The sequence below is a fragment of the Procambarus clarkii genome, chromosome 72 (assembly GCF_040958095.1).
Source record: "Procambarus clarkii isolate CNS0578487 chromosome 72, FALCON_Pclarkii_2.0, whole genome shotgun sequence".
Classification (NCBI taxonomy): Eukaryota; Metazoa; Arthropoda; class Malacostraca; order Decapoda; family Cambaridae; genus Procambarus; species Procambarus clarkii.
The window spans coordinates 6083387-6155475 of NC_091221.1; the positions used below are offsets into that span (position 1 = coordinate 6083387).

Consider the following 72089-nt stretch of genomic DNA (forward strand, 5'->3'; position numbering starts at 1 on the left):
TCTTGAACATTTGTGACAGTTCTAAATTCTTTCATATTTACCACATTCCATTATTTGGTGCTGCAGAATGTGTGAAGAATTTTGCTGGCGGTTTACAGTTGGTCAATTGCAAACTGCAGGTACTTAGAGTCCCGGTAGTACAGGTACCCAGCAGTTACAGCAGCTTGTTGTGGAGTTGCAACCTGGGAGGGGTCAGTAATTTTACCCTGGGGGAGGGGGACCTCGATATAAGCCTAACGTGTATGGATACACTCTGGCTGCCTGTCCCCCGACACAATGAATTATAATTAATATTACCACCCAACCGATTTTCGTGAAGTCGAAATGAAATAGGGAATGTGTTACCCGCAGAGTATTGAAGCTACTCTAGCACAAAACGTCAACCTGATTGTGTGACACAGTGGTTGCCAGGATTAGGTTGAGTTGCCGTTACCTGTGGCAGGTGGCTACAGGTGATGGATCTCCCAATCCTGAGCACTCCAGGTGCAAACTCTGTGAGTAGGTACCTGGAGCTTTGCAGTTACTTTATTGACTCTCGTGTTTTTGAGGATATCCTCATATTGCACCCAAAATTTGCCAGTGCAGACTACTGAACATATGGCCCTGTATGACTAACCTTCCTGCGAGATGGGGACTTTTAGTATCACTGCTACCTTATTCACCCTTGTGTTGATGATATTCTCATAATGCACCTAGAGTCTGCCAGTGCAGACTACTGATCATGTATATGACTAACCATCCTGTGTCATGAGGATTTTTTAGTATCACAGAGCTAGCTGTTTGACACACACTGTACTCCCCTTCATATAGTCTAGGGTAGCTGCACAAATGCAGATGTACCTAAATGTGTTAATAAAAAAAATACCCGCGTGTTTTCATGATTTACTTCTATATACAGTAAATGGAAATGTGTATCTGATGTTGGAGGGGAGATGGGGGTGAGGGGAAGGGTGGTGAGAAGTGGGGAAATAAGAGGGAAGAGGGGAGAAGGAGGGAAGTGAAGATGAGGGGAAGAGAGGGGGGGGAGTTAAGGCAGAGGGGAAAGAAGAAGGATGGAACGAGGGGCGGTGGGAAGAGTCATACCATCCCGGGCAACGCCGAGTACACCTCGAATAGTTATAAATTAACAAAACTACATAGACTCGGGAGAATATATGAGTTTCAGAAGTAAGTATTTGTACAAAATAAATTAAGGCAACAAAACATCTAAACAGAATTTCATTTGGAGCTTGGGAATGTAGTTACTTAACATGTGGCAATAGAGGGTTGCAAGGTATGGCGGTCATAGTCCGCGCGTCGCCGCCCTCGCGTCGATAACGGCTTGGCAACCGCCCAGTCACACATACGCGCCGCTGTGGAGCAGTGTTGCTGCGGCTCCCTTGCGTACTGCAACGCCGCTCGTTATTTTCTGGCACTAAACTACACCGGTGAGAAGTTTACAGTATTTATTCAGGAGTGTTAAAGTACATAATATAGTAATTTGTTGTTGGGACTTGTCAATATTTTGCCGACTGTCACGGACCCTGAGCTTATTGTGTGCTGCCGTTATACAAATTCTAGATTCCAGCTGTGTTAAACTGCTGTTTTAATTTATTGTGATGACCAGACAAGGTATTAACTTGTACATCTTTGAGACCACTACCGACGGAAAAGTTTTAATTCTTTTCCAATATGTGTAATATAAATTATCGAGTTATGTAAGTGAGCTTGATAAAGAATGCCACGTTCGGAATGTTAGACCCGGACCTGCCTTCAGTAGGTCCAGAATCTAGTACGTGTTTTATGTGATTACTTAACAAGATTAGGCATCATAATGAACTATGTTCTAGTCGCCTAACTGGTCTAAACTCATTAACTACTGGGCATTCACTAATTTAGTTTTGACGAGTACAGATCTTGGCTGTTTTTCGGATACAATATACCAGTTTACAATCATGACATTTAGAAAGAAAAATTCACGTACCGTTACATCATGTGGTGGAGGTGTTGACAACGGTGCAGCCAGGTACGGTGTCACATGTTGACAACTTAATTACCTGTGTTCAGCAGCACCTTGTTGAAGCCTTTCGAAACGATCGGTCAGGACTGCCGTGTCTCGGTGTACAGTTGGTTTTATTCTCTACTCAGAAGTGGGTATCATGGGTTCGATTCCCGAGCAGGATAGAAATGATTGGGCAAGTTTCCATTCCCCTAATGCCTCTGTTCACCTATCGGAAAAGAGGTACCTGGAAGTTTGGCAACCGTTGTAGGGTTGCATCCTGGGGAAGGCCAGGAATTCGACCTTTGGGAGACCTCGATACAAGCCTAGAGAATATATACACACAGGCTTCCTGCCCCCGACAAAAAAATATTTGACGGATTACAGATGAGAGGATTGAGCATTGTCGGTGTGAAGAATGAGTATGCACATGGTCGCCCTGCGACACGTGGCGGGCCAAGGAGCCGTTAGTGGAGAGAGGCTGTCGACCAGTGGTCTACACCACAGAGCAACACAACCCTGTGTGTGTGTGTAACGGGTCTACACCACTGAACGCAACAACTAGGGGCAGTATAGTGCTGGATTCTTGGAATAATTAACGAATTAGAGGTGGTTTGTTGACAAGTATATTAGGTTTTTGTCCTCGGACAAATGGGTTAAGTTTATCTAGGCGGTTATCTAAACCATTATCTAGTTATCTAAACCATCTCCCCCATCTACCGACCGTTATGATGCAGCCCACAACAGTTGCCTAACTCCCGGACACCTTAATTACTGCTACATTTACAAAGGTATTAGGTGAAAGAACACGTTTCCCAAACACTTCTATCCTGCAGCGTCCAAGCCACTTGGGCTGGACGGTTGAGCGACGGTCTCGCTTCATGCAGGTCGGCGTTCAATCCCCGACTGTCCAAGTGGTTGGGCACCATTCCTTCCTCCCGTTCAGGGAGGAATCAGGACATCCTGATTCCTTTCCCGTGCTATATAGTTGTATTGGCTTGGCGCTTTCTCTAGATAATTCCCTCCCTCTCTCTCTCCTACGGAACTTAAAAAAAAAAAAAAAAAAAAAGCCGCGAGAATCTAACCCGACCTTTTGGTTAAGGTGATTGTAGTGACCGCTATTTAAGTCAGTTTCATGTTGCACAAGCTGTGTTCAGAGTGATGCTGACCATTGATGCAAGTTAGCCTCTGAATCTGTTGATGTATTTTATTTAGGCTATGTTGAGATGATTTCGGGGCTTAGCGTCCCCGCGGCCCGGTCTTCGACCAGGCCTCCTTTTTGTTGCACATCCCCAGGAAGCAGCCCGTAGCAGCTGTCTAACTTCCAGGTACCTATTTACTGCTAGGTAATAGGGGCATCAGGGTGAAAGAAACTGTATTTGTTTCTGCTTCCGCCGGGGTTCGAACACGGAAGCTTAGGACTAGGAATCCCAGGCACTGTCCACTCAGCCGCCAGGCCCAGAGTGTAAAATAGTGAGGATGTACAGATCTCTAATATATAGCATAATTAGTTTGTTAGTGAGCCTTCAAATATTTTACTAATTCTAATTTTATTATATATTAGATGGGGTGGCTGGGGGGTCTCGACCATCTCCACTTCCACCTTTCTCTCATCTTCCTTCTTGCCTTGCCCTCCCAGAAAAAATATATAAAGCACAAACTGCTAAATAAGTCTATGGAAAACACAACCTATATTTCAGATTTAATGAAAATGACACAGGGAGGGGGGTGGGGAAGAGTTTACTATAAATGTTTTTCATAAAATAAGGCACTTGGAACGACTCAGACGCGTCATGATTAATCTTGGAAAGTTGGGAGAGACTCGCTATAAGTATTTGGTCTCCAACCTCGGACATCTTTTATAGATATTTATATTTTACTAATATAGATCTCGCTGGTCTAATTTTATTTATTTATTTATTTTATTTATATATATACAAGAAGGTACATTGGGTTTGAGAGAATACATTGGATAGTACAGTATTTACATTCTTGTAAAGCCACTAGTACGCGCAGCGTTTCGGGCAGGTCCTTAATCTAGCAGATAATTTTAAGTAAGCCTTTTAATTGTAATTTATTAAAGTAAAAGTATTTTAATTGTAAGCTTTAAATGTTACACGGTATTATATCTCGAGTTCCAATAAGGTGGAGCCTTGCCTTAATTAAGGCAGTTGTCGGGTGCTAGTGAACTTGCTTGTACTTTAAGTTGGCGTTGCCTGTGTGCCCACAGGCACAGTTCCCTGGATCACTTCTTGCACAGATAATGTACCTTTATTGGTTAGAAGTGTTTACATATTTAAGAGGGATTTTTTGCTTTATTCACTTCACAAGGCAAATGTTATAATATTCAGCAATAATATTATATTATTGCACCACTATGACGGGTCCATAGCCTCACGTCTCCCGGATCTGCTACCAGCTTATTGTGTTTTGTCCATTATCTTACAGGGTATGCATGACCGTTGATACGGGTCTATAGTTTAATAGACCAGTGTAGTAGTTCCCATCGCTGCAATGAGCTGTTGTAGACCTTCATTATCAGCTTGTGTAGCACCTCAACGGCTTCCTTTAACATCAACGGTGAGATTTGATGCATTATCATCACCTTAGATGTGTTGAGTTCTTTAGATTTTATTTGACACTATTCTTGTAATAATGATCAGTTTTATGCAGAGAAACTGTCATTTCTCGTGTTCAGTAACTCACTTGACTGACAATATTTCTTGGATTCCTTTGTTTAGTTCTTCGCAGGCCTCGGTCATCTGTACTGCCCGAGTTTTAGTTTAATCGCAGCATTTGCTTTCAAAATTTACTGTATACCTTGGCAACTGTCGTTTTCAAATGATTTTCTGCTTCTCCTTTGAATCTAAAACTTAATATCGAACATTTTTGCTACTTTCTAGATTCTCTAACAACCCCTGTACTGTACATTTTGTCAGTACTATTCTCTTGAACATGTTCTCCGGTTCTTGTTAAATCATGGACTCTGTGTAGTTACCTTCGATATCTGTTTGTATTAGTAATTTTGTTCTGTAGCCGCTGTGCATTTGTGAGGCAAGTTCCACCAACTAAATGTTCTTCATTCCTGCTGTGTTTAGTATTATAAGACCTTCCGGGTAAGGTAAAGTTCATCAGGAGAAGACTTTCCGAGATTAGGGAGGGTTTCAGGTATTGAAGCTCGTCCCCGCACCCTGCCGTAATGTGTTTAACTTCCTAAAAAAATAATCTTGTATACAAAATGTTGCAACTATAAATAGTGTGTGCCTAAATCGTAAGAATGTTGTAATCTAAAAGGGCTCTAATTGTAATAACGTGCACACTATTTTGTGAATGCGGTACGTGGAAGGAGAAATAGTAAATGTGGGAGTGGGTAAATAGGCAAGCTTACAAACTGGAAGTTAAGAAATGTATCTAAGAGGGGAACTGGAAGACGTAAAATGTATGAGGACGGGCTGCAACTGTAGTTAAAAAGCTATTGTTCACTCTCAAGAACACTCGACCCCGTCTCTATCCTAATCCTAGCAGGGTACATGAAACCTTTATTCAACTACATATATATATATATATATATATATATATATATATGTATTGGCTCTCCTTTAAGATAATCCTTGTAATGTGTTTGTCTGATGACATGGAAATATTAAGGCTGGTTAGATTAACTAAACTCGTGGGTTGGTACATTGTGGTATTTTCTCCCTCGATTCCATATGACTAACCATCCTGAGATGGGAGCATTAGATGAACGTGTAGCTAGTTTTTGACCTATTGTGTAATCTTTCATAAAGAATTGGGTAGCAGCACATTGCTGTGTATACCTAAGCTTGTTAATAATAATAAAAAAGTGGTCTTGTTCCATGGAAAGTTAATAAAAATATTTAATGTTATTAATTTTAATCAAAATACATTATTGCCGATTGATTTGGTAAAGGCTTTGAAATGTAGCTTGCATATAATTTTTTCTGGTGTGAAATATTTAAGTCTATTGACGTAGCTAGATAAATTTAGTATTCTACTTTGAGAAGATGTGGGTCCGTAGAAGGGGCGTTTAGTAACGTGTTGAGACAACAGACAAGCGTATACAAAAATACAAAATACAAATAGTCAGTCGTCGTGCAGCTGTCAGCGGTGATGCTACGCGCCCGTGCTGCTGCTGTGTATGACAGAATAACCAGCACTGTTCACAATGGCAGGCTTATTTAACGCATTTATCTCCACTTAAAGACGCATACTGGTGTGTAAATAAATAAATATGTTTATTCAGGTAAGGTACATACATACATACAAGTGATGTTACATTAATGCAAGTTGTCTTAGGTGTGTAGGATGGTAATATTAACAACAAAGGGAAGGGAATTGTCGGGAAAGCGCAAAGCCACGACGACTATATAGCACTGGGAAGGGGTCAGGATAAGGATTTGGGATGGGACGTGGAGGGCAGGTATGGTACCCAACCACTTGGACAATCGGGGGATTGAACGCCGACCTGCATGAAGCGAGACCGTCGCTCTACCGTCCAGCCCAAGTGGTTGGACAACAACAAAGGGAAGTACTGTTATCAATTCTCGGTCAACTTTCTGGCCGTTTTAAAAATCCATTTTTAGGCATATTCCGATTTTTGTAGAAGGGTAATAATATTTAACCATTGTTCATGCGTTTTTTTCAGATAATGGAGACTCCTCAAGAGGAGGATTTCCAGCTGTTTGAAGCGATTACGTTAAATGGGGAGAGACACACGTTGCTGAAGTGCCCTCGGAGGCTGCCCTCACGACTGGCTCCACGTGACGGCTCCTTCACCAGTACTGATGTCTTCAACATCCTTATGGCTGATGTCTCTGGCTCTATGAGTGGCTACTGGCCACATGTTGTTACTGGCTGGCAGGAGAGCATAAAAGACAAGCTCTCAGGTATACTAAAATGCAATTTTTTAGTACTTAATGTTAACACCCTGCTGATAAAAAATGGGGAAAAAAAGAAAAAAAAACACATGGAATCATTTTAATCTTAATATTTATCTGCACTGTAGTATTATTTATGAACGCATAAAGAGGAAAATAATTTGGTAGTAATTTATTTTCTATTGAATTTGGATGTTTATACCTGTGTGTGAATGTGTGAGGTGAGAATTGTCATGTCATTCACATTAAATGATAGACCACACAGTACCAATCACTGTCGTGTACACTTAATTCAATGAGGTGCACATTTCATTTGTCACCAACATGAAAATAACACTGGTTATCATTTGATATCGCCTGGTAGTCAAGGATAACATAACCTCTCCACTTACTTCAGGGATAATCATTGATAGGACCACAGACCATTACCCCCACATTCCTCCTAACAATCATTAATAAACTACCTCTAGTTACAATGAAGATAAGCTTTAGGCTGCACAATGAAACAATTTTTAAAATAATTGATATAAGCAATTTTATTGCTTCTGCTAATATCAACTAGGAGACTGAATTGGGTAACATAGTGAACATCAACTTAGCAGTGCAAACATTTCTTCAGAAAACTGAGCCTCTGTAACACTGTCCAATGCTAATGAAATGAGTCACAACTAAAAGTTTAAAAATCCATGGCTTATATAGGGTATACTCAAATCTATTAATACGAAAACATGACCTTGAAGAAGTAAGGTTAGGAGGCATGTCCAAAGAATTTTCAAAGATGTACTCATCAATGCTGTCTAAAATAATTGAGCCAAAATAAAATACTACAAAAATAAATTTACCAAAGTTGAGAGCAAAATTAAGAAAACATGGAGCACTATTTCCCAAATACTAGGATCAAAAAAGATTTTGAATGAAAAACCAATGATGTGCTTTCAGCCTCTTGACACTATTGAATTAAATAGGTTCTTCTCATCCATTGGGACATCCCTGGTTAAGGAGGATGGAATGATCCTTAGCAAATGTTAAAATCTACCTTATAGGTAACTATCCAGAGTCTCTGTACCTAACTCCTGCTAATTCCACTGATGTTAATAGAGATAATTCTTTCTCTTAAAACAATCAAATGCCCTTGCTGAGATGCCAATTCTAATTTACAAAAAAGACTCCAGATTTCTAGCTCCTGCCATTGCATTGTTCTTCAACAAATCACTTGAACTCCAAACCTTTCTGAATATTCTAAAAAAAAAAAAAAAAAAAAAAAAAGTAACCCTACTCCATAAATGTTGGGATCTCACTGTTGTCAATAATTTCAGACCTATATCAATTCTGCCAACCTTGCAAAAAAAAGATATTTGAAAAGCTAATCTACAAGTCGCTTTACTTGTATCTAGCTAAACACAATCTTCTTGGCTCTTGCCAATATGGCTTTAGACCCAAAAAAGCACTAATGATGCACTGATTAGTATGATTAACTTGATACATGCAGCTCTTGATAAAAATGAGTTCCCTGTTGGGTTATGTTGACCTACATAAGGCACTAACCACCAAAACCACCTTAAATTACATCATTATCAAATTAGAGGTCACTCCCTCCAATACCTTCAATCTTACACGGGCTCCAGTATGTTTGTGAATAATTCCATTTCTTGAACCTTACCCATCAACATTGGCGTTTCACAGGGCAGCATACTTGGCCCCCACTTCCTCATCTGCATTAATGACCTTCCACATGACTCAACACCTCAAACCAATTTTATTTGCTGATGAGACAAGCTTCATTTTCTCCAGTCTTGACTTGCTCCAAGTGTCAGTGAATACTGAGCTAAATAAAGTCCATCTTTGACTAACTGCTAACAAACTCCCCTAAACATTGACAAAACTTTCTATTTTATTTGGTAATAAATTATCAGATCAAATTAATATAAGAATGAACAATATCCAAATTAGTAACAAAAGTACAGTAGATGGTAAATTCCTTGGTCTCATCAATAACAAGCTGATTTTCAAGGGACTCTAAATATAGTAAAAAAAATAATTATAAAACTATTGGCATTCTTTCTAAGATATTATGTACATAGCCCTTCCCTGGTGATGCTCTATTACTATCTCGTCTATCCTTATCTCAATTATGGTATTTGTGCTTGGTTTTACTACTCAAAATCATCTATGTCCTCTAATTACTCAACACAAAGCTGCTACATGTATTAGAAAAATACTAAACTCTGGCCCCAGACAACACTTGGTACCCTTACTTAAATCTCTTAATGTTAGATATTCAGTCACTGCACATCCTCTGTGTACTCTATATATTTAAAACTCTGTACTATGTCAATCCTGACCTTAAATGCTGCTTAGAAAGTTGTAACAGAACCCACTTGCACCACACCAGAAACAAAAACCTATCTTGATATTCCAAGAGTGCAGCTTAACCAAACTAGAAATTCTCCTCAAATTGAGGGACCCAGAATGTGGAATGACTTTTCCAATCATGTCAAAGGCTGTACCCCTCTCAACCAGTTTAAGAGGAAAACAGTTCTACCTAATAAACTCCATGTAACCTAACTTACCCCCTAAATGTCAACCACTGTCTTGCTGTTTTCAAACAATACTGTTGACCAAGTTGTATAATTGCTGATTTCTGCCATTCCCCCCCCCATTTTTTTTCTTTTCCAACACAATTTATACTTTAATCTCGAGTAGTATTAAGCTTTAGTCTGTGTTTTTTCCCCTACACTTTGCCCGAAATGCTGTGCGTATTAGTGGCTTTAGGTATTGTATGTACTAGCTCTATCTTATAACTCCAACATTGTTTGTAACGCATCTTCTATGCATGTACTTTTACCTCAATAAACATTTTTATTGATATTCTTCGGGAGACTTTTTCCCATATTGTCCAGTATGCAGAGCAGTTTACCAGTTCTGGGGAAAAAAAATTCCAACTGGTGAAATTTTACTTATTTTCTTAATGTCGTCGAGCTGTTGTCCACTAGTTGAGATATTTATTAAAGCAAAGGTACATACATTGAAAATGAGTTACAAACATAATGCTGAATTAATAGAGCTAGTACAGTACATAAATGCCTGAAGCCACTAATACGCACAGCGTTTCGAGCAGGGTGGGGAAAAACTAAAGACTGAAACTTGATACTAATTGAGATAAAAAGGATAAATTGAATTGAAAAAAGGTAAAAAGTGATGATAATTACATGGATAGAACAGCAGAAAATGCAACAGAACTGCAGAAGGAATTTTAGCTGATCAGATTAGAATTTTCTTTAGCCTTTAGTTTGACCCCAACACTACTTGCGGTTATTTTACACAATGAAATGATTAGGATTTTTTTAAATTCCATTGTGCAAAATTAAATTTAAAATTAACATGGTATAGATTTGTTGAATTCATTTTTCTTTTTACATAAAAAATGTATTGATAATTTTGTACCAGCTTTGAATATTTACACCATCAGTACATGTACAGTGTTGCTAAAGAATACAAAATAGACAGGTGCCATGGCAACAGCACATGTGAAGGGTGAAGATATGCTGCCTCAGTTATTAGGAAGTCTTGGATGTTTTCTTGGTATTGTTGTATATATAATTTTTCAAAATAATTCTAGGTGTCTGTAATACAGTATTTTGAATTCCTTCATGTATTATATTGGCTTTAAATTCTCAAGATGTGTACACTGGAGCAAAAAAAATAATCATATACTGTAGTCATTGAGATAGGTAGTCTGCCCTGGAAGCAGATTTTAGTTTTTCTTAAATCTTGGGTGATGCGAGAAAGTTCTGACCAAAATCTAGAAGCAAAAGGGTAGCAGCCCCAAAATTTCCACACATGTCCTGATGTAAGGGGATTATTCCCAATTACCAGAGTTGCAAACAGTACCATAGGAAATTTTGCAATTAATTTTTTTATTGCAAGAATAGTTCTATTTTCTTTAGTACCCATTGAGCTCTTTCAAGATAGGTCATGTCTGTCCCCCCCCCCTCCCAACCAACAATCATCTCGGTGGGCAATTGACTTGATATTGATTTTAACAAGCCCAATACTGTACCTTCAGTCATAAATTTATTGGAAACATTTTTCCTATTACTAGTTAGCACAAGACAGAACACAGATGGTTTAATAATTTGGATCGTATGCGGAGGACACCCAATCCAGTTTGTAGACTTGCACAGTGTTTCAGCATGGAGGTGAAATTGTACGGATTTCTTTTTTCACTACAATTGGTAAAGTTTGTATTTCCTCTTCAATAACAGAATAATTGTTTATAGCAGCTTTCAGAACCCTAGGTTGATTTTGAGTTTGTGAATTTATCTGGGATTGCCACCTCTATAGTTGCCTTGCCAGAGACAGGAAGCAGGTAGGCTGTCAAGGGTATTTCCCTCTTCCATTTTTCCCCAATTTTATCCAGATGGAGTTTGAACTGTAGCAATGTCTTGACATATTCAAAGCTTGAGCTGGTAATTACCTAAGTGTAGTTACAGGATGAGAGCTTCGCTCGTGGTGTCCCGTCTACCCAGCACTGTCATATAACACTTTGAAACTACTACTGATGGTTTTGGCCTCCACCAACACCTCACTTAACTTGTTCTAACCGTCTACCACTCTGTTTACAAAAGTGAATTCTTATATTTCTCCGGCAGCTTTGTTTCGTTAGTTTAAATTTATGACCTCTTGTTCTTAAAGTTCCAGGTCTCAGGAATTCTTCCCTATCAATTTTGTCAACTCCTGTTACTATTTTGTAAGTAGTGATCATATCACCTCTTTTTCTTCTGTCTTCTAGTTTTGGTATATTTAATGCCTCTAACCTCTCCTCGTAGCTATTATCCTTCATTTCTGGGAGCCACTTTGTGGCATGTCGTTGCACCTTTTCCAGTTTGTTGATGTGCTTCTTAAGATATGGGCACCATACAACCATTGCATATTCCAGCTTTGGTCTAACAAAAGTCGTGAACAATTTCTTTAGTATATCTCCATCCATGTATTTAAAAGCAATTCTGAAGTTAGAAAGTTTAGCATAGGCTTCTCGCACAGTGCTCTTTATGTGGTCCTCAGGTGATAGTTTTCTATCTAGAACCACTCCTAGATCACTTTCGTTATCAGAATTCTGGTAAAGTTTGTCATAATTTACAAGTTGTGTGAGGTTTATGTTCTCCTATTCCACATTCCATAACATGGCATTTATTCACATTAAATTCCATTTGCCAAGTGGTGCTCCATATACTTATTTTGTCCAGGTCTTCTTGAAAGGCATGACAATCATCTAAGTTTCTTATCCTTCCTATTATCTTGGCATCATCAGCAAACATATTCATATAATTCTGTATTCCATCTGGTAGATCATTTATGTAGACAGTGAACATTACCGGTGCAGGAACTGAACCCTGTGGTACTCCACTTGTGACATTTCGCCAGTCCGATACATTGCCTCTGATTACTGCCCTCATTTTTCTATCAAAGTTTTTCATCCATGTTAGAAGCTTACCTGTTACCCCTCACCCCTCTAGTTACCCCTCCTTTATGTTCCAGTTTCCAGAAAAAACTTTTTTTTTTTTTTTTTTTTTTTTTTTTTTTTTTTTTTTTTTTTTTTTTTTTTTTTTTTTAGGTCCAGATAGATGCAGTCAATCCAACCTTCTCTTTCCTGTAAAATCTCTGGCTCGATCATAGAAACTAAATTCGATACACAGGATCTTCCAGATCGAAAACCATACTGTCTGTTTGATATTATATCATTTCTCTCCAAGTGTTCTACCCATTTAGTTTTATTATTTTTTCCAATATTTTGACTATTACACTTGTCAACGATACAGGTCTATAATTGAGGGGGGGGGGCCTTTCCTGCTGCCACTTTTGTAAATTGGAACTATGTTAGCCTTTTTCCCACACATCTGCTACGACTCTGTACACAGGCATGTCTGAAAAATCAGCTGAAGTGGAATGCTAAGCTCGGGTGCGCATTCTCTCGGAACCCATGGTGAAACTCCATCTGGACCAACTGCTTTGTTCTTTGTTCCTTGAGCATTTTTTCCATTTCGTCTCTAGACACCTCTGTGCTCTATGTTGTTCTCTGGAGTTCTTATTGTGTGTGGTAGCTGGTTACATGGGTTTACAACCCCCCTGGGTGAAAAGGCATCTTGTTTTGTCATAAATTGACTTGATCTGGCTTTGACTCGATCACATGCCAAATACAGTACATTGTGCCAGCATATTAATCAGACCTTAATGGTTGGTTGGTTTCCAAGGAATGAGTTGGCAAACATCGGTGATCTTTTTCTAGATGTATGGGAAGAAGCAAAACAGTCTGTAAACCAAATGAGCACCATTAACGATTACACACTGGCTACCATGTTCAGTAATATTAGATCATAACACTCAGTCGTTCCCGAGAAATGAGCAATTAAATCCTGTACAGGGTATTAGAATAACTTGCACCCGTCTGAATCGCCTATTATTCTTCTTGTATCCACTGGCCTTGCATTAAACCAGGAAAGGGTCCCAGTAGTACAGTCAGATTCGTTAGTTATCCACAGCATCATCCCACCACTTCATATGACCATGTGTAGTTTTACATGCTTTAAAATTCTTGCTTAATTTACAAATTATTTTCATTTCATTGTGCATAATAAAGGTCAGTAAATGGTAATAGCTGGAGTTGATACATAGTGTATTTTTTTCTTTCTTTTGTACATCTAACATGCATGAAATTTATTAAAGTTTAAATGTTTCTTTACAGGGCATACGAAGATTTTTGTGTTCGAGTCAAATGTTACATTTGTACGTGACGGCACAGACCTAACTGAAGAAGATTTCATATGTGGTGGGACAGATCTTACTTCAGCCTTGCGAACTGTTCGTGAAGAAGTGGATAAGTGTACAGAACAGTATGTGCGGATCTTTATTGTAACAGATGGTGCTCATGGTGAGGGTGAGCCATACCCTGAAACTGAAATTAATCAGATGAAGGCACCACAAGGCAAGACTGTTGATGTTTTTCTACTTGGTATTGGATGTTCTTTTCCAGTCAATTACAGCATTGATATTAGATCTTTTATGCACAATGGAAGTGCTAATTTGCCTACACTGTTTTGGGCTAAAGATGAAGAAGAAATTGAAGAACAGATGATGGCTATTGGTGAAGGACTGAGCTCTGGACTAGTAACACTTAGTCTGAGCCACAATGGTTATAAACTCCCTGGTTTAGATAAAGCTACCACCATTCATCTTGGTGAGTGGAGCTATTTCCCTGAATCTCCTGAGGATCTTCCTGTTTTAACAGTTAAGGTTGATGAAGAAAATCCAAAACTAATATGCTCGAAAGTTGAGAAAATATCAATGACCCTGTTGCTTAACGAAATATTTCGGCAATGGAATTCAGTTTTGATTCAGCAACATCGGAAAAAACTGTTTGTCCCAAATGAAACCTTTGATCTCATGGATTCGTTATTTAAGAACCTTATGAATGAAATAAACTCTGAAATTATTGATGAAGGAAATGGTGTAAAGCTAAGATTAAAAAAGAAGATGGCTAAGAACTATGAAGTAGAGTATGCAACCCTCATGAATATGAGTAAGACGGTGATTGGTATTGAAGGCAAATATAGAGATGAAATGGAACTTGCTGAAAATATTCTAAAAAGCACCGTCACTACTAGAAAATATGATACAAAAAATTTAAAAATGAAAGGTCATGGGCAGGATGACTATGATGCTGATATGAAGGCTTTCTGTCAGTTATACCAGAAGGCAAAAAAACGTATCTTGGAATTGCCAAATCCTACACCTGAAGAATGCTGTAGAATCACAATGTCGTCTACATTACAAGATATGCAAGATCCTGACTTTCATCTAATGTTTGAAGAGAATAAGTTTGATTTTCTAAAATGTTTTACAATGACGGGAATTCCAGTGTATGCCCCAGTTCGTGATGCCTCGCAGATTAATCCATGGACATTGGGCATAAAGCACATTCTTGTAACACCATTTACAATACTCAGTCAGAGGGCTATTGAAGCATATGCAGACAGTGGTGATAATCTTGGAGTAGAAAACAAAGATGTTATACTTCAAAAAGATGATGAAAAATCTCGTTTCAATGCTATAATTCCTGTTGTTCCTGCTCATGCTGCTAGTGTACTGAAGCCACTTGTTCGCTCTAACTTATATGCCATGTTAGCTACATTTTGCATTTTGAAAAATCCCCACATTGTTGACCATAATGCACACATTGCTTCTCTAGGTTGTGCTTGGGTTAAATCTGTTGTTCAGTATCCCCCTAAAGATCGCCCAGAATATATCACTGATAGACTTAAAAATATAATTTCTACAGCTAGTTTATATATGGATCGAGCAAGAATAGTTTGCTATGTGAATGCATTAAAGAATAATCCACAGCAAGCCCTCATGACAGAAAGCATCGATACATTTGATGACCATACTCTGAAGTGTGAATCACTCATTAAACCTCTGTTTTTCCTTTATCTGGAAAAGGAAAAATTTACGAAACTTGAGCTGGAAAATATTCTGATACTATTATTAGCAGAATTCATTGGACGTTGCCTCTCAAATTACTTGCCCACAGAGAATGATGATAAAGGCACGACTACACCTTTCACCGATTTCTTTGCTGAAGACCTTAATGACCCAGAGAAGAAAAAATCATTGCTTGAAAAGCACTGTCAGGTAAGAGACATGTATTGGTCAAAGATAATATATTAAATTTTTTGTTATTGTGGTTGACATTTACAATGTCGTGGTGAAAGAGGGCATGTACCATGCTCAGGTCATTCATAACTAGTTAATGATGACATTTAATTACCTGTGTTCAGTGCCTTTGGTTAGCTGTATTGTAAGTGGCACATTATTTTATAAACTTGGAGTGTAAGGCTCGGCTATATTGTTCCTTTGCTGAATTTCAATGTTAAGAAGTATAGTACAGTATAGTGCATTCAACAAATGCTAATTTAATCTTGAGCAGCTCTGTATTTTACCTCCAGACTTTGAACTGCAAGAAAACTGGATTAACTTGTGTGCATGTTCATGGCAAAGGTTTGTGTAACCAAAAGTTGTTAGAATACACAACAGCAAAATATTATGCTCTGACAGTTTCCACATTACGTGCTATGAACCAATACATTTTGATACCTATATATTCTTGCATAGTTCAGCAAATTTTTATAATTAATGTGCTTGCACAATTTAAAGTAACATTGACATACACATCCATTCAACAGTAACTTTGTTTAAATATGTATTTTCCTTTCAGGCTGTAATTGATGAATTTCAGTTGGCTCATGGAAACCTTGTAGATAAATTTTTCACTCTTGATGATTTGCAAGCCAGCATAAAGCAGCATGTTGTTAAACGGGTGGCTGCTTTAGCCGATACTTTAATGGAAGACATAACCATAAAGGTTAACATGGAAAAGGTAGGAATTTCTCAATAGCCTTGATTTGAATGGGGGGTTGTCAGATGTATGAAAGCATAAATGATGAGGTAAGAGTTCATAGTGCTACAAACAAAGACAATTCTGTTACAATTGTAATAAATGCCAATTTGTGTGTCCCTTTATTGGCAATCCTGAGCTATAGGCACTAACTCTAAATACAGACAGTACAGTAGTAATCACATTTGTTAACTTCTTCACCCCTACCAGGGGCACAGGGAAGAATATCACTCTTAACAGAAATGGGGAAAGCACAGGGATCATAGACATAACAGTTTGCTTCGGTGACGAGTAAGACGTTTACGGAATCTCTAAACAAACCGTCTCTTATAGAAAAGTGTCGTGCAAAAACTGGCAAAGCCAGAAGATGCCAGGAAAGAAGACGACATCCAACACAAAAAACTTTGAGGCGAGATAAAGGTGGAAGGAATATCACGTCACCTCCATACTGACACAAACAAGCAAGATTCAAATTAAATGCCAACAAATCATTTACTTGTGCAGCATACAAACAGCAGTATACAAGACTATAAAAACTTCAAGCATGAAGATTGGTTTATTGGTTAAAACCATAAAGATGTCTGGCTGCTAATTAAGAAATGCAGAGCCTTAGGAATGGAATAAGAGGAAGATACCAGGCCAGAACCAGACCTCAAGGTTGCAGCAACCACTAGGGTGTGAACAAAAAAACAATCCAAAAGGTTTCCAGCCTGGACATACAGAGAGTAGCACCCGAACAGGTAAAGGTACAGTAATGGAATTTCCAGTGGTCCCCAATCCAGACACAAGTCATATACAGTAACTTGATGTATAAAGGCAAAGCTGATGCTCCCTGGTTCACTTTAGGAAAAAGGATGCCACATCAAATACCCATTACATCAAAGTCTGACAAAAGCAGGAGACAGAGTTTACCAGAACACCAGAGACATCCTGAATATAAACTGTGCTGAGAACTAAATCCTGAGAAACGGATATTTCAGATTCTAACTACCACATACGAGAGCTGGTGGACTCTTAACTTTTCAGGCAATGAAACACAAGAGTGCATTTAAAGTGAGGATGGAGAGCCATGCTCTGCAAAAATGAAATGAAAGCATTGAAGCACCATCCACTATGCAAAAAATCTGGACTAGAATATGTAATTAATTTAGCATATGAATAAGATACAGGCAAGGAAATCAGACTGATTAGTAATTACACTAATAATTACACCACTAAAGTATAGTTACATTACAGGATTAGTTCTGCTCGTGGTGTCCCATCTACCCAGCACTGTAATATGACGTTTTGAAACTACTGCCAGTTTTGGCCTCCACTTTCTAACAAAGGTGAGTGGAGTGTGTGCTGGAAAAATAGCACCAGGAGAGTTGAGAGACACCTGCATATAATTAGTGACTGGGGGAGAGTTTGCCTCATAATTGGATCTTCAGAAGCTTGAAGATGGAAGAGAAGACATAATATCCAATGCAGAGTCGATGGAGAATCTGCATTAGATGGTCCTAGCACTGACAAAACATAGCCTTTAGCTAAACTCATCTTGAAGGGTAAGCTATATATATGCCAAGTTCAGGTGCCCAAGAAGCCCCTTGAGATCCTGATGGGAGAGCAACCTGTCCTCTCACAAATTATGTCTGAATTTGGTTGTTTGCCCGTATGGCCAAAAATAGATGTACAGTGTAATTTGAAAATGAAAAAATTTAAAATTTGGGATTTTTTTTTTTTTCCAAAACAGTAAGTTAAGGGTCCTCTGGTAGGTTAGGAGGGCAGGAAATTCTCCTAAAGTTTCAAAATGTAATGAAAAACATTAACTGAACATTTCCTCTCCTAATCTTTCCAAGTAAGCCGGAGGACTCGCAGAAAACGGGACAGTACATCACTTTAGTGAGCCAATTTCATCTCAAATTATGTCCATTTTCGGCCATAGCATAGCGCGCATACCAGTGAAAGGCAATGTTATTTTCAAGAGGACGGGTTGGGGAAAGAGGTTATGCTCAGAAAGAGAGACAACTGGCCTCAGACATAACACTGCCAACTCCAGACAAGAGAGGAAGAGGCAGGCAGGATAAGAGAGGAAGATACCGAGTGAGAGGATGCTCACTTGGTATCCCAAATCAAACCCAGCCACATCATTTAATTGTTACCAACAAATGGGATTTCTGTCAATTAACTTGGAAACCAAAGTAGACAGAGTACACCAACAAGATCCCTAGACTGTAAATAAGAAACAACTTGGTAGGTTCAGGCCAAAGCTAAAGGTGTTACCAAAGAAGCTTTTGGTCAGAAGTGTCATAAATATGTGCGGGAAAGCATTTGTAAATTATATTAGTGTATTAAGTAGTGCCTATTTCAATTAGTTACTCGAGTAACTTGTAAAAGAAGTTTTAAAAGTGGAATTTAGAATAAATTTCAGCAATAATTGTCATAAGGTCTACTATAAGGCTTGAGATTAGATTGTACAAAAGTAATTAAATTTAATGAAAGTATAGAATCAAAATTCAGATGAAATAAGTATTGTGGATGGGAGAGGTGTTTATTACAATTACTTTTTTTCAGGTAAAGAAGCTCAAGAATTTTGGGAGCTGTGGTGATGTCAAATTTACATCATTCCATTCATGGGCACAAGAAATGGGAATTGCTGAGGAAAGTATTCAAAAAGCTACCAATCCATCTCAGGTAATATATTTTAAGGTAGTTTCATCCTGTGATGCTGAATGTTGAATCGCTCGTTTTGGCAATATCCCCACTTAACCCGGGGACATTACAAGCTGACATTGCATGGGTCAGTATGATCTTTTGATCTCAATTAGTATTAAGTTTAAGTCTGCTTATTTTTTCCTCCCACACCTTGCCCGAAATGTTGTGTATCAGTGGCTTCAGGCATTGTATGTACTGTAGCTCTATCTATTAATCCAACATTGTAACTTTTTCAGTGTACATACCTATACCTGAATAGATATCTTATTGTTTCTCAAGCTTTATCTTGCCTGTGTTAGGCTATATTTAGATTATGCAGTTCAATTTTGGGCACCAAACATTGGGAAGGACATGCTTCAGAAAATGTGTAATGATGGATGACAAAGTTAATTAATCATTCAACACATTATTTTCAACATGTTTGTATTTTGCAGGTTCTTGTATATGTAAGCGAGGCTCTTCAGTATCCAAGCTCAAAGGATCGGCGATCAAGAGATCTTGCCACTAGTGAAGAAGCCTTTATAATTGTCAAAGAAAAAGTGACTCGAGAAAATGTGAAAAAAATGAAGCGAGTATTATTGACAGAGGTAAGTCAAGCTGGGAACACAGCATGTGCTTCCTTTAACAAACTATTAAGAGTTGTACTGTACTCTGTAAATGCAGATAGTTGCAAAACTTTAATGAGGTAAATTGTAATTATTAATTTTTGAGCCCTTCATATATGTTGTCCTTTATTGCAAATTATATTAACCTCAACTTAACCAAGAGCCACTATGACTAGTGGTCTTGACGGAGACAGAAAGCTACCCGTTTATCAAGTGTCAGCCCTCCTCCACCCCCGAACAATTGTTCCTGATAATTTTGTTCAACTGGATTTTGAACTGAAGTAGTAATGTCTTGGCATTTACAGCTTCGGTGGGTAGGTGATTAAATGGGCTTATTACCCTACAGGTGGAAAAATTTCTGTTTGGTCCTATATTGTGGCTTGAGCTTAAAACTGTTGCTCCTTGTTTGTTACATTTCTTCTTTTAAAGAAGTGGTCTGAATTGACATCTTCCAACTTGTTCTGTATATTAAAGCTCTTAAGAGCTGCCCTGCCATGTCTGGTTTGCAGTGTTTAGTCCTGTGTCCCTCAACCCTTCCTGGTATGTGACCTGACTTGGTTACTTTACTCTGCAGTAAAAACCATAATAGTCAATTAAAAAGTACAATACTGGTACGGTAACTTCTGAGTTATACCATATGTTTAAAAATAATTAACATTTTTTCTCCAGAAGCTGTCTAACCTTGTCACCTTCTTAAATGACCAAAGGTACAGCAGATTAGAATTCCATTATTTACTGTGCCTTTGAGGGACTTTAGTTATTCTCTTTAAGGTTTGAATGTCATGTTAGTGGAATGTACAGAAAAAAAGTCTGACGTCTTGAAGGAAAATAGAAACGGCTTGACTAATGTGGCTTAATTTAATTTTCATTTTGCATTAAATTAAATTTTGGTAATTTTAAAATCAGATCTCAAGATACATAATGCTTATTTATTTATTTATTTACGAGCTGTACCCGGGCACGCGTTGCTGTGGCTCAACAACGCATGTGCGTTGCTGTAAGTAATATTGGTGATGGTTGGTGGTGTAATTGGTTTAAGTAATATTGGTGATGGAATATTAATATTTTCTGTGGCTGCTCTGCAGAGGGGTCTCCAATCTTTAAATTTTGTTGTACTGTATAATAAGTAAAATTATAAACCTATAATCATTAATTATGTCAATTAGTTTGTTCACTGCATACTTTAATCTGCTTGGATTATCTAATGGATTCTAGTAGTATCCAATCAATTTAAGGACCTATATGGGATTTTACCCTACTTGTTAAATCCAGAGCTCCGCTAAACCTGGAAGTGTTAAAATGTCAGCAATTTGTTATATTATATATGTGAGGAGACCTGGTCAATAAGGTTCCAGTTACTGATCTTAAATTCAGGCATTAGAACCATCAGACTGGTAAATCAGTGGTCCTTAGAATGGATACTGTACACATGCAGCAAAAAATCTAATAAAAGAATTGTGAAATGGTAAAGGTTATAAAGTTATTTTTGTATTTATATTTTTGCAAATAGGTTGAAGAGTTTGCTGTTAAAAAGTGGCAAGAAGCTTATTCCATACTTCACACTCCACTGGTAATGCCACTGACTCGTGAGCAGGTTATAGAAGCTGCCCGGTCCAAAGGAATCGAGGTTACTGAAGAAACATTCGGTAAAGTGTACAGGTATGTACAAGTGTGTGTGTGTGTGTGTCACATTTTAAATATATATACAGTGAGACCATAGTTGAATGGACTATGGTGGGCCAGGAAGAATTGCCAAGACAAATTCTTGAACAGTAACATGTCAGCTTCACCAAGCTTGTATGGTAGTAAATACTAATAACCAGGTAGGTAGGGGAGGGGGGGGGGAAAGGAGGAGGGTAGCTTACACTACACACAGCAATCACAATAGCCTGATACATCAAATCCTGGTTGCAATTCTTTTGACTGTCGTGGCACAATCGACTAAGGTGCGTCTGGGATCATCCCGGATGTCGGTTCAAACCCTCATCACAACCCTTGTGGAATTGTTTGAGGGTAGCTAAATATGGAAGAAAATGCTAAATAGACGTGTTCCTTTATTTTACCCTCAATTATATACTTAACTTTTGCTCCCTGATGACACTCTAGACATCATTCAAACAATACTAGTACTTATACGCAGTCTCTCTAATGATGTAAACGGTGTGATGCATAAATTTTGCTTTGTCTTGTTAAGTATAAACATTAGATTTTGACATTGGGTCAAAATGCTCGGCCTACCTCCCGGTACTAGTGTTTAATATAATGTTAGTGTTTATATAGGTATGCACAAAGTTGTTCTCTCATTTGGGGTAATAAAAACAATATTTTGCAATACATGGCAAATTCATGGACCTGATTACTTTGGTGAAACAGAACAGGTTGGGTCTCGCTTAGCCTATTAAAGTGAAGCGCCACTGTATGCAATTATACAAGATAGCTTATGGTTTTACAGGCTTGTTTTCCTCCTGTACATTACAGTACTGTATTTAGAAAATGTCTGAATGTTTTCTTGAAACTTTAAACACTAACAAATGAAGATGTACTGTAGTCCACTATAACGTAATGGACAATTATGATACAATAATCAAACAAGAAGCTGTAAAAATGCACCAGTTTCAAAATATTGGGGGATGAGGCCCAGAACTTAGCTGCTGTATCACTCATTATATACATTGGTAAGTGCCCGAACTGCCCGAAACGCTTTGCATAATAGTGGCTTTAGGCATTGTGTGTACTGGCTCTATCTATAAATCCATCACTTTTGTATTTCACCTTGTATGTATGTACTTTACCTGAATAAATATTTGTATTTGTATTTTGTCCACACCTTCCTTCCTGCTCACATCACCCACACCCTCCCATTCCAGCCAGTAGCCACTCTTATGTTCTTTTATATCTGTATTTGAAGATTTACAATATGTACAGAAGGACAGGGTCATTTTGCTTAACTATATTGAATATCGGTACAGTATATTGTTTGTATCAAGATATTCCTGGCATAGACTCGAATGATTCACATAAAATTGGTAGTTAAAACAGGTTACTTATGAGCCAGTATTGTTTTCCTTTTGAGATACTGTGAATTCAGCCTGTTTGGACAATTGTTGGGATAATATGGAAAGAATGTAGTTGTGTGTAAATATAAAATATTTATAGGACAGTAGTAGTAAAGTCTTAGTTAGTATTGGAAGGGAATAAACATACCTCTTCTACGTACCTCTTTATTTATACCCCCTCCCCCCCCCCCACTCTCGTTCTCTCCCTCGTTCTCTCTCTCTCTCTCTCTCTCTCTCTCTCTCTCTCTCTCTCTCTCTCTCTCTCTCTCTCGTTCTTTTTTTCTTTTTTTATATCTTACCCTTCTGTCGGCCCTTGGGAGGCGGGCCAGGCCTTGGGGACGCAGGCCTGCCATATATAATACTGGTATACAGTAATATAATATCTATACAACGAAGGTTTGGTGTTATAAACTTAACATACAGACGTAGGATGTAAATTTATTAAGAAGGGATGTCTAATGTTGAAATTTATTGATAGGGTATATTAGCAAAGTTTTAAGCTTTTAATAAACAAAATTTATATTTAGGTATAATGCAGATTTAAAGCTGTTGCGCAATGCATGCCAAATCCCAGGCTGTCCGCATTATTTGGTTCCACATAGAAATTTCAACCAACATCTAGCAGTTGAGAGAACTCGAAGTGACTTCCCACATTCTCTTCATTTGGTAAGTGATCTTTTGACGCCTTGTTTTCTTGGGGGTAATTCTGCTATTCAATGAATTGGTCATGTGCAAAATTATCTCGAGATATTTTGTCTTCCTTCATTGTAGAAAAAAACGAAGTTGAGTAGACTTTATTGGGGATATTATTTTGCCTAGAAGGGTTTAAAATGTAATGCTGTACACGGTTGGCTATTTATAAAGAGATAAAAAAAAGAGTGGAGGGATTTCAGATATGAGGGATTATGCAGATCATAACATGTACTTCTAGTGTAAATTAATTTGTACAATCCATTATCTTTCTGAAATCCCCACTTCTTATTTTTATCCATTTATAAATGGCTATCCACGTACATTACATTTTAAAAAGCTCTTGTAGGCACCACGTCTCGAATAAGTCTATACTCAACTTGGTATTTCTCGGCACAAGTCTAACATTTGATGGCAGTAAAATAACTTGATGATTAAGAAAAACGACTGTATACAGTATACTGTACAATATTAAGTACGTACAGTATTTTAGGGTCCTGGTAGTACTGTCTGGTTCATTCTCGATTCTCTGTTGAGAATTCAGTTTGAATCGTGGGCAGCACAGAAATGGTTGGGCACGTTTTCTTTCATCTCGTGCTCCTGTTCACCTAGCAGTAAATAATTATCCTGGAGTTGGCTTTTCTGGGGATTGCATCCTTTGTGAAGTCAGTAATTTGACCCTTGACCTCAGTACGTATAAGCCTAACATGTACTGTATGTATTACCTGACTTCCTGTCCCCCGACACAATGAATTATTATATTAATTATACGGTACTGTACTATTATTTAGCGCACAGGTTAATAATTCAGAATTTTTGTTTGCCATGTTATTTTGGGTGGACCAGTGTACTGAAGTGTTTTTCATTGGTCCAGTTTTCCCAATACTGTACAATAGTTAAAAAAACATATATAATACTTTGTTATTATTCCAACATTGTTATTTATAAAACTTAAGATTATTTTAAAAGTACTGTATATCATATACTGTGTGTTATTGCTCTACAGATTTCTCACCAGTTCAGTGATTTGGGAATAGAAGCAGTTGTAAAAGAGGTAACTACAGGGACTCATACTGGAAGACAAAACCGACCGAAGCCTCCCGTTCCCGAGGCTTCATCCCTAAATCCTCTGATGGTTGAATTGGACACCCTTTTGCAGGAGTACAAGAAAAATCACACACGAGTAAGCTCACATTACAAGTATTGATTGATGGATGTTGGAGTACTAATGCTAAAATTACAGAACGTGATTTGTCGTTTTATTGCCAAAATTTCTTAATGGTTCTCATTACTCATATTACATACAAAAATCTCTCTCTATTAAGATTAACTTAGATTATCTACTAAATTCTTATATAAAATGGAAATGCATAGTCACTTAAAACATTTCAAATTTTCTTAGTAAATTGCTCATTGGCCTCCTTTAAGTCACTATCTAGAGTTGGTACCCATGATTGTTCTAAACTGTAATGGCTTTGCTGATCTTTGGTTTTTATCTCCCACAAATTATCACTGTGCCTATTTAGCGACAGGTTCAGTGGCCATACACCCACACAATCATTTCAAATGCTCAATTTTCTTTTCTGAACAGGAGTGATAGAGCAAGGAGGAGGAGACCACATCACTACTCTAGTCACAGTATTATAGGAGGGTAATTAGTAGTGTTCAGTGTGTTGAAGCATAATTTGTGTTGAAGATTTAAATGGTTTTATTTGTACATTTGTGAAATTTATATGCTAAGAATATTTTGTATACATGAAGTGCCTAACAGTATCAGGCATGACCATTACATCTTTACACATCATTCCCTGATGGAATCATGGTTTAGCTAAAAGTGAATAATATTGAAATTATATGTATTACCAAAGAAATTTATTCAGATTGTCACTTGTGTAAGTACTATCATGAACATTTCTACTCGTGTGCTTTATTTAAGTCTACACTGCTGGATGATGTGTTCATTCTTATTCCCTACTGATATTGTATTTTTCTTTTGTAAATTCCTAATGAATACTTGACTATTTCTTCCCTGTGATGCAGGTGTAACCCATAGTTTCCTCTTCAAAGTTCCTCTTCCCCTTCCCCGTGAATATTGCATGTGTAACTAAACCAATATATATTTTCTATAGAAATATTTAGTGTTATAAATTATTATAGGCTGAAATGAACAGGGAATATAAGAGCACCTTTTAAAAACCGAAGTTTCTGTTCGGTTTACAGGTAATGGTGTAATTTTTCAGTAATTCGCATTCCTAGTATGGTATTGTCACACTAATTTTGGCTTAATTTGTTGGGACAAATTCTGATATGGCTTACACATTATATATAGCCATATACTGTGTATGGTACATTATTAGAATGGATTATATTATTCCATGTCAGAATTAGCCAAAGTCATTTCTAATGTGTTATTTTGTTTTTAATTGTTAGTTACCGTGTTTATAAGTGGTTTGGAGGAACTGAAATAGGAAATCACCGTTGCTAAACATGTTCACATTCCGATTATTTTTGTATACTGTAGTATTTGGCTGTAAAACTTGCTAAATTGTATTCTTTTTTTGTCACCAAAATAAAGCAAGTTTTTCATAATTGTTTAATTAAAACCAAGTGAATATTTTAATAGTCTCAGTATATAATATAAGCTGCATGTTAATACTTTGGCATAAATATAACTGAAGTGAAAGGGAAGATATATACCTTTTTATAGTTACTGTACTTGATGGCTAGCTCAGGGAGTGTGAAGGCCTGCACACTAGCCAATCAATTGCATAATTAATTTGCATATATGCAAAGTAACGTTAAAGGTCTGTCAGAATAAAGACAGAGGTAGGTGATGATGTAACTACATTTGATGGAAAATATATCTTGAGTGAAAGCAAAGATATGGTTAAACAAACGGCCAATGCCACATCATCGCTAGTGTCCGGGCACATGAACAGTTGCATTAGGTGAAAGGAAATGTACCCAACTATTTCTGTCCAGCCCAGGATTCTCGATTGTGCGTCGAGAACGAACACAACTGTACTACTGGGACCCATACATATACATATATATATATATACATATATATATATATATATATGTATGTATATATGTGTATGTATGTTCTATGTCATCGGAAACATACAATATATTTTCAAATATTTTTCATTAAAGTATTTATTTTGGAAACGGGTGTATTTTAGTTACCCTAATATAGAGCACGAATATCATACTCATCCTGTGAGTGGTAGTTTGTGCACCCAATACTAGTCTTGTGAGTCTGCTTTATGTGCACCCCATACTCATCCTGTGACCTGTAGTTTATTGTGCAACCCATACTCATCCTGTTACCAGTAGTTTGTACAACCCATACTCATCCTGGAACCTGTAGTTTATTACGCAACCCATACTCATCCTGTGAGTCATAGTATATTGTGCAACCCTTTCTCATGTGAATCCTTGCTTACTTTGCTCTCTACTCATCCTCGGTGCAATAGTTCCATGTGCAACCCATACACATCCTGTGAGTGGTAGTTAATTTTGCACCCCATACTCATCATCAAGAAGAGTATTTTACCAGCATGGTAATATAAATTAAGAATAAAGGCTTAACTGGATTACGGATCCATAGTCAAAATAAGAGCCATCATTAATTATCATGACAAATGGTCTAGGTTCCAATTCCGCCTTCAACAAGCTGCCCCTAGAGGTGAGTATTTTATTATACACCCCCGGCACCCACAACCATGGGAAGGGGGCATTGGAATGTGCAACCCTCTCTCGCACAAAACAGTACATAAATGACTTGATGCTTATAGTCAATATTTGGTATATTAATAAGTACATATATGGTATATTCCAAGTTATATCAATATAGAGATGTGAACCAATCTCTCCCTCTTCTGTTAATAATAAAAATTGAATAATAATAATAATGGAAAACTTACTGTAATGCCGTAGTGCTTGAATGAAGGCGAAGGAAAGACTCGATAAATGTGTAAGTTTATTAAAACCCAAATTTTCGTATCTAACCTTCATTCTTTCTCAATGTGTTGTATACAATGATCTGATTATACATTGTTCAGTTGTGAGCATTGTATACAATGCCTCAGGATATACATTCCCGCAACAGTTAAGTAATTCCCTGGTACAGTACCTACTTAGTTCTAGGTGAACAGCAGTTCACCTAGCAATGAACACCACCTGCACATCGCACATACATGTTTAATCACCCACACAAGTACACACATCAATAATCTTTTGTCACAAGTGATTCAACAAGAGGCTCACAAGTCACTATAGAAGGCACTTTACATCTATGATGAGTCGCACAGTTACTAGTCTTGCTGCACACCCACCCAACTGGGCGGAGTCATGTACATGCATTACTTACAGTAAGCAAATTTTGGATACTTCGCTAAGATTTCGGGCAGCACATCATTATGAATGAAGTACTTACACATTTCTTGGACACTATTGATGGTGTTATCTCTAAATTCCGCAATTTTTTCACATTCCATTATATAATGACGCAAAGTATGCGAATAGTTCTACTGACAGTTTACATTTAGTCAAGTCTACATCAGCAGATGTTACAAATTCCCAGAGGTACTTGTAGCCGAACCTAAGCCTAGCAGTGGTAACATCTAGAAGTCTGTTAACATTATTGGATGCCCCGTAGACGTGCGGTATCTATAATTAGTAATTGTCGCCATGCCCTGTGGCAGGGGGGATCGGTGCCCTGAAGCTACATAAAAACCCTATACCCCCCCGAAGTGGCAAGGGGAGTTAGGGGACAAAATTGCATTATTTGAATTTACACTAATTACAATTCTTGGTATATGTCTTGGCTTATCACTTTGGGTGTTCCGCCGGAACCCCCAAAGATAACACGAATGCGTAGCAAGATAGAACAAAAGTGTCCCCAGAACCTGCACGCATGCTTGTCATCCCTTGAAAAAGAAAACGGGATGCAGAGGATCCCGGGAGGAGTTTAGTTTAGTTCAGTTATTATGCACCCGATACCCATCTTGTGGGCGGTAGTGGAAAGGGTTTCAGAGGCACATAATGAGCTCAGACACTGAACTCCCACAATTCATTTAGCTAAGCAAGTTACAATCTTGATGAGCTAGTTGCCACAGAAATAACATCACATGAGACCAGAAGACATGGCAGGATGTGCAGAATACCCCGTTGAAAAACAGAGGTGCAACAGGTACTCTGAGAGAGAACTCTATCAACATCAGAGGCCCGAGACTGTTCAACACGCTTCCACTACACATAAGGGGCATAACTGGCCGACCCCTCACAGTGTTCAAGAGAGAACTATCAACACCAGAGGCCCGAGACTGTTCAACACGCTTCCACTACACATAAGGGACATAACTGACCGACCCCTCACAGTGTTCAAGAGAGAACTATCAACATCAGAGGCCCGAGACTGTTCAACACGCTTCCACTACACATAAGAGACATAACTGGCAAACCCCTCACAGTGTTCAAGAGAGAACTGGATAAGCACCTCCAAAGGATACCTGATCAACCAGGCTGTGACTCATACGTCAGGCTGCGAGCAGCCGCGTCCAACAGCCTGGTTGATCAGTCCGGCAACCAGGAGGCCTGGTCGACGACCGGACCGGGTGGAGGGTTTTGATGTGAAGCGGCTGCGGAGGGCGGCGAACAGGGGTCGTCGAGTCGATTGATTGATTGATGAAGATTAAGCCACCCAAAAGGTGACACGGGCATGAATAGCCCGTAAGTGGTGGCCCTTTTGAACCATTAGGAGATCTGTGGAGGTGCAACGGCACCCTGCGTGACGGGAGATGTCTCGATCCCCCGTGGTCGCGGAATCCTTGTTTTGTTTGTTTTAGATTTAGCTACTCAGAACGAAGTGTCCATGTAGCACGGGCTATGGTGAGCCCGTACGCCGAGTTGTTGTAATAGATTCAGCTACTCGGAACAAGTTCCAAGTAGCACGGGCTATGGTGAGCTCGTAACTTACCTAGCACAGGAGAGGGGCAATTTCCGGTGCAGAATATCGGGCCACCAGGCTGCGGGATGTGATGCGAGCAGGGTTGGCCCTGCATGTGAACCTCTTCAGGGAGGAGGACTTTCCCCCGTTGGCTGTCCTGGACCTGTCACCAAGTGCTGCTGTGACGAGTGATGCTTCTCAGTCGTCTGGTGCCCCTTTGCCGTTCTCTGATGCCCGTCTAAATGTAGCCGGGGGTGTGGGTGTCGAAGTGGTAGTTACTGCGACCCCGTGACTACCCCGCCTCAGCCACCCCTTCCTGCCCTGTCTCCAGTCAAGTCTCCTGTGGTATGTCGTCTAGTGCCCACAGTCATCGAGGCTGCGCCCCGGCCTGCACTGTCTCCGGAAGCTGTGTCTTCGGCCCGTGTTGACGTAACAAGTCCGGGGCTGACCCCCCATAGAATACTCACACCATGAAGTCCAGAAGCAGGAGAGACGAAGGGACGGGGTCCTTCAATTGCATCGCCACAGTGCGGGTTCCATTTGGGATACTCTTCCACCGCCCGGAGGAGACAGTAATCATCCAGACACTCATGACCCGCCCATACCGGGTAAAGTGACGCTGGAGAAGGGCGTCAGGGAACTCAATGGGAGCACCATGAACTGCCACATAGGTAGTCTCACTGCACCTGTCCGACACTTCCACCGAACCCCCACCCTCAAGCAGAGTAATCGTTCTCCCGTCATAGCGGTCCACAAATAAGTCACGATACACAGCCGCGTGGAGCTGAATTTCACAACACGTCCCACCTAAATATGCCCGAAACGCTATGCGTACTAGTGGCTTTAGGTATTGTATGTACTAGCTCTATCTATAAATCCAACATTATGTTTGTAATTCAACTATGTATGTACTTTCCTGAATAAAATATACTTTACTTTATTTTACTTAACAGCTCGATGCCCATCAGATACCAGTTGAACGTCGCACACAGACGCCACATTCACCAGCAACATATCAAATCATGACCACCTCAACTGCCGGGTATAAGACGCAGGGCCAGTAAATTCCAGGCCAATGGTATCCCTCCACTTCACAGCTAAGGGGGGAAGGCCGCTCACAAACACAATTAAACTACCACTGGCCAACAACCAGGAGCTCACAGCGACACATCCACCTCCAAGGCAAGCACTCTCAAGGTGGAGGGGGGATAGACATCTCCCGTCACGCAGGGTGCAGTCGCACCTCCACAGATCTCCAGTATCATCTATTGATACTGGTAATGACTCAAAAGGGCCACCACTTACGGGCTATTCATGCCCGTGCCACCTTTTGGGTAGCTTAATCTTCATCAATCAATCATCTCAAGGTGGGGTATGGTGAAATTATACACAGAACTTTTTGACAGTTTAGTTTCCGATTTTCAAAACTGTATACTGTATAGTGTTAAGTTAGGATATATTAGCTTAGATTATGCTGAGTTAGGCTCAAATGGATTAGATTTGATTTGCTTGGGTAAGATTAGTTTTGGTTTGGTTAGGTTAGGTAGGTTTTAAAATGTTAGTAAACAGTTAATTACCGGTATGTGTACGATGCAACTTGTATCTATGGAGATACTCGTTTGGCGTATGACCAACAGATTCAAGGGGAGTACGTGTACTGTACGTACTTGGTATAACTGGCTAAAATATATATGGTAGTAAATCAATTTGAATTTGATTTACATCTAATATTGTGGTATTCTTGTGCCATGGAAAGTTAATAAAAATATTTAATGTTATTAAATTGTAATCAAAATACATTGTTTTGTTAAAGGCTTTGAAATGTAGCTTGTATATCAATTTTTCTGGTGTGAAATATTTAAGTCTATTGACGTATCCAGACGAATTTAGTATTAAACTTTGAGAAAATGTGGGTCCATAGAAGGGGCGTTTAGTAACGTGTTGAGACAACAGACAAGCGTGTCAGTCGTCGTGCAGCTGTCGTCGGTGACGCTACGCGCCCGTGCTACTGCTGCTCCGTTTGACGGGACAACCAGCATTGTTCACAATGGCAGGCTTACTTGACGCATTTATCTCCACTTTAAGGCGCTTACTGGTGTGTACAAGTTGTCTTAGGTGTGTAGGATGGTAATATTAACAACAAAGGGAAGCGCCGTTGTCAATTCTCGGACAACTTGCTGGCCGTTTTAAAAATCCACTTTTAGGCATTTTCCCATTTTTGTAGAAGGGTAATAGTATTTAACCATTATAAATGTGTTGTTTCAGATAACGGAGACGCCTCAAGAGGAGGATTTCCAGCTGTTTGAAGCGATTACGTTAAATGGGGAGAGACACACGTTGCTGAAGTGCCCTCGGAGGTTGCCCTCACGACTGGCTCCACGTGACGGCTCCTTCACCAGTACTGATGTCTTCAACATCCTTATGGCTGATGTCTCTGGCTCTATGAGTGGCGACTGGCCACATGTTGTTACTGGCTGGCAGGAGAGCATAAAAGACAAGCTCTCAGGTATACTAAAATGCAATTTTTTAGTACTTAATGTTAACACCCTGCTGATAAAAAATAAAAAAAAATATATGTTTAATCATTTTAATCTTGATATTTATATACATTGCAGTATTTATTTATGAACCCATAAAGAGGGAAATAATTTGGTAGTAATTTAAAGTTATATTCTATTGAATTTGGATGTTTATATGTATGAATATGTGAGGTGAGAATTGTCATGTCATTCACATTAAATATGATAAAAATAGACCACAGTACCAGTTACTGTTATATATAGTTAATTCAATGAGGGTGCATCTTTCATTTGTCACCAACATGAAAATAACACTGGTTATCATTTGATATCGTGTGGTGTTCAAGGATAATATAACCTCTGCTTGCTTCAGGGATAGTCTTGATACTGTAGGACCACAGACCATTACCCCACATTTCTCCTAAACACTGATAAACCATCTCTAGTTACAATAAAGATAAGCTTTAGGCTGCACAATGATACTTCTATAAGCAATTTTATTGTGGCTGCTGCTGCTAATTTCAACTGGGAGACTGAATTAGGTAACATAGTGAATATCAATCTAGCAGTGCAAACGTTTCTTCAGAAAACTCCGAGCCTCTATAACACCCACTGTCCAATGCTAACGAAACAAGTCACAACTAAAAGGTTAAACAATCCATGGCTTACAAAGGTAGACTCAACTCAAATCTATTAACAAGACATAACATTGAGAAGAAGTATAGGTTAGGGGAGCCGGTCGGCCGAGCGGACAGCACGCTGGACTTGTGATCCTGTGGTCCTGGGTTCGATCCCAGGTGCTGGCGAGAAACAATGGGCAGAGTTTCTTTCACCTTATGCCCCTGTTATCTAGCAGTAAAATAGGTACCTGGGTGTTAGCTGTCACGGGCTGTTTCCTGGGGGTGGAGGCCTGGTCGAGGACCGGGCCGCGGGGACACTAAAAGCCCCGAAATCATCTCGAGATAACCTCAAGAAGGAGTTGTCTCCAAAGAATTTTCAAAGATTTACTCATCAATGCTATCTTAAAAATTTTAGGACGGCCAAAATAAAATACAATTTTTTTTTACCCAAATTAAGGGCAACATCAAGAAATCATGGTGCATATTTCCCAAATACTAGGATCAAAAAAGATTTTGAATAAAAAATCCAATTCTATTAAACCAATAATGATGGTGTGCTTTCAGAAAGCCTATGACACTGCTATTGAATTAAATAGGTTCTTCTCATCCAATGGGACATCCTTTGCTAATGATATTCCATCCTCCCAAACTAATGTTAAGGACTTCCTTACAGGTAACTATCCAGAGTCTGTACCGAACTCCCGCTAATTCCACTGATGTTAATGGTATAATCCTTTCTCTTAAAACAAAGTTAAGTGACCTTGCTGAGATACCAACTCTAATTTACAAGAAAGTCTCCAGCTTTCAAGCTCCTGCCATTGCATTGCTTTTCAACAAATCACTTGAACTCCAAACCTTTCAGTATATTCTAAAAAAAGCGAGAGTAACCCCAGTCCATAAATGTGGTGATTTCACTGATGTCAACAATTTCAGACCTTTATAAATTCTGCCAACTTTGGACTTTCAGTTCAAAAATATTTGAAAAACTAAACTCCAAGCAGCTTTACTCTTACCTAGCTAAACACAATATACTTAACTCTTGCCAATATGGTTTCAGACCCCCCCAAAAAGAAACACTAATGATGCACTGATTAGTATGATTAACTTGATACATGCAGCTTTTGATAAAAGAGTTCCCTGCTGGGTTATTTGTTGACCTACGTAAGCCTTGGATACTGTTAACCATCAAAACCTTAAACTACATCATTATGAAGTTAGAAGTCACTCACTCCAATACCTTCAGTCCTACCTTACTGACAGGCTCCAGCATGTTCCTGTGAATAATTCCATTTCTTCCACTACCTAACATTGGTATTCCACAGGGCAGCATACTTGGCTCTCTCCTCTTTCTCATCTACATTAATGACCTTTCACATGCCTCTAAACACCTCAAACCAACTTTATTTGCTAATGACACAACTTTCATTTTCTCCAGTCCTGACCCTCTTACTCTTAAGTGTCAGTGAATACTGAGCTAAATAAAGTCCATCTTTAGCTAACTGCTAACAAACTTGCCCTGAACATTGCCAAAACTTTATGTATTTTGTTTGGTAATAAATCCTCAGATCAAATTAATCTAAGAATAAACAATATCCAAATTAATAACAAATTAGATGGTAAATTATAAATAAATAATAATAAATAATTTTTTTATTCAGTAAAAGTACATACATAGTTGATTTACAAACATAATGTTGAATTTATAGATAGAGCTAGTACATACAATACCTAAAGACACTAATATGCATAGCATTTTGGGCAAGGTGTGGTGGGGGGAAACAATTAGACTAAAACTTAATAGTAATTGGGATTAGGTATAAATTGTGTTGAAAAAAGGAATAACAAATAAAAAATGGGAGAACATGGCAGAAATCAGCAATTGTACAGGTTGGTGAACAAACAGCATTGTTTAACAAAAGCAAGACATGGTTTGAAATTTAGGAGGTAAGGTAGGTTACATGGAGTTCATTAAGTAGCACTTTGTTTTACTCTTAAACTGGTTGAGAGAGGTACAGCCTTTGACATGATTGGGGAGACCATTCCACATTCTGGGTCCCTTGATATGTAGAGCATTTCTACTTTGGTTAAGTTGCACTCTTGGAATATCAAATAGGTATTTGTTTCTGGTGTGATGCCCATGAGTTCTGTTACAACCTTCTAGGAAGCTTTGCAGTTCAGAGTTTTAAATATATAGAGTGCACATGAGAGGATGTGCAGTGACTTAATATCTAACATATGCAAAGATTTGAGTAAGGGTGCCAAGTGCTGTCTGGGGCCAGAGTTGGATATTGTTCTAATAGCAGCTTTGTGTTGAATAATTAGAGGACGTAAATGATTTTGTGTAGTAGAACCCCAAGCACAAATACCATAATTGAGATAAGGATAGATGAGAGAGTAATAGTGTGTCACCAGGGCAGGGCGAAGTACATAATATTTGATCTTAGAAAGAATGCCAACAGTTTTGGAAACTTTTTTTTTTATATATTTAGAATGTGTTCCTGAAAATTCAGCTTTTCGTCAATGAGAACACCAAGGAATTTCCCATCTAATTTGTTACTAATTTGGATAGTGTTTATTTTTAGATTAATTTAATTTGAGGATTTATTCCCAAACAAAATATAGAAAGTTTTATCAATGTTAAGGGTGAGTTTGTTGGCAGTTAGCCAAAGATGGACTTTATTTAGTTCAGTGTTCACTGTGACATTAAGAGCAAGAAGGTCAGGACTGGAGAAAATGAAGGTTGTGTCGTCAGCAAATAGAATAGGTTTGAGGTGTTGAGAGGCATTTGGAAGGTCATTAATGTAGATGAGAAAGAGGAGAGGGCCAAGTATGCTGCACCGGGGAACACCAATGTTGATGGGTAGGGTGGGAGAAAATGAATTATTCACAAACATACTGGAGCCTGTCAGTAAGGTAAGACTGAAGATATTGGAGGGAGTGACCTCTGATTCCATAATGATGTAATTTAAGAAGAACATTTTGGTGGTTGACAGTGTCAAAAGCCTTACGTAGGTCAACAAATAACCCAATAGGGAACTCATTTTTATCAAGAGCTGCATGTATCCAGTTAATCATACTAATAAGTGCATCGTTAGTGCTTTTTTGGGGTTTGAAACCATATTGGCAAGAGCTAGGTATATTGTGTTTGGCTAGATAAGAGTAGAGCTGCTTGAAGATTAGTTTTTCAAATATTTTTGACAAGTTTGGCAGAATTCCTTGGTGTCCTCATCAATAACAAGCTGAATTTCAAGGATCACATTCTAAATACAGTATAGGAAAAAAGTTTATAAAACTGTTGGCATGCTTTCTAAGATCAGATATTATGTACCTTGCCCTTCCCTGGTGATGTTCTTATTACTCTCTTGTCTATCCCTATCTCAATTATGGTATTTGTGCTTGGGGTTCTATTACCCAAAATCATCTGCCTCCTGTAATTACTCGACACAAAGCTGCTATTAGAAAAATATCCAACTCTCGCCCCAGACAGCACTCGGTGCCCTCACTTAAATCTTTTGTTAGATATTAAGGCGCTGCACATCCTCTCATGTGTACTCAATATATTTAAAACTCTGAACTGTCATGTCACTCCTGACCTTAAACACTCCCTAGAAGGTTGTAACAGAACCCATGGGCACCACACCCATTTATTTTATATAATGGAAACCTTATTTAGTAAGGAATGGTGGTTATAGATACTGTATTGTACAGTAATTAAATAAAAATATTACATATTGGTTCATTAAATCATTTGTACCATAAAGTATTATAGGAGACGAGCAACAACACGTTCGCTCACAGCATCATCCCACCACTTCTCCCACCACTTGATATAACCATGTGTACTTTTACACGTTTTACAAGTCTTGCCTAATTTACAAATCATTTTTCATTTTATTGTGCATAATAAATGTCAGTAAATGGTAGCTCCAGTTGATACAAAGTGTACCTTTTTCTTTTGTACATCTAACTTGGATGACATTTATTACAGTTTAATCTGTTTATTGTTTCATTACAGGGCATACAAAGATTTTTGTGTTCGAGTCAAAAGTTACATTTGTACGTGATGGCACAGACCTAACTCAAGAAGATTTCAAATCTGGTAGGACAGATCTTACTTCAGCCTTACGAACTGTTCGTCAAGAAGTGGATAAGTGTACAGAACAGTATGTGCGGATCTTTATTGTAACAGATGGTGCTCATTGTGAGGGTGAGCCATACCCTGAAACTGAAATTAATCAGATGAAGGCACCACAAGGCAAGACTGTTGATGTTTTTTTACTTGGTATTGGATGTTCTTTTCCAGTCAAATATAGCATTGATATGAGATCTTTAATGCACAATGGAAGTGCTAATTTGCCTACACTGTTTTGGGCTAAAGAAACTAAAGATATTGAAGAACAGATGATAGCTATTGGTAAAGGACTGAGCTCTGGACTAGTAACACTTAGTCTGAACCACAATAGTTATAAACTCCCTGGTTTAGATAAAGCTACCACCATTCATCTTGGTGAGTGGAGCTATTTTCCTGAATCTCCTGAGGATCTTCCTGTCTTAACAGTTAAGGTTGGTCAAGAAAATCCAAAACTAATATGCTCAAAAGTTGAGAAAATATCAATGACCCTGTTGCTTAACGAAATATTTCGGCAATGGAATTCAGTTTTGATTCAGCAACATCGGAAAAAACTGTTTGTCCCAAGTGAAATCTTTGATCTCATGGATTCATTATTTAAGAACCTTATGAATGAAATAAACTCGGAAATTGTTGAAGGAAATAGTGTAAAGCTAAGATTGAAAAAGAAGATGGCTAAGAACTATGAAGTAGAGTATGCAACCCTCATGAATACGAGTAAGACGGTGATTGGTATTGAAGGCAAATATAGAGATGAAATGGAACTTGCTGAAAATATTCTAAGAAGCACCGTCACTACTAGAAAATATGATACAAAAAATTTAAAAATGAAAGGTCATGGGCAGGAGGACTATGATGCTGATATGAAGGCTTTCTGTCAGTTATACCAAAAGGTAAAAAAACGTATCTTGGAATTGCCAAATCCTACACCTGAAGAATGCTGTAGAATCACAATGTCGTCTACATTACAAGATATGCAAGATCCTGACTTTCATCTACTGTTTGAAGAGAATAAGTTTGATTTTCTAAAATGTTTCACAATGACGGGAATTCCAGTGTATGCCCCAGTTCGTGATGCCTCGCAGATTAATCCATGGACATTGGGCATAAAACACATTCTTGTAACACCATTTACAATACTCAGTCAGAGGGCTATTGAAGCATATGCAGACAGTGGTGATAATCTTGGAGTAGAAAACAAAGATGTTATACTTCAAAAAGATGATGAAAAATCTCGTTTCAATGCTATAATTCCTGTTGTTCCTGCTCATGCTGCTAGTGTACTGAAGCCACTTGTTCGCTCTAACTTATATGCCATGTTAGCTACATTTTGCATTTTGAAAAATCCCCACATTGTTGACCATAATGCACACATTGCTGCTCTAGGTTGTGCTTGGGTTAAATCTGTTGTTCAGTATCCCCCTAAAGATCGCCCAGAATATATCACTGATAGACTTAAAAATATAATTTCTACAGCTAGTTTATATATGGCTCGAGCAAGAATAGTTTGCTATGTGAATGCATTAAAGAATAATCCACAGCAAGCCCTCATGACAGAAAGCATCGATACATTTGATGACCATACTCTGAAGTGTGAATCACTCATTAAACCTCTGTTTTTCCTTTATCTGGAAAAGGAAAAATTTACAAAACTTGAGCTGGAAAATATTCTGATACTATTATTAGCAGAATTCATTGGACGTTGCCTCTCAAATTACTTGCCCACAGAGAATGATGATAAAGGCACGACTACACCTTTCACCGATTTCTTTGCTGAAGACCTTAATGACCCAGAGAAGAAAAAATCATTGCTTGAAAAGCATTGTCAGGTAAGAGACGTGTATTGGTCAAAGATAATATATTAAAATTTTTGTTATTGTGGTTTATCATTTTGAGTGTTGTCACAGTGAAAGAGGAGGACATGTACCATGACAGGAGGACATGTACCATGCTTGGGTCATTCATAACAAATTAATAATGATATTTAATTAGATGTGTTTAGTGCTTCTGGTTAGCTGTATTGTAAGTGGCACATTATTTTATAAACTTGGAGTGTGAGGCTCGGCTATATTGTTCCTTTGCTGAATTTCAATGTTAAGAAGTATAGTACAGTATAGTGCATTCAACAAATGCTAATTCAAACTTGAGCAGCTCTGTATTTTACCTCCAGACTTTGAACTGCAAGAAAACTGGATTAACTTGTGTGCATGTTCATGGCAAAGGTTTGTGTAACCAAAAGTTGTTAGAATACACAACAGAGAAATATTATGCTCTGACGTTAGTTTCCACATTATGTGCTATGAACCAATACATTTTGAAACTCTATATGTGCTTGCATAGTTCAGCAAATTGTTATAATTAATGTGTTTGCACAATTTAAAGCAACATTGACATACACATCCATTCAACAGTAACTTTGCTTAAATATGTATTTTCCTTTCAGGCTCTAATTGATGAATTTCAGTTGGCTCATGGAAACCTTGTAGATAAATTTTTCACTCTTGATGATTTGCAAGCCAGCATAAAGCAGCATGTTGTTAAACGGGTGGCTGCTTTAGCCAATACTTTAATGGAAGACATAACCATAAAGGTTAACATGAAAAAGGTAAGAGTTTCTCAATAGCCTTGATTTAAATGGGTTGTCAGATGTATGAAAGCATAAATGATGAGGTAAGAGTTCATAGTGCTACAAACAATAAAGACAATTCTATTCCAATTGTAATAAATGCCAACTTGTGTGTCCTTTTATTGGCAATCCTGAGCTATAGGCACTAACTCTAAATACAGACAGTACACTAGTAATCACATTTGTTAACTTCTTCACCCCTACCAGGGGCACAGGGAAGAATATCACTCTTACACACTCTTAACAGAAATGGGGAAAGCACAGGGATCATAGACATACTCATCACCGAAGCAAACTGTAAAGACGTTTACAGAATCAACAAATAAACCGTCTCTTATAGAAAAGTGTCATGCAAAAACTGGCAAAGCCACAAGATGCCAGGAAAGAAGACGACATCCAACACAAAAAACTTGGAGGTGAGATAAAGGTGGAAGGAATATCACGTCACCTCCATACTGACAAACAAGCAAGATGCAAATTAAATGCCAACAAATCATTTACTTGTGCAGCATACAAACAGCAGTATACAAGACTATAAAAACTTCAAGCATGAAGATTGGTTTATTGGTTAAAACCATAAAGATGTCTGGCTGCTAATTAAGAAATGCAGAGCCTTAGGAATGGAATAAAAGGAAGATACCAGGCCAGAACCAGACCTCAAGGTTGCAGCAACCACTAGGGTGTGAACAAAAAAACAATCCAAAAGGTTTCCAGCCTGGACATACAATGAGTAACACCTGAATAGGTAAAGGTACAGTAATGGAATTTCCAATGGTCCCCAATCCAGACACAAGTCATATAACTTGATATATAAAGGCAAAGCTGATGTTCCCTGGTTCTCTTTGGGAAAAAGGATGCCACGTCTAATACCCATTACATCAAAGTCTGACAAAAGCAGGAGACAGTTTCCATAACACCAGAGACATCCTGAATATGAACTGTGCTGAGAACTAAATCCTGAGAAACAAAAAAGAGATTTTTCAGATTCTAACTATGCCACATAAGAGATTTGGTGGACTCTAAACGTTACAGGCAATGACCCACAAGAATGCAATCAAAGTGAGGATGAAGAGCCATGCTCTGCAAAAATGAAATGAAAGCATTGAAGCACCATCCACTATGCAAAAAATCTGGACTAGAATATGTAATTAATTCAGCATATGAATAAGATACAGGCAAGGAAATCAGACTGATTAGTAATTACACTAATAATTACACCACTGAAGTGTAGTTACATTACAGGATTAGTTCTGCTCGTGGTGTCCCATCTACCCAGCACTGTAATATGACGTTTTGAAACTACTGCCAGTTTTGGCCTCCACTTTCTAACAAAGGTGAGTGGAGTGTGTGCTGGAAAAATAGCACCAGAAGAGTTAAGACACATCTACATATAATTAAAGTGACTGAGGGAGAGGTTTCCTCATAATTGGATCTTCAGAAGCCTGAAGATGGAAGAGAAGCCATATTATCCAATGCAGAGTCGATGGGGAATCTGCATTAGATGGTCCTAGCACTGACAAAACAGAGCCTTCAGCTAAACTCGTCTTGAAGGGAAGGTTATATATGCCAAGTTCAGGTGCCCAAGAAGCCGCTTGAGATCCTGATGGGAGAGCAACCTGTCCTCTCACAAATTATGTCTGAATTTGGTTGTTTGCCCGTATGGCAGAAAATGGACATAATTTGAAAATGAAACAAATTGAAAATAAATTTGGGATTTTTTTTTTCCAAGACGGTAAGTTAAGGGTCCTCTGGTAGGTTAGGAGGGCAGGAAATTCTCCAAAAGTTTCAAAATGTAATGGAAAAACGTTAATTGAACGTTTCCTCTCCTAATCTTTCCGAGCAAGCCGGAGAACTCAAACAGAAAACGGGACAATACATCATTTTCATGAGCCAATTTCAACTCAAATTACGTCCATTTTTGGCCATGTCGCCTTTCGCTGGTATGCATGCTGTTATTTTTAAGAGGACGGGTTGGGGAGAGAGAGGTTATGCTCAGAACGAGACATAACTGGCCTCATAGACATAACACTACCAACTCCAGACAAGAGAGGAAGAGGCAGGCAGGATAAGAGAGGAAGATACCGAGTGAGAGGATGCTCACTTGGTATCCCAAACCAAACCCAGCTACATCATTTAATTGTTGCCAACAAATGGGATTTCTGTCAGTTAACTTGGAAACCAAAGTAGACAGAGTACACCAACAAGATCCCTAGACTGCAAATAAGAAACAACTTGGCAGGTTCAGGCCAAAGCTAAAGGTGTTACCAAGGGAGCCTTTGGTCAGAAGTGTCATAAATATGTGCGGGAAAGCATTAGTAAATTAGATTACTGTTTATTAGGTAGTGCCTATTTTAATTGTGTACTTTAACTTGTAAATAAAGTTATAAAGTGGAATTTAAAATAAATTTCAGCAATAATTGTCATGAATAAGGTCTACTATAAGGCTTTTGATTAGATTGTACAAAAGTAAATAAATTTAATGAAAGTATAGAATCAAAATTCAGATGAAATAAGTATTGTGGATGGGAGAGGTGTTTATTACAATTACTTTTTTCAGGTAAAGAAGCTCAAGAATTTTGGGAGCTGTGGTGATGTCAAATTTACATCATTCCATTCATGGGCACAAGAAATGGGAATTGCTGAGGAAAGTATTCAAAAAGCTACCAATCCATCTCAGGTAATATATTTTAAGGTAGTTTCATCCTGTGATGCTGAATTTTGAATTGCTCGTTTTGGCAATATCCCCACTTAACCCGGGGACATTACAAGCTGACATTGCGTGGGTCAGTATGATCTTTTGATCTCAATTAGTATCAAGTTTAAGTCTGCTTATTTTTTCCTCCCACACCTTGCCCGAAATGTTGTGTGTATCAGTGGCTTCAGGCATTGTATGTACTGTAGCTCTATCTATTAATCCAACATTGTAATTTTTTCAGTTACGTACCTATACCTGAATAGATATCTTATCATTTTTCAAGCTTTATCTTGCCTGTGTTAGGCTATATTTAGATTATGCAGTTCAATTTTGGGCACCAAACATTGGGAAGGACATGCTTCAGAAAATGGGTAGCGATGGATGACAAGGTTAAGCTTTCAACACATTTGTATTTTGCAGGTTCTTGTGTATGTAAGCGAGGCTCTTGAGTATCCAAGCTCAAAGGATCGCCGTTCAAGAGATCTTGCCACTAGTGAACAAGCTTTTATAATTGTCAAAGAAAGAGTGACTCGAGAAAATGTGAAAAAAATTAAGGGAGTATTATTGACAGAGGTAAGTCAAGCTGGGAACACAGCATGTGCTTCCTTTAACAAACTATTAAGAGTTGTACTGTACTCTGTAAATGCAGATAGTTGCAAAACTTTAATGAGGTAAATTGTAATTGCTATTAATTTTTGAGCACTTAATATATGTTGTCCTTTATTGCAAATTATATTAACCTCAACTTAACCAAGAGCCACTGTGACTCTAGTAGTCTTGACGGAGACAGAAAGCTACCCGTTTATCAAGTGTCAGCCCTCCTCCACCCCCCAACAATTGTTCCTGATAATTTTGTTCAACTGGATTTTGAACTGAAGTAATAATGTCCTGGCATTTACAGCTTCGGTGGGTAGGTGATTAAATGGGTTTATTACCCTACAGGTGAAAAATTTGTTTGGTCCTATATTGTGGCTTGAGCTTAAAACTGTTGCTCCTTGTTTGTTACATTTCTTCTTTTAAAGAAGTGGTCTGAATTGACATCTTCCAACTTGTTCTGTATATTAAAGCTCTTAAGAGCTGCCCTGCCATGTCTGGTTTGCAGTGTTTAGTCCTGTGTCCCTCAACCCTTCCTGGTATGTGAGCTGACTTGGTTACTTTACTCTGCAGTAAAAACCATAATAGTCAATTAAAAAGTACAATACTGGTATGGTAACTTCTGAGTTATACCATATCTTTAAAAAAATTAACTTGTTTCTTCTCCAGAAGCTGTCTAACCTTGTCACCTTCTTAACTGACCAAAAGTACAGCAGGTTAGAATTCCATTACAGTATTTACTGTGCCTTTGAGGGACTTTAGTTATTCTCTTTAAGGTTTGAATGTCATGTTAGTGGAATGTACAGAAAAAAAGTCTGACGTCTTGAAGGAAAATAGAAACGGCTTGACTAATGTGGCTTAATTTAATTTTCATTTTGCATTAAATTAAATTTAGGTAATTTTAAAATCAGATCTCAAGATACATAGTGCTTATTTATTTATTTATTTACGAGCTGTACCCGGGCACGCGTTGCTGTGGCTCAACAACGCCTGTGCGTTGCTGTAAGTAATATTGGTGATGGTTGGTGGTGTAATTGGTTTAAGTAATATTGGTGATGGATGGTGGTGTATTGATGGTGATGTAATTGGTTTAAGTAATATTGGTGATGGATGGTGGTGTATTGATGGTGATGTAATTGGTTTAAGTAATATTGGTGATGGAATATTAATACCATTTTCTGTGGCTGCTCTGCAGAGGGGTCTCCAATCTTTAAATTTTGTTGTACTGTATGATAAGTAAAATTATAAACCTATAATCATTAATTATGTCAATTAGTTTGTTCACTGCATACTTTAATCTGCTTGGATTATCTAATGGATTCTACTAGTATCCAATCAATTTAAGGACCTATAAGGGATTTTACCCTACTCGTTAAATCCAGAGCTCCGCTAAACCTGGAAGTGTTAAAATGTCAGCAATTTGTTAAATTATATATGTGAGGAGACCTGGTCAATGACTTGGTAAATAAGGTTCCAGTTACTGATCTTAAATTCAAGCATTAGAACCATCAGACTGGTAAATAAATCAGTGGTCCTTAGAATGGATACTGTACACATGCAGCAAAAAATCTAATAAAAGTATTGTGAAATGGTGAAGGTTATAAAGTTATTTTTGTATTTATATTTTTGTGAATAGGTTGAAGAGTTTGCTGTTAAAAAGTGGCAAGAAGCTTATTCCATACTTCACACTCCACTGGTAATGCCACTGACTCGTGAGCAAGTTATAGAAGCTGCCCGGTCCAAAGGAATTGAGGTTACTAAAGAAACATTCAGTAAAGTGTACAGGTATGTACAAGTGTGTGTGTGTGTGTGTCACATTTTAAATATATATACAGTGAGACCATAGTTGAATGGACTATGGTGGGCCAGGAAGAATTGCCAAGACAAATTCTTGAACAGTAACATGTCAGCTTCACCAAGCTGGTATGGTAGTAAATACTAATAACCAGGTAGGTAGGGGAGGGGGTGGAAAGGAGGAGGGTAGCTTACACTACACACAGCAATCACAATAGCCTGATACATAAAATCCTGGTTGCAATTCTTTTGTCTATGTCGTGGCACAATCGACTAAGGTGCGTCTGGGATGATCCCAGATGTTGGTTCTAACCTTCATCACGGCCCTTGTGGATTTGTTTGAGGGTAGCTAAATATGGAAGAAAATGCTAAATAGACGTGTTCCTTTATTTTACCTTCAATTATATACTTAACTTTTGCTCCCTGTTGACTCTCGGCATCATTAAAACAATACACACGCAGTCTCTGATGATGCAAACGGCATCATGCATAAATTTTGCTTAGTATTTTTATTATGTATAAACATTATATTTTGACATTGGGTCAGGTGCTCACCGGCAATGCTCGGCCTACCTCCCTGTGCGATGCAGGTTGCCCAATGGGATAGCGATGGTGTTAAAATGCATTGTTGATACAGGTACTGTATATAATGTTAGTGTTTATATAGGTATGCACAAAGTTGTTCTCTCATTTGGGGTAATAAAAACAATCTTTTGCAATACATGGCAAATTCATGGACCTGATTACTTTGGTGAAACAGAACAGGTTGGGTCTCACTTAGCCCATTAAAGTGAAGTGCCACTGTATGCAATTATACAAGATAGCTTATGGTTTTACAGGCTTGTTTTCCTCCTGCACATTACAGTACTTAAAAAATGTCTGAATGTTTTCTTAACTTTAAACACTAACAAATGAAGATGTAGTCCACTATAACTTAATGGACAGTTATGATTATTGTATCAAACAACAAGCTGTAAAAGTGCACCAGTTTCAAAATATTGGGATGGGGCCTAGAACTTAGTTTCTGTATCACTCATTATATACATTGGTAAGTGCCCGAACTGCCCGAAACGCTTTGCGTAATAGTGGCTTTAGGCATTGTATGCACTAGCTCTATCTATAAATCCATCAACTTTTGTATTTCACCTTGTAGGTATGTACTTTACCTGAATAAATATTTGTATTTGTATTTTGTCCACACCTTCCTTCCTGCTCACATCACCCACACCCTCCCATTCCAGCCAGTAGCCACTCTTATGTTCTTTTATATCTGTATTTGAAGATTTACAATATGTACAGAAGGACAGGGTCATTTTGCTTAACTATATTGAATATCGGTACAGTATATTGTTTGTATCAAGATATTCCTGGCATAGACTCGAATGATTCACATAAAATTGGTAGTTGAAACAGGTTACTTATGAGCCAGTATTGTTTTCCTTTGAGACACTGAATTCATTCTGTTTGGACAATTATTGGGATAATATGGAGAGAATGCAGTTGTGTGTACATGTTAATATAAAATATTTATAGTACAGTAGTAGTAAAGTATTAGTATTGGTAGAGAATAAATGTACCTCTTTATTTATACTGTCCTTCCCCTCCCCCTCTCTCTCTCTTTCTCTCTCTCGTGTTCTCGTTCTTTCTCACCCGTTCTCTCTCTCGTTCTTTAACTCATTCTCTCATTCTTTTTCTCCCGTTCTCTTTTTTTTTATATCTTACCCTTCTGTCGGCCCTTGGGAGGTGGGCCAGGCCTGCCATGTATAATATACAGTAATGTAATATCTTTACAATGAAGGTTAGATGTTATAAACTTAACATACAGACATAGGATGTAAATTTATTAAGAAGGAATGTCTCATGTTAAAATTTATTGATAGAGTATATTAGCAAAGTTTTAAGATTTTAATAAACAAAATTTATATTTAGGTATAATGCAGATTTAAAGCTGTTGCGCAATGCATGCCAAATCCCAGGCTGTCCGCATTATTTGGTTCCACATAGAAATTTCAACCAACATCTAGCAGTTGAGAGAACACGAAGGGACTTTCCACATTCTCTTCATTTGGTAAGTGATCTTTTGACACCCTGTTTTCTTGGGGGTAATTCTGCTATTCATGGAAGAGGCCATGAGCAGTTTCATCCCAAGATATTTTGACTTCCTTCATTGTAGAGAAAAACAAAGTTGAGTAGACTTTATTGGATATTATTTTGCCTAGAAGGGTTTAAAATGTAATGCTGTACACGGTTAGCTATTTATAAAGAGATACAAAAAAAGAGTGGGAGGGATTTCAGATATGAGGGATTATGCAAATCATAACTTATACTTTGTGTAAATTAATTTGTACAATCCCATGTCTTTCTGAAATCCCCACGTTTTATTTTTATCCATTAATAAATGGCTATCCATGTACATTACATTACATTTTAAAAAAGCTCTTGTAGGCACCACATCTCAAATAAGTCTATACTCAACATGGTATTGCTCTGCACAAGCCTAACATTTGATGGCAGTAAAATAACTTGGGATGATTAAGAAAACGACTGTATACAGTATACTGTACAATATTAAGTACGTACAGTATTTTAGGGTCCTGGTAGTACTGTCTGGTTCATTCTCGATTCTCTGTTGAGAATTTCAAGTTTGAATCCTGGGCAGCACAGAAATGGTTGGGCATGTTTCCTTTCATCTCATGCCCTGTTCACCTAGCAGTAAATAGTTATCCTGGAGTTGGCTTGTTTTGGAGTTGCATCCTTTGTGAAGTCGGTAATTTGACCCTTGACCTCAGTATGTATAAGCCTAACATGTACTGTGTGTATTACCTGACTTCCTGTCCCCTGACACAATGAATTATTATATTAATTATACGGTACTGTACTATTATTTAGCGCACAGGTTAATAATTCAGAATTTTTGTTTGCCATGTTATTTTGGGTGGACCAGTGTACTGAAGTGTTTTTCATTGGTCCAGTTTTCCCAATACTGTACAGTAGTAAAAAAACATTTACAATACTTTGTTATTATTCCAACATTGTTATTTATAAAACTTGTAAGATTATTTTAAAAGTACTGTATATTATATACTGTGTGTTATTGCTCTCTACAGATTTCTCACCAGTTCAGTGATTTGGGAATAGAAGCAGTTGTACAAGAGGTAACTACAGGGACTCATACTGGAAGACAAAACCGACCGAAGCCTCCCGTTCCTGAGGCTTCGTCCCTAAATCCTCTGATGGTTGAATTAGACACCCTTTTGCAGGAGTACAAGAAAAATCACACACGAGTAAGTTCACATTACAAGTATTGATTGATGGATGTTGGAGTAATGCTAAAATTACGGAACGTGATTTCAGTCGTTTTATTGCCAAAATTTCTTAATGGTTCTCATTGCCCATATTACATACAAAAATCTCTGCCTTCTCTATTAGGATTAACTTAGATTATCTACTAAATTCTTATATAAAATGGAAATGCATAGTCACTTGAAACATGTTTTCAAATTTTCTTAGGCAATTGCTCATTGGCCTCCTTTAAGTCACTATCTAGAGTTGGTACCCATGATTGTTCTAAACTGTAATGGCTTTGCTGATCTTTGGTTCTTATCTCCCACAAATTATCACTGTTCCTATTTAGCGATGGGTTCAGTGGCCATACACCCACACAATCATTTCAAATGCTCAATTTTTTTTTTTTTCTGAACAGGAGCGATAAAGCAAGGAGGAGGAGACCACATCACTACTCTAGTCGCAGTATTATAGGAAGGTAATTAGTAGTGTTTAATGTGTTGAAGCATAATTTGTGCTGAAGATTTAAATGTTTTTATTTGTACATCTGCAAAATTTATATGCTAAGAATATTTTGTATACATGAAGCACCTAACAGTATCAGGAATGACCATTACATCTTTACACATCATTCCCTGATGGAATCATGGTTTAGCTAAAAGTGAATAATTTTGAAATTTTATGTATTACCAAAGGAATTTATTCAGATTGTCACTTGTGTAAGTACTATCATGAACGTTTCTACTCGTGTGCTGTATTTAAGTCTACACTGCTGGATGATCTGTTCATTCCCTACTAATATTGTATTTTTCTTTTGTAAATTCCTAATGAATACTTGACTATTTCTTCCCTGTGATGCAGGTGTAACCCATAGTTTCCTCTTCAAAGTTCCTCTTCCCCTTCCCCGTGAATATTGCATGTGTAACTAAACCAATATATATTTTCTATAGAAATATTTAGTGTTATAAATTATTATAGGCTGAAATGAACAGGGAATATAAGAGCACCTTTTAAAAACCGAAGTTTCTGTTTGGTTTACAGGTAATGGTGTAATTTTTCAGTAATTCACATTCCTAGTATGGTATTGTCACACTAATTTTGGCTTAATTTAGTTGGGACAAATTCTGATTTGGCTTGCACATTATAGCAATATATATGGTACATTATTAGAACGGATCATATTATTCCATGTCGGAATTAGCCAAAGGCTTTTCTAATGTGTTGATCTTTTGTTTTTAATTGTTATTAGTTACTGTGCTTATAAGTTGTTTGGAGGAACTGAAATAGGAAATCATCGTTGTAAACGTGTTCACATTCTGATGATTATTTTTGTATACTGTAGTTTTTGGCTGTAAAACTTGTCAAATTGTATTTTTTTTTCTCACCAAAATAAAGCAAGTTTTTCATAATTGTTTAATTAAAACTAAGTGAATATATTTTTAATAGTCCCAGTAGTATAGTCAGGTTTGTTCTCGACTCACAATTGAGAATTCCAGATTTGAATCTTGAGCAGGACAGGAAATGTGCACAACCATTTCTATCACATTGTGCCCCAGTCCACCTAGCAGTAAATACCCGTTAGGTACCCAGGAGTTATTCAATCTTGTGGGGTTGCATCCTGGGGAGGACCTAGATATAAGCCCAATATGTACTGTATGCATGAACTGGCTGCCTGTCCCCCAACAACTAATTAAGTACAGTATACTGTACTTTATGAAGATTGTAGAAAAATTAGTGTCAAGCTTGGAAGGAGTTACAGCATTGTCATTATATTATAAAGTAATGATCACTAAGTTTGCCAGTAAGACCAGAAATGCATACAGTACTAATGATGCCAAACAAACCCAATTTACAGAGAATTCGATTAAACGAGCACTTTTAAGTGCAAACCAAAGGTTCCAATCAAGAAATTCGGGTTATTCTGAGGTGGGCAACTCTTGGCCTCTTTTGATAATTACTTTGCAGGACAATGTAATTTTGACAGGTGCAGTGATGTTTAATGCACCTGTCCATGAATATTGTGGCAAATACCAGACTTTTCCCCACTTCCTCATGATATACAATGATCACTTTAATGTAATTTATGCAGAAGGGCTAGTAATCTACCTTCAACAATTGTGAATGACTTTAAAAGCAAATTAGGGAATTGATTCCTCATAAAAAATGGGGTGAAGACTCCTTTAGCAACAGCATCTGCTATATTACTGCAGTAAACACCAATATGGGTGGAACCCAACAAAGTTTGACTGGTTATACCACATCTTTAGCTTCTAGCAGGTTGGTGTTCAATCCTCAAACATCAAAGTGGTTGGGCACCATTCCTCTACTCAATCCTATCCCAAATCCTTGGCCTTGTATTTCTTCCAAATGCCATGTAGTCATAATGACTGTGCTTGCTCCTGATAATTACCTTGCCTTGCCATGAACAGGGCAAGAGACCATTATGCTTTGGCAGGTACGGGTAATTATCAAAAGGCACCAAGCTGGGGAGACTGTAGTACCATGTTCTGGCAAGCTGAAGTACCGTAGCCAAACTTCTTATGTGTACAGTATCTTGCAAAGGAATGTCATAATCGGACTTCTGCCCACTCGTTCTATAATCTGCGATTGTTGGCTAGTTTGATGGTCTAGCGTTAAGGGTAATAAACTGCACTCGCGTAAAGGTGGTAGCCTATCCCCATGGCCTTTCTCTTACCTTCCAAAATAGGTAGTGGGAAATGGCTCCTAACTAGGATGCCTATTATCCACATGTACATAACCATTGGTCATTTAATGGTACAAATGCCCTGCTCCTTACTGTCCAAACTGCCATCTGTGGAGCACCTTATAAAATTGGAAATGAGAACATTCCATTAGTCTTGCTGTCCTGCTCAGTCAACTGTCCTTCGTTGAAATCCTTGGTGAAACCAATTCCTCTGATATAACTTGCCCTGTATTTTTATTCTTGTACTGATGGTATATTGATTTACATTAAATGCCTTTTTTTTAAATATCCCACAACATAGGTAGTGCTATGTAGTCTTTCCAGCGTCGTTCCTTCTTTTTGTTATGTACTGTACTTGCAGGTACAGTATTGCACTGCCATGGTTAAGGGCCATTATTTTACAATATTTGATCCTCCCCGAGACCACAAGTTCTGAAAGGTTTTACTGTAGAATAGTTTTAACAATATAGAGGAGCTAAAATGTTTAGCACAGGGGAAGGCAATTTAATGTTTCAACCAGAACAACAGTGCCCCTGGTATTTTTAAGTACAGTATGGAAATTGCTGTAAGGTTTTTTAAATTTACCCTGTCCCCATCTGAAATAAGGGACTGTATAGAGATCATACCAACATTAATGTATTTGGCAACTATACTGTTCTTGGAGTTTGACTTTGACATCACACTTGATATATGTTACCTTCCTTTTTCCAGTTGTTACCCACTGCTAACAAATATGGAGCTTAAAATCAACAAGAGCATAAAGAAATCATATTAACGTGATGTATCAATGAGAATCAGTAGAAGCCTAAACTCTGGGTACTCCCAAACAAATGCCTTGGACCTCTACATCACAGCATGGCCAAAAGTATTGCAACCTAGGATTCAACTGAATCCTCTTGGGTTCCTAAGGCATCAGTGTAAGCCTCAGGAATCCTAGGGGATTCAGTTGAATCCCAGGTTGCAATGCTTTTGAGCATGTTGTGGTATAGTGGTCTAAGGCTTGGTAGTACCTAGAGCATAGGCTTGAATCCTCATGGCTCCCACTGATTTTCAACAATAGTATATAGGGGTACCTCGGTTTAAGAATTTAATCCGTTCCTGGAGACGGTTCATAACCTGAAAATTCGTAAACCGAAGTGAATTTCCCCATAAGAAATAATGGGAAATGAATTAATCCATTCCTGACTCCCCAAAAACTTCATTTCAAAGTAAATTTTATACCTAATTCACCCAAATCTTCACTACAAAAGTATGTTCAAGTTATTATTTACTCTTGCTGATGACTCTTGTTGGTGTATGGAAGATGGTGAGGAGGGAGGAGGAGGAGAGGTGTTACTGTTTGGAAGGGGAGTCTACTTCCATTATAACATCAGACAGTGAAGATTTCTCTGGAGTGCACTCTGACCCATTTTGCCTGCATACCACTAGGTCCTGGTTGTGGCTCACTGCTTGATTTTCTCACAAGGAAACGTTCCATTGAAGATTGTTTTTCCCTTCTTTGCAACACTTGTCTGTAGTGAGGCATCACATTGTTATTGAAAAGATTAATGCAACAGCTTTCTCTGGGCGAGTCTTTCATGCTTACCATACCATTTTCATGCTTACGAATAATCTCTTATTTTTCCTCTATGGTCATTCTCACGTGATTTCTTGCCTTGAACTTTACCACTGGCTTTCTTGGGACCCATGGTGAGATATATAACAACTTTTATGGTCAAATAACCAAAAATCCGAAAAGAAACTAAATCCTTGCGAAGAATTCAGGCAGGATAGGCACTGGCAAACTGAGGCGTGATCACCGTGCCACCATGCGCTAGGTCGGCCGTACGCGTATCAACAAACTCGTATTCTGAGGTAAAGTTTGTATCCCGATTCAAATCGGGCTCGTAACTTGAAAAGTTCGTAAACCAAGGTACCACTGTACTCTTTTGAATATAGTAATTAAATTCAACGTATTTTGTCTATACAGTATGGGGATCATATTAACGTGATGTATCAATGAGAATTAGTAGAAGCCTATGCTTCTATTTTTTTAGTTACTTACATATTGAATGTGACTGTACACAAGGCATTAAGATGGCATCAAGTGTGAAGACATGGTCAATGGAAAGGAAATCACACTAGGTAACACGTGAGACTAATCAGGATAATGAGAGGGGGTAGTGTAGTCAGAGCCCAGTTCAGCAGGGGCTGCAGGGCCATTAGGAAGGGAGCAGCTCTGCCAGAGGAGCATAACACACTACATGAGTGGATTGTGAGGATTTATGCAATACAGAAAAAAGTGGCTGGCTATCAAAGCCATGGATACTACCTACTAGGACAGAGGTTGACAAACACAAAACAGAGTACATACCTCAATCCAGCAGAGCTCCCCATTTTTAACAGGGCAGGGTAATGAAACCACATTCACTAACTTCTCTAAACAACCCATTCCATCCAAACAGGTCAACCCCTCTGGTGCATGGTCTGATGGGATGCTTAGTACATTGGGCACCCTTAGTTGCTAGCAAAACTCTAATATCATATGGGAGTCGGTCGGTCGAGCAGACAGCACACTGGACTTGTGATCCTGTGGTCCTGGGTTTGATCCCGGGCGCCGGCGAGAAACAATGGGTAGAGTTTCTTTCACCCTATGCCCCTGTTACCTAGCAGTAAAATAGGTACCTGGGTGTTAGTCAGCTGTCACGGGCTGCTTCCTGGGGGTGGAGGCCTGGTCGAGGACCGGGCCGCGGGGACACTAAAGCCCCAAAATCATCTCAAGATAACCTCAAGATAGCTGCTATATATAATATAATCAATGCTGAATTTCAAATTACCTCAAAACAAGAAGAGTTAGAAGATGCTAGGGCAGTGAGAGTTAATAACAATCAATTAGTGGTACAGTATATACAATGTAACTCTTGAAACACAAAATTGCATAAACTACTGCAATAAAAATACTTGTTTTGGTATAGGTGGCAAAATATCTTATTAGCAAAAATAATGAAGCCAACTCCAGCAGCAGATTTTTACCTGATTATAAATAAAACGTGTGTGAATGGAGAAGATATTTTCACGGTAATGTTATTTCTGGACAGTGCAAAATATAAGCCTTTATTCTACAGATGAAAGCTTCACAAAATTTAACAACTGGGACTTTCAACCGGTCAAAAAACAAAAAAAAAGATTCATAATATTCTTTATGTATGCATATTCAACACTAATACATTTACAGGGAATTATAAATATGAACACAAACTGGACAGTTCAGTTTACTGCTCACACTGACTAGCAAAACTTAAGAATACATTTAACCTGCATTCACCATTCAAACACTTGACAGCCTACCCACAAACACCAATCCATTAACAAATGTGCGAGTATAGTATGCCACTCTGAATGATTTTGAAAATATTTATGATCATTTATAATGTGGACATCTCATTGCTTAGTTTCTTATCTCAAGATTACTCAAACTGGACTTTAAAAGAGATTTGGAACCAGAAAATATGTGCACCTCACTGCTAAGGATCCTGTACATAGCAAATATACTTCCAGGAAATCTAAAATATTTAAGTTATTTGTATATTAAACAAATTCTTAATTACTGCTATGTATGTAGTGTACAAAATATAATTAAATTCCCTTATCAATATCAAATAATATTTAATTTGATAAATAACATTTTCATTTCCTTATTTTCACAGACTGAGACATACAAATGTATTTCTATGACAAAAACTCCACTGGTTTGTATACATATCAGAAGCAATTTCAATGTTATGTGCCAAGATTCAGTTACTTCAGTGGCTATAATTATACTGTATACTAAAACACTTACAATCTGTATTAGGATTTTGAATAGCATGTTTGGTAAAAGTTTACATATTCTAGAGTACAAACACTGTAGTGTACAAGGAATGACAAAGATATAAACCACACAGGAGTCAAATCAGAAAAATACAGTACTCATTTTATGTATCCTCACAGCTAACAGAACAGGCCATTTTAGTAAGAACACGAGGAACACATTTTCATTGATACTGTATTTTAAAGCTAAAGTTAATTTCCAGGAAATTTCCAGGTGTTATGACCCAGACAACATTGTAGTACTAAGTAATTATCAAAAGAAGGCACCAAGCCAGAAAGACTATGTAGCACCTTCTTTATCGTGGGATATTCAAAAGGTGTTAAATATCACTCAGGATATCAATATGAGAACAAAAGGACATCAGGCAAGAGGTAATAAAGGCATCAGATTCACCTAAGGATTCTGTCAAGGGACAATTGTCCCAGAGATACATTAGGAAGACGGCATTAAAAATAGTTTAATTATGCTAATATACACTGCTGTAAATTTTATTTATAGAATATAGTGCTCCCCTGAAAATTGAATGATATAATTCCAGACCCGATCCAGATTTGTGTAAACTCTGGATTTCGTAATGTTTTCCCTTTTTTGACTATTTATCACCAAACTTGCCTGATTTTTCTTACAGCAAACAATATAAAACATGTTGCAGCATATTTGGACAAATAACATACAATTTTGGCCATACTGTATAAATAAAAAAAATTAAACATTTTGTTCACACATTTTTGTAGGACAAACTGGTCTTGATAATCTAATGACCATAGGTGTCCTACAATGCTGTGTAAACCAGCATTGTAACCTGGTAAACAGCATCATCCAAATTCTCATACCTAGAATATTTTAATGTTTTTATGGTTCACCTTATGGTTTCACTTGTTCCATCACTACTCACCCTTTTTACTAAGATTCCATGATCTGCCTTCCCCAATTTTTTTTTTTTTTATGTCCGACACCAGATAATGCCAATACCATACTCCTGCCTCCCCAGCCATGGTCACATTTCTCTGCTAGGTCTCCTTATCCATGGTAAGGAGGTTGGCCTTTACATTGCAGGAGGTACTCATGCTACTCTAGTGGGACAACATGGTTTCAACGTGCAAATAATGGTACAGTATTTCAGAAGCCAGTAAAAATGCTTGTGAAAACAGAGGTTAGACCACAATCTCATGCAATGAAAAACAAATGGTCAGTATACATGCCCTCACAGTAGGACTGGATGCCTTGGACAAATGCTACAAACTTGTACATATGATTTATAATGCAAGTATACTAAAGTTACTCCCTCCAGAACTCAATTTGTTCTTTTTAACCCTTTAACTGCGCAACGCGCCTGCAGGCCCAGACTTCGGGTGCGCAACGCGCCTCCGGGTGTTTTTATTTTTCACTTTCCTTTCAAAACTCCCGTGGCAATGTGGGGTTCACATCAACTTCCTCAGGGCTCTTGTAAATAGATGCTATCTTTAAAAAAAATCATGGTCAACATTGCCTGGTGTCAGAGCCTCAGTAGTGAGTGAGCAACCAAGGCTGGCGCTCGCAGCATGAGCGCACAGCACTGCTGTTCAGCGTGTGACAACAGCATCGCCTAATATTGTCAAAATATATATATAATCTGTTTTATTTAGCCATGATAGTATTATAGAAGAGCCTGAGTGTGATAATGACTGGGTACAATGTTCAAATATAAGTGATTCAATGCTGTTCACGATGTTCATAGTGCTAACCACAGCACCACAGCATTATTTCGTCCATCTAGGAATCTTCAAACAACTTTTTAGGTTCCTTTTCAAAATAAACTTGTGGTCAATTATTCATTTACAGGTATTAGTGACCAGGATTGTGGTTAAAATTAGCGTTGTGAGTAGGAAGGAGGAATTTTGGTGAAGGAAGGAGGAAGGGAGAGAATTGAGGTAGCCTCACTGTGTGGCAGTAACTCTTATTTTGCTCACCATACTAGCTTAGTGGTTCGCTATGGGCAACACATATGTACATGTGTATATACAGTGTGTGTATATACAGTAGTGTAATAACAGCACCAGGAGTATGTTGTGAGGAGCTATTTTGGTGAGGGAGGTGACGTCGTAATCGTGGCGTCGTCTGCTGTGTGATTTGTCATGCAGTGTATGGTGGCCACTGTACTGTTTGGACACAATACCGGCTTACTTGCATAGTTCTGGTAAATAAAACATGTAGATAGGTATATACAACATGTGTAATTAGTGTAATAAGAACAATAACAGAATGGTGGGAGGAGCAATGTTGGCGAGTAAGATGTTGGAGTGAGGGAGGGCTGGCTGGGTGTGGCTGCTCACACTCACGGTGTTCTGAGTGTGCTTATGGTGAATGTATATAGTGTGTGACAGTGTATAGTCTGTAAATAGATTGTATATATACATAAATTAGCATGATACATGGTAAGTATTTGCAACATATGTGTACACAAGTGTCATGTACGTAACACAGTGTCTTCAGACAGTACGGATGTTTTACTGCCATAATGTAGTGTACGTGTTCATTATACATAGGATTAGCACGTAAAAACAAATAAAATGTATTTGGAACTGTGCGCAAAAAAATTAACAAAATTATGTTCACAGCGCCCCGGGCGCCCCACCGGCCCCGGGAGCATACTGCTCTGGCGCACGGGGAATGATGACGTCACGCCCCACGTTTCGAATCCCATAGCAGTCAAAGTAAGTACAATTTCGAACTTCCATTGCTATACCCATATACAGGGAGGGGCTTTTGACACTTTCAGAAGAAAAAAGAATTTTTTCCCGAGGTTTCATTTCTTGCGCACTGGGGGGGTGTCATATTTATAGGCCGCGCAGTTAAAGGGTTAAAAATTTAAGTTTTGTTGGAGCAGTCCAGTGGCCAGATCTGATCTGTTGTTCAGAAAAATTTATTCTATACAGATCCAGATTTTTTAGGAAACACTGTACTAAAATTGTTATCACTCTATATAAGACACTAAAAGAGAATTTAAAGAACACTCCATACAGACCTGTGACTCTGTGATATGAAACAGAGCTTAAGTATGTTAGAGCCAAAGAAGTAACATAATAGAAATATAACATTTTTATAGCAACTTCAAAAATACATAAAACCAAATAAAAATCCAGCACACAAAAAATAAGTGTTGTATTGAACAGTCACTGAATTTTGAATCTCATTGTTATACTACAGAACACTATACAGTACTTGCAGTCCCCGTGGCGTAGTGGTTAAGACACTTGTCTGGCGTTTCGCAAGCGCTTTGTCCTGGATTCGTATCCTGGCCGGGGAGGATTTACTGGGCGTATTTACGTATCTACACTCAATCCTTAACTGTAGCCTCTGTTTGCCCAACAGTAAAATGGGTACCTGGTTGTTAAACAATTTGGCGGGTCATATTCCGGGGAGTATTAGGACTAAGGACCTTCCCGAAATGCTACACATGCTAGTGGATGTATAAGAATGTAAGAACTCTTGTATATATATAAATACTGACTTCATTTATAGTACTATAAGAACTTAAATTACTCTATTTAATAACACTGTCAAAATTTATGGCTGTTGGGATCCACAAAATACAGGTTTGTAAAAGTGTTGTATGTATGAACTTTAACATAAGTACCAACTGCATACATTGACCTTTTTATATTTTGAATGTGAAACTATAGAAGCTTTTCATGTACAGTGGTACTGTATTTAATTTTTTCCCAATACAGTAGAAGGATGAGGAAGGAAAGAGGCCGAAGGGAAGCAAAGGAGATGGGGAAAGCGCCACATGGTGAAAAGTTACAGTAAACATAAAATTTGACTAATAGTTATTGTCTAATGATACTACAGTACATAAAGAAACTTCCCTTACCTTGCCTTGCTTATGAAACTGCCTGTATACAGTATTCAAGGATTGACTTGGCATCATTCACACTCACCAATGGATTGTAGCTTTTCCAGATACCAGTACTGTACCGGTTATAAAAAGTAATTACCAATGAAAATAACTTAAGTTCTTTCTCATATTACAGCTAAATACCAAAATAACATCCTTAAGTGGAGGTGCTGGAAATGTCAGTGAAAATGCCTGCAAGACCATTGTTTCTTAAAATATTAATTAGATCACATTTTCCTATTAAATCTTGTTTTTTGTTATATTTTTGGCCACTATTAAGTTGAAGTGAGAGTTCATTCACTGTTAAGGAATTCATAACAATACATATTACAAATATTTAGAGGCTGGAAAATAATGGTGAAAATTCCTTACAGTCTCCTGATAGATATTTGTCATATGAAAAGCTGAAATTATTTCACTCTGTGAAATTTGACCACCAAGAGTGGGGAAAAGGGAGAGTATGGATGGTACAGGCAGAACTAGCTCCTTTATATTGGATGAAATGTATTTTTAAAGCTGTTGCTAAATGGGCAACACATTATAAGTTAAGTGCTATAGGGAATTCATTTAGCATATTGTAATTAAACCTAAATTCAGTAGTTTTTCATTTAGAAGAGATGTTCCTTAATAAGTGAAGGAGCTATCTTTGAAGAGCATATGGCCAATATTTTCCTATAGACAGTTTGGCATTTATTTTTGCTTATGTAATTACATTACAACATGTTATTTATGTGTTAAAATAACATGAAATTCATGGTGTATGGCTTCCAATCAAAAATTATAAATAAAATAATTTAGTGAAATATGCTAAATTACAAAATTCAGGAAGGGGACCTAAATAATACAATCCAGATTTCAATGTCACAATGTGACACTAAAACTGACTAATAATAATAATAATAATATGGGCATAAGAAAATACTTACACAGTTAAGATTTTAAGCATGAAAACTACAAAAATAAACATACAAGTGCAAATAGGAATAACACAAGTGTTGAAACACAATTTAAATATAATAAAAGTATCTGAAAGTGAACTTATATCAGTTCTAGAATCATGTTAACTTTCTGAGCAAACTCAAATACATGAAATCTACAGGAACATATTTTATACTGACCCCCCCTTGATCACACGCTTTTCCTTTAAGCACCCATTATACTATACTCTCGTCTCTATATACAAATCCCAAATTTGTGTGTCTATCACTGCTTAACCACATGATATATCCACCCCCCACTACCTCCTCCAACTCATTTCATTTTGGGGTGCAAGCAGTTAATATCAGTGCATATACAATATCTTATTTCTCTAAGTTATTACTTTTTATAATCTTAGTTTCCTATGTAAACGTTTACAATAATTCTCAATTTCTTAAACTAATGCAACACAAACTAACGTTGTCTACACATGTTTATTTTCTTATCTGTTCATATCACAATTCTCATTTTTGTACTCAACTACTTATTCAGTACTTGAATGCCACTGGGATGGGATTGGAGAGGATAGAGGTAATAAGTGCAAGGGAGGGGATAGGTGGATAAAATGGGGCTGGATGATGGGAGGGGACAGCAGGCTGGGAGGGGATAGATGAACTTGAAGGGGCAGCAGGATGGAAGGAAGAAATGGCAAGAAGGGGAAGGAATACAAGTAGAAAAATGAACAAGAAAAACTAGAGATAAGAATGAAAAGAGGAGGTAAAAATGAAAGGGGGGAAAGAAATAGTAAACAAAATGGAAGGTTTAAAAACAGGTAATTAAGGAAGAAAGTGTAGACAAAAAATTAAGAGGGCATGGCACGGGTCAGGACCAGTTATACTGTCCACAGTATAGACAAACTAATAGACACAGATAAGCAAACATATTATACACAGTTATCCATTTATGAATGTAAAGCTATAACCTAAAATTCCAAAATCCAGACACAGTCTTAGAAAGTAATTTCTGATATGAATGTAACCATGGTTTAAAACTTTATCTTCATTATTTATTCAATAATTTGATGAATAATCATCAATTATTCAAAATATAACCTCTTGAATTTACAGTTGCATTCATATATATATTTTTAATACACACATCATAATACCTAACAATAGCTACTCATGCCATAGATTTAAAACAGCAAACATATAAATGAAGATTAAACAACTTATTAATGCATCACTTTCTGAACAGAAAATTCTCTATTTTGATATACGTACTGTACACAATTTCAGTCACTGATACTTTTCTCTTCTGCCTTTTATAAAAAGCACATCAAAGGCCATTCATGTTTAGGTATCGTTACAAAAGATGTCTTTGAAGTAACATTTTTAAGGCATCCTTTATTATATTGAAGATCTCTGCTTTCAAAGGAAATCAAGTTCATTAAAGAACAACATACATGTTTGCTTGTCTAAGTGTTTTCAATATATTTCTACCTTCTAGAGTACAAGTTGTGCTAATACATTCCCCTTTTCTGTCTCCAGAGTATGATGCTACAATTTTAATAACAATATAATCGCTGAACATCATCCAAATGCAGACGAGAAGTCACAATAACGTGGCTGAAATATGTTGACCAAACCACACACTAGAAAGTGAAGAGACGACAACATTTCGGTCTGTCGTGGACCATTCTCAAGTCGTTCTGGATGATTCTCACAATCGACTTGAGATTGGTTCAGGACGGACCGAAGCGCCGTTGTCCCTTCACATTCTAGTGTGTGGTTTGGTCAACATCATCCAAATTAATTAGTAGTATCAATGTGTGCCATCGTTGCTATATCAAGGTCAGTGATGTTGGCCGGCCATTACAAGTTATCGTCAGAGTCATAGAGTAAGAGTTACCGCACATCAGATGATTATAATAAATTCAAAGCAAAGCAATCATCATGTAGCATCTGCAGGAATCAGTTGGGCACATGTTAAGTAATGTGGGGTTAAGTGCTAATAATACTACAAATTCTACAGTAATCTTGATGTGCATGTTTAATTTATATACCTTAAGCAAAATACTGTACAGTACACCAATTAAATTTTTTTTCCATATTTTCATATTTTTGTTATTATAAGCAGAGTCTGTTAAAGCATTGAAAACCAATAAAATTTAGTAATATTTAAACATTTATAATATTTGTTCAGTTTAAAACAACAGGTGCAAGCTTATAAATTATACAAATCACAATGTATACCAGTAATTTTATGATAACTGAAACAGCTATTCAGTATATCACATTCACATACATTACAGTACAAAATGTATGCTAGACATAATGACGATCCAAAAGCTACCAAACGAAAAGTCATTATAGAAAAAGGGCTAATAATTGTGTATGTGTGTATATATGCACGAGCTCCAGCTGCATGCACCAGAGAACTTAATCAAATTACTGTCAAAATGTTAGGAAAATGCTTGGAGTCCCAACAAAATAATGTAAATAAATATAAAAAAGTTGCATTACAAAAGGTAGAATATAAAATGTTCAAAAAATACGGAGAATGTTGCTAGGCAAGCAAACTGCCGTATTAGCACAAGTGTGTATACAGTGGCGTAGCAGCATGACAGTGGCACAGCAGCATGACATAGACTAACCATTCCAGAGAAAACTGGCAGGAGAGGTAGAAAGTGCTACCGAGTGGCGACAAATAAGAAGACACATTAGAGCAGAGTTAAGAGTTTTCATTTTGAAGTCACTCATAACTTGTGATGAGAGACACCCGCAAGAAAAACAAAGCAAAGAAGGAAGTGAAACAAGACTAAAGCTGCTACTACTAGACAATTTCAAGTACAGGAACACTGAGTGGGCAATTAGGGATTACCCTATATAGAGAACAAAACACAGGACCAAATTAGTGGAAACTCCAAATATGTACTTTCTGAAGCAGAACAGATGCAGACAACATGGGGAATGGGTGAGGATGAACTGGCAAAGTTAGACCATGATGTTTACCTCAAGTAAGGTAGATATTGAGAAGATGCTACTTGGTGTCAATCACCACTGATAAATGAATGAATGACTACATAATTGAGCTGAAGGAAACCAGAATGTAAAATATGCCTGGAATGCAACTATAGACAGCAAGAGACTTCCTCCATATGGTAGAGAGAAAAAGCTTGAGGGAAGAAGAAATGAGATTGACTAGATAGAAAAATATATAACATTCAAAGACAAAGTAGGAAAGAGCAAGTCTAACCAAGGGCTCAACAGACAACACACACAGTGAAGGTCTGAAAACCTAGAAGACTACTAATGTGTCTTTTCTTACTCAAGAAAATAAACAAAAAGTGTGGCATGAAACTAGTGTCACTGACATGCATCTCTTGTAAAATGGTGAAGATGATAATCAGAAAGAGGGCATGGCTTCAGAAGAATATGATATTCTTGACAAACTTGATTTTGAGTTCTACATGGTCATAAAGGTACAGGATCAAGGAGGATAGGTGACTTGCATCTTCCAAGATTGCCATAAGCCTTTGACACTGTTCCCCACAAGACTAATTTGTTAGTTGGAAGAACATTCTAGGTTAACTGGGAAAATACTAGATTAGATTACAGTATACCTGACAAACAGGAAACGCTCAGTTGTGGTGTCAGGTTAGTCTTAATTAAGTGGCAAATGGGGTCCTACAGTTCCTGATTTATGTAACTGATTTTCCAGAGGTAGGGATGAAACAATAATCAAGTTTGCAGACCACACAAAATTAACGAGAATGCTAAGAACCAAAGTCTGCACAATACTATGGGTCCAAGCAGGTATATCTAACAAATGGTTGCTGGAGCTTAATTTCATCAAATGCAAAGTAAAGAGTTTTAGGAGAAGAGACTTGAAGGACAGATTAGTATATAAAAGGAGACAACTGTAACAATATACAAAACCTGGAAGTACAGTATATGTAACATCAGAAGCACATAAGCAACATAAGAAAAAACTAGAAAATATGATAATGGTTTGCAAGAGCTTAAGCAAGGAATTCTTCAAAATACATCGCATACATTATATTATTCCTAGAATTCGCCAGCATTGAATCAACACTTGGTAAAGCTCAAACAAATTGACAGAGTTCAATGATATACTGTACCACAAACATTTATGAATAAAGTTTTTGAATTTGAACTTGAAATATGGAAGCTAAAACAAATGACATTAGGATTAAGTGAGGATCAACAAAATGAGAGGTCACAGATGAAAGGTGGAAACAATGATGAGCCAGAGAAATGGAAGGAAATACTCATGTAGTGAGAGCAAACAAATACAAGGAATATTAGCTAGAGGTGGTGGAAGCAACCACCATTGACAGTTCCAAGAGCAAGTATGACAGTACTGGAATGTCAGGTATAAATGCATCAGATGTAATAGATCTTTTTTTTCTAGGCGCGGCTCTAGAGATAAATCTTGCTCTCCATAGACAACTAAACACAATATTGTATAAATTGTGGGGCAAGGAATTAAAATAATAGGTAATTATCAAAAGAAAGTGTGAAGCCCAGAAGACTATAAAGCACTACCTGCAGCACAGAATATTAAGAAGCTGCTAGATATCATTCACAATGCCAATACCAGAGTAAAGAGAGAAGATAAATGGCAAAAAACCGATTTGCCGAGAATTTAAAGTTTCCGACCATCCTGGAAACTAGGAAATTCTATGAGGAGTTACACAACTATTATAGCAAAAAATTGTAATGGAAGTCATAGACCAGACTGAAAAGGATGGCCTACTATAGCATAATTTGTTTATATAACACACACTCCACTTGGTGGCCCACTATTTGTCCAGCCTCTGTAATACCCTATTACTGTATTGACTAATAGTTTTCTAATTAACATTTCTTAATTTTTGCTCTTTATATCTTTTCATGGTTATTTAATTTTACTCTAATGCTTTTATATACAAAAAGTCAGTCATACATAAACATTTTCAGCTAATGCTCAGAGTGAAAGATCTACTCTAATATTTGTTGAGGTATATAATAAGCATTACTACTGAAACTAAAAAAAAAAAAAAAGTAGTTTTAGGCAAAACTATAAATGGTCCCAAAGATATCGTCAAGCTATATCAGTAAGCATGAATCGACATCTCAGAATATGGCATTTTATCGAACTGAAGCAATATTAAACACAAGTTCTAACTATTCCCACAGTGAAACCCTTAATTTGTTGCACAAAACTGATATGCATGTATATTAAGAAGAAAAATAGTACGACATGTCCACTATAATACCATAACTTAATAAGCACTTGGGCATGTTGTAATACTCTGCCTACTACTGAGGCAGTTAAGTGTCTTTGAAGTTTCAACTTTTTTAGTACACCAATGATAATGTTCATAATAAACCAAACAAACTAAATGATATAACTGAGGAGCTTGAAAGTTTTCCTGCCATCAGTGACAACTATTTTGCCAGGAAAGTTAACTTAGATTCATCAGTTTAGTTCATTCCACAAGTGAGGGAACATGTCTGTATGTAAACATGAATATTTGTGTGCCTGTAGAATGTACACATTTGTATATGTGTATGAATACAAATGTGCCTTAGCCACTGAAGCATCGATGGCTTCAGAAAGTGTTGTAATAACGTGAATCATTACAACACTGACAAAGGCTTGGCAAAAACCTTAAAAACAAAACAATAGAATAAAAAAAAAATTACAAAAATGAGCAGCAAATAAAATCCTAAAAGGAATTCAAAACAGGAAGGATATACAGACAAAAACCAACAAGGAACAAACTACTGAGGGGAAGGTGTACAAGCAAACCATGAAAGGCCTACTGATGGGTAACATATACTGTAGAGACAAGCCATGAAGGAACTACTGAAGGGGAGGATATACAGATAAACAAAGTAGGATTTACTGATGGGAAGTACAGTATATACAAATACAAAACAATAAGGAACTATTGATGGGCTAGATATACAGCACAAAGATATACCAAAAGATAAGTAATTAATAAGAAACTTTGGGAAAATAGCAGTTAGTATTGGAATAACAAATTCAGATATATACTATATATTTTTTAGATTGCATTACAAATTTATTTCATAAAGGTTATAAAACAATAAAAAATAATAATAATATACAATTCAGACAATGTTGCCTGTTAGTGATAAACAGCCAAATTTGGCCAAACAAAATGTTCCTTGAATCATTTACTAGAGCTATAATAGTTTTGTAAACTTGCACCTATTTTAAGTGATAAATTCCATAATTTTGAAGGCTGATATATGCGCAAAAAGACAACATGATTACCTGACATTAGAATTAAGAGCCCAAAACATTTGTATATAGTAAACAAATGGTGACTAGTGTTATTTTATTCTGCCAAACATTTGGGCAATTCTTTCCTGAGTTCCTGCTTGAACTGGTTCTCATTGAAATGCAGCACATTTTCTACACAAGACTAATATGTAAATGGTTTAATAACTATAAAGATGTGGTCAAATCCTGTATTCCTCAAGTATTTTTTTTTTAAGTGACCTGTCCTTCCACCTAAGAAGTTGGCACTTTGAGGGCAGCTTTAAAGATACAATATTATGATCAAATAATTATTAAGTGCAACTCAATTTGAGCCATAATGGTAACATGTCCAGAATTAGAGAAATATTCAGTTACCCAAGTATAAATTCAAGTACTGGTTATTATGATAACCTTCCAGAGAAACTTTAAATATTAAAAATAACAATATGTCCTCCTAAAAATTAAAGCTACTGAATTTGGAAAACATTATAGAAGTCGAGGTGAAGTGCAAGACAAGTAAAAGCTGCAACACAAAAAGCTCCATGTCTCAGAGACAATATAAAACATTTCTAGAGTATTACCAGGAAAGAGGCATACAAATAATTTGGCAACAAACATAATTAATTATAAAGAGAAGACATCAAGCCTAGGTTTGGCAACCAAAGCTAAAACAAAGTAGCATTAGAAGGAGAATGTAATGATACATACCAGTAATGCCTATTTGGTAACAATTTTGTTTCGCAGCATTGGATGAATAATACACAAATGTTATTCCCTTCTATTCACCTGGGCTCTAGGAGACTCGAACCGCGGATCCCACACGTGTGAGGCCGAAGCTCTCTCGACCGAGATATTGAGTAGTACAGGTATTAATAAGGAGTGTTTCCAGAAACAGCATCTATGCTGTCAAAATGGAATTTTTACCTTTCCCTGACTACTACTGAAGCTCAGAGGAATTAGTGATCCACATCCACGTCATATAAATTGTCATCCACACTTCCATGGAAATAATAAAATAAATGTTATTATTCTTTTGCTGCTCTCTATAATACTGTTATACAGGAATACCCCTTTGATTGCTGCACACGTCTGTTAAATACGAGTACTGTACTAGTATTCTATCAACTCACATCTGTTAGGCAGACCCAGCCATCAAAGCATGTAAGTATTTTTGGTGATGTACTTTGTGTCCTCATTATGAGGTAATCTTATAATTACTAGTTTAAACAAGTGTTACAAGGCATACAGCTTACCAGACAAATACAATAGAGATAAAACTTATTTCAGAATCTTCAATAGCTCATAAATTGTGATTAAATTTTTTACATTTTATTTTGCAATACACCTATAAATGTACCGCAGTCTGTCACTCAATAACACGACTGCATTATATAGTAAAATATACCATTTAACAAATTCTACCTTCATTAAATTACTTCAAAATAAATTAAGTGGCTTGCAAATTAGAATTGATTGTGGGCCTCATTACTAAGGAACATATTGTACAAGGCAGATGTTCTCATTTGGCAGCTGTGCTGCTTCTTTACTCATATTAAAAAAGAATAGAGGTGGTACCAGAAGAAAATGTTAAAATGTTCAGTGATAGATAGATAGATAGATCCACATAGATAGATAGATAAAATCCACAAAGAAATGGAAAAGAAAGATGAACGTTTCGGCCGATCAGGGCCATTGCCAACACCGGACTGATCGGTGTTCTTTCCATAGTATTTCGTTGTCAACATCGGACTGATCAGTCCGGTGTTGGCAACGGCCCTGATCGGCCAAAACGTTCATCTTTCTTTTCTATTTCACTGTGGATTTTCAGCATTTTATATATTTATATATATATATATATATATATATATATATATATATATATATATATATATATATATATATATATATATATATATATATATATATATATATATATATATAATCTTTTATTCTTTATTTACTTTAGTTTCTGGCATCCTAACTAGTAAATCTAAGCTTAAAACAAAATTCTGTACGGTATTTTTTTTTTACCTACATAATTTTCAAGCTTTCAAATAATCATATATTAACAGAAATGTATTAAATGTATGAAGACCTTTGGAACACAATTCAGCGGCTTCTTAATGGTCATTCTTGGTCATAAATCTCATTCCTTTTTCTTGGAAGCATCTTCAGTGGCAGAACTGCCTCCCAGTCCAGTCAAAACTGAACTCTTCATAAAATTAGCAATGACACTGATAGCTGTTGAGAAGTATTTCTGTATGATTCCATGACGCTTCAAACCAGGAAGCAAGACAATTCCCACCACTGTAACAAGAGTTCATACGAGCAAATTATGAAGGCAGTCGTTCCTAAAGAAATTGTTATTGCTTATACAGTACAGCTTATACTGAATAAAACTGCTCATGGAAAGATACTGTGAAAAGTAATATCGATGAACTAGTTGTATAGAAGAAGCATGCATACATGTGCAATAGGTAATAAACCCTATTTCCTGATTCATCTTTTTTTTTAACAGAACAACAAGCCCATTTCCTATCGCTATTAAATTATAACATTAAATTCAGAATTAAGGCTTTAAGTTAACAATGACCAACACTTACCAATAAGGTAGGTAAGCAGCAGGTTGTTGATCGTGTTCCCTACCCAAGCACACAGAAGCAAACTGCCTGTTACCATCACAAAGTACTGGGAAAATAACATTATTATTAATAAAACAACGGTTAGAATACTTGTATAAACAAGTTCAAATTAAACTAAATGTTATGATTAACACACAGTAATCTGAAAAGTTTATACTGTATTATAGTTAGTTTCAAAAGGAAAGGTTTCTACAAGATATAAAATAGGCCAACTGTCCTCTTTCATCCTTGGCTTTCAAGTTGAAGTTTGTCCAGAAATGTCAGTTTTAAGAAAAAAAAAGGCAATAAAAAATAAAATGATTTAAAAAGTTTGTCTGGTCTCTATTAGCCATTTTAATTATATTTCTATAATTACTCGCAAAATGCTGTTTTATAAAATAATTTAACATGCTACTGTACTTTCAACAGTCAATAATATAATAGAACTGAGCTATGTATACTTTTATACCTAATGCTTGAAATATGTATTAGTAATCCCTTTCTTTCATAGCGCAAATCCTTCACTCTATACCTACTATAATCTATATTTCAATCTATATTTCACACACACATTACATATACAATCATCCCATCATTCTCGGAGCCTATTCTTAATTAACCATTAAAATTATCATGACTAACTTTACACATTCTAACTTTAATTTCATGCAAAATCATCTTAAACTGTGACAGACATTTATTGCACCATACTATGTATCATTCATTAACCCTTAAGATGTCCAAAGCACCCGAAACTGCAAAAAAATATAACAAAATTCAAGATACATTAAAACATATTCTAAGAATGAAGCAACACTTTAGTGCCAACTGTATACTGTACAATAGATTAGGCTCGATTTCCTATAATTATTGGGTTGACTTGGGCAGCCAGCTAAATTAATCCCAAATATTTGTGTTTAAATAATATAATTTGCATGATAAATTTATGGATACACCATTAGAAATTCAAGTTTACTCACTGTCCTTGGTTTCGATTCCTTCATTGACGTAAGAGTATTTGAGATGTATGAAGCCAAGCCACAGAGGGAAGCTATGGAGGTAATGATCTGCTCATAGTTGCGCTCATGAGCCCCCGTCCAATAGTGTGCTCCTACTATCCAAGGCACAATCTGCATAACATAATAAGAAAGCGTTACAAGAAAGTTTGAAATAAAATTTAAAACTTCTACTCCTACAAAAAGGAATTATTGAATTATTGATTATTCAAAGTATTATTAAACTTGAATTATTCAGAGGAATTCCTGAAACCAGCAACTTCAAGAACAGGAGGACATAGATTCATGCCAAGGAAACAAAGGTGCCAAAAAAAAATATTAAAAAGTTTTCTTTGGCAAACAGGGTGGTAAATAGTTGGAACAAGTGAAAAGGTGGAGGAGGTCAAAACCGTCAGTAACTTAAAAGCGTTATATGACAAACAGTACAGTACTGTACTGGGAAGACAGATCACCATGAGTATTGCTTTCATCCTGTAACTACACTTGGGTAATTACACTCACACACACAAACACACTACGGTAAGAAAAGTAAGCAACAATTTGGAAGAATACTTTCATGTGTCTCAAACTTCCAGAGACAAATTCAGGCTTTCAGAAGAGTCAGTAGAACTATTTTTTTTTTTAATCATAAGATACAGTAGTAAATTTTTGTGTACACACAAGTGTACATGTATAGACATGTATGCATATGCACGTATGAGCAGTTGCGTGAATTCATTCACTTACACATTATGTTCTTAACTAACCTGTGGCACTAAATAGTCACAGAGTGTTACTGTGATTCCCAACACAGAGAGTAATGTCAGCATTGAAGGCTCTATGTACCAGATTGCACTGAAAAATAAATATTTTAACTGCATTCACAATACATTAACTTTAGCTGTAATTTAAACAACAATTTCTTATCGTAAACTTCTCATTTACTACATTTTTTGTTACATAAATTACTATTAGATACTGTACTAGAAAATTTAGTAATTTTGTCTTGCAATACATACATTTGAGAATTCAAATGTATATTTACATTACTTTATTTAAATAATAAGTATAAATTTAAAGATATCATAGTGAAATTATTCTTCCTAACATGAAGTTAACATGACCTTTTTTAGTTATGGTAGAACAAATTGAAATATCAATAATGGCGTAATAAGTACTTTTAAAAATCAAGAACAGTTAGAACCAAGTTCTAGATTTGCAACTTTTTCAGTTTTTAAATACCCTGATGTTGGACTATTAAGTTACTGATGTTGACATGACATTTGATCAATGCTGTCAACACTGGAATAATGTTGCCTTAACACTACCAACTTATTGCTAGGTTAATGAAACTATTTAATTTCAAAACACCTTGGAAAAACATATGATCAATTTTAGCACAACATACTCTACGTAACTATTGTATTTTAAAATAATTTTGCACTTTAGGAGTATCCAGTTACCAGTTTTACAAAGACCAGATTATTATTACTTAAATGTATTGTTCAAGACAAGTTATTTTGTCTATACACACTATACCAATGTATTTTATATAAATCTGTTTATAACTATCATGTTTCATAAAAATGATTATTCATCACAAGTTTCCATCATAAAGGACTAACAAGCTAATCATGGTAAATTACTATCAAGTACTGTACAGTATAAGACTGAGACAAATCTTACAGAAACAGCGTTGTGACTGTTGAGATAGATATGAATGGATAGTAATGTTTTTCCCATATGAGTAGTGAGTGCACAGAACACAGCACCTCGCGCCACCCTTCCAGCTCTCGGCGCAGTGTTTTAACACGCCGATCCTGCAAACAAGATAAAAGTTATACAATAATTAAAATTTTAAAACTTAAGTCTTATATCAGTTACATAACAAAGTCTAATATTAATTTTATAACCTTTGAAATTTTAAGTTTAACATTTACATTACTAAATATGCAGTGCAAATTTACCAACTACAATACTGAAATAACATCTAAACTAGATAGTTATTACTTTTCAAAACAGCCATAAACTTGAAAATTATTAAACACAATTATCTCTACTACTTTTTCCTCATTTTTACTTTCAGGCATCAGTCCAAAAGAAATTTTAGAATAAATAGAACATTAAGTGTATCTAACAAATTCCCTCAACATTATACAATACTGTATACAGTAGCATGTCTTCTGCACTATATACAGCAGCATTAAATAGAGCCAGCAATAAAGCCACAGTAGGACCCCACTGCTTCATACAACCAACCTGAGAGCCGCTAACCCTAGAGGCTTCAATGAGGACAGAGGGCAACTAAATCTCACTCTAAGTAAAAAATGTAAGTTTGATTTAGAGTGATGTACACCTGTCCAGTCCAGGCAGTATTGCAATTTGTATAAGTTATGAATAGTTTCTGTACCTGATAATGACAATGTTATAATATGTTGTTACTGTGACATCAAATGTAATTATTAATGTACTGTAATTGTTATGTTAACTTTCCAAATTCTAAATGAACCACCACTTATGAACAAAGATTTTGATTTGATAACGAATTGTAAAGAAAAAATTATCCCACAAGAAATTAATTTCTCTCATACATTTTTCTAATGAAAGGATAATACAAAATATGTTTGGCAAGGTTTGATAGGGATAAGTTTACCCTCCTTCTGGTAGTAACAGTACCTCGCACAGCAACACAGACCAGCACTCCACAGCAACACACAGACCAACACCCCACAGCAACACACAGACCAACACCCCACAGCAACACACAGACCAACACCCCACAGCAACACACAGACCAACACCCCACAGCAACACACAGACCAACACCCCACAGCAACACACAGACCAACACCCCACAGCAACACACAGACCATCACCCCACAGCAACACACAGACCACCAACCCACAGCAACACAGGTTAGCACCCCACAGCAACACACAGACCAGCACCCCACAGCAACACAGACCAGCATCCCACAGCAACACATAGACCAGCACCCCACAGCAACAGAGACCAACACCCCACAGCAACACACAGACCAGCACCCCACAGCAACACACAGACCAGCACCCCACAGCAACACACAGACCAGCACCCCACAGCAACACACAGACCAGCACCCCACAGCAACACACAGACCAACACCCCACAGCAACACACAGACCAGCACCCCACAGCAACACACAGACCAGCACCCCACAGCAACACACAGACCAACACCCCACAGCAACACACAG

General features: G+C 37.2%; 3 protein-coding genes across 6 annotated transcripts in view; 2 read left to right on the forward strand and 1 right to left on the reverse strand.

Annotated features, from left to right (window-relative positions):
* Positions 1-1270: 1270 nt before the first annotated feature.
* LOC123773729 (uncharacterized) lies at positions 1271-25961 on the forward strand. Of its 4 annotated transcripts, XM_045767599.2 has the most exons (11): positions 1284-1427; positions 4427-4558; positions 6645-6885; positions 13619-15564; positions 16148-16309; positions 18881-19000; positions 19456-19608; positions 21137-21285; positions 23210-23348; positions 24379-24555; positions 24964-25961. In XM_045767599.2, exons 2-11 carry the CDS (start codon positions 4493-4495, stop codon positions 24967-24969), a joined length of 3159 nt encoding a protein of 1052 aa, XP_045623555.2. In that variant the 5' UTR covers positions 1284-1427; positions 4427-4492; the 3' UTR covers positions 24970-25961. The 4 variants fall into 4 exon arrangements, with proteins under 4 accessions (XP_045623556.2, XP_045623555.2, XP_069168484.1 ...); XM_045767600.2 differs by lacking the exon at positions 4427-4558 and having other exon boundaries at positions 1271-1427; XM_069312383.1 differs by lacking the exons at positions 1284-1427; positions 4427-4558 and adding an exon at positions 6090-6212.
* Positions 25962-31260: 5299 nt separating this feature from the next.
* LOC123773730 (uncharacterized) lies at positions 31261-48996 on the forward strand. The gene is made up of 10 exons (XM_045767601.2): positions 31261-31420; positions 31591-31831; positions 36480-38422; positions 39037-39198; positions 41777-41896; positions 42335-42487; positions 44145-44293; positions 46232-46370; positions 47410-47586; positions 48006-48996. The coding sequence occupies exons 1-10, from the start codon at positions 31373-31375 to the stop codon at positions 48012-48014; spliced, it is 3141 nt and encodes a 1046-aa protein (XP_045623557.2). The 5' UTR covers positions 31261-31372; the 3' UTR covers positions 48015-48996.
* An 18186-nt stretch (positions 48997-67182) lies between these two features.
* The window catches only part of Arl6IP1 (ADP-ribosylation factor-like 6 interacting protein 1), a 6126-nt gene continuing 1219 nt past the window's right edge, over positions 67183-72089 (reverse strand). The window contains exons 2-6 of the mRNA XM_045767606.2: positions 70539-70672; positions 69620-69707; positions 68838-68987; positions 67840-67924; positions 67183-67543 (exon numbers count right to left, since the gene is read on the reverse strand). Of these exons, the coding sequence (XP_045623562.2) occupies positions 67383-67543; positions 67840-67924; positions 68838-68987; positions 69620-69707; positions 70539-70672 (618 nt within the window). The 3' untranslated portion in view covers positions 67183-67382. The remainder of the gene's footprint in view (positions 67544-67839; positions 67925-68837; positions 68988-69619; positions 69708-70538; positions 70673-72089) is intronic.

Bases quoted from the DNA above. Each gene is read 5' to 3' on its own strand.
- LOC123773729 (XM_045767599.2), top strand. From the start codon at position 4,493: ATGAGCTGTTGTAGACCTTCATTATCAGCTTGTGTAGCACCTCAACGG. The intron at 19,001-19,455 runs GTAATATATTTT...TGTATTTTGCAG, and splicing joins AAGCTACCAATCCATCTCAG to GTTCTTGTATATGTAAGCGA. The intron at 19,609-21,136 runs GTAAGTCAAGCT...TTTTGCAAATAG, and splicing joins AGCGAGTATTATTGACAGAG to GTTGAAGAGTTTGCTGTTAA.
- LOC123773730 (XM_045767601.2), top strand. From the start codon at position 31,373: ATGGCAGGCTTACTTGACGCATTTATCTCCACTTTAAGGCGCTTACTG. The intron at 31,832-36,479 runs GTATACTAAAAT...GTTTCATTACAG, and splicing joins CATAAAAGACAAGCTCTCAG to GGCATACAAAGATTTTTGTG. The intron at 46,371-47,409 runs GTAAGTGATCTT...TGCTCTCTACAG, and splicing joins TTCCACATTCTCTTCATTTG to ATTTCTCACCAGTTCAGTGA.